At 40.1% G+C, this 72,089-nt stretch overlaps 4 non-coding genes and 7 pseudogenes across 4 annotated transcripts; all 11 read left to right on the forward strand.

Moving 5' to 3' along the window:
* Window positions 1-3,645: 3,645 nt before the first annotated feature.
* Window positions 3,646-3,824, forward strand: LOC6636522 (5.8S ribosomal RNA; annotated as a pseudogene).
* Window positions 3,825-7,049: 3,225 nt separating this feature from the next.
* LOC116650096 (5.8S ribosomal RNA) lies at window positions 7,050-7,202 on the forward strand (annotated as a pseudogene).
* A 3,214-nt stretch (window positions 7,203-10,416) lies between these two features.
* Window positions 10,417-10,595, forward strand: LOC116650102 (5.8S ribosomal RNA). Its single transcript, XR_011417354.1, has one exon. It is a non-coding gene; the product is annotated as a 5.8S ribosomal RNA (ribosomal RNA).
* Window positions 10,596-13,838: 3,243 nt separating this feature from the next.
* LOC116650097 (5.8S ribosomal RNA) lies at window positions 13,839-13,991 on the forward strand (annotated as a pseudogene).
* A 4,583-nt stretch (window positions 13,992-18,574) lies between these two features.
* LOC116650098 (5.8S ribosomal RNA) lies at window positions 18,575-18,727 on the forward strand (annotated as a pseudogene).
* A 4,562-nt stretch (window positions 18,728-23,289) lies between these two features.
* LOC6636521 (5.8S ribosomal RNA) lies at window positions 23,290-23,468 on the forward strand. Its single transcript, XR_049256.2, has one exon. It is a non-coding gene; the product is annotated as a 5.8S ribosomal RNA (ribosomal RNA).
* Window positions 23,469-26,708: 3,240 nt separating this feature from the next.
* LOC116650099 (5.8S ribosomal RNA) lies at window positions 26,709-26,861 on the forward strand (annotated as a pseudogene).
* Window positions 26,862-30,112: 3,251 nt separating this feature from the next.
* On the forward strand, window positions 30,113-30,288 carry LOC116650103 (5.8S ribosomal RNA). Its single transcript, XR_011417355.1, has one exon. It is a non-coding gene; the product is annotated as a 5.8S ribosomal RNA (ribosomal RNA).
* Window positions 30,289-33,509: 3,221 nt separating this feature from the next.
* On the forward strand, window positions 33,510-33,662 carry LOC116650094 (5.8S ribosomal RNA; annotated as a pseudogene).
* Window positions 33,663-36,890: 3,228 nt separating this feature from the next.
* On the forward strand, window positions 36,891-37,043 carry LOC116650095 (5.8S ribosomal RNA; annotated as a pseudogene).
* Window positions 37,044-40,271: 3,228 nt separating this feature from the next.
* Window positions 40,272-40,450, forward strand: LOC116650101 (5.8S ribosomal RNA). Its single transcript, XR_011417353.1, has one exon. It is a non-coding gene; the product is annotated as a 5.8S ribosomal RNA (ribosomal RNA).
* Window positions 40,451-72,089: the final 31,639 nt, after the last annotated feature.

Consider the following 72,089-nt stretch of genomic DNA (forward strand, 5'->3'; position numbering starts at 1 on the left):
AGAACACGAATTCCAAGATTAAAAGATGGAAATCTTACATTGACCAGCACAATGCCAAAATGTTTTATAAACCGGGCAAAGAGAATCTGGTGGCGGATGCCCTTTCAAGGCAAAACATTAATGCTCTGCAAGATGGGCCCCGTTCGGACGCTGCAACCGTTCACAGCGAACTTTCCCTGACCTACACGGTCGAGACAACAGACAAACCTTTGAATTGCTTTAGGAACCAGATTGTCACACGCCACTTGATCAGTTACACTGACAAGAGCACAATTCTCAAAACTCTCAAAGAAGTTGTGAAGTCTGGAGTCGTTAATGCAATACATTGCGATCTTCCCACGTTGGCAAGTTTCCAACACGACCTGATTTTGTATTTCCCTGCAACCCAATTCTGGCATTGCAAAAATCTTGTGCAAGATATAACGGACAAAAACGAGCAGTTAGAAATCATCACTGCTGAGCACAATCGAGCGCACAGAGCAGCTCAGGAAAACATTAAACAAGTACTTCGGGACTATTATTTTCCCAATATGGCCAGTCTGGCCAAAGAAGTGGTTGCAAACTGCAGGGTCTGCACTAAAGCCAAATACGATAGGCACCCGAAGAAACAAGAACTCGGGGAAACGCCTATACCAAGTTATACTGGTGAAATGTTGCATATTGACATTTTCTCGACAGACAAGAAACAGTTCTTGACCTGCATAGACAAATTCTCAAAATTTGCAGTCGTCCAACCGATATTATCCAGAACGATAATCGATGTCGCAAACCCTCTACTGCAAATTGTTAACCTTTTTCCCGCAACCAAGACAATTTATTGCGATAGCGAGGCGGCCTTCAATTCCGAGACCATCACTTCGATGCTCCGAAACGCCTACGGCATTTGCATCGTGAATGCGGCTCCGCTTCACAGCACCTCAAACGGCCAGGTGGAGCGCTTTCATAGCACCCTGACCGAAATTGCGAGATGCCTCAAGTTAGACAAGAAAATCAGCGACACTACAGAATTAATCTTAAAGGCTACGATAGAGTACAACAAAGTTTGCACTCAGTAACCCTCGAGAAACCAATTGAGGTCGTTCATGCAGCAGCTTCTGATCGTCGCGGGAACGCCAAAAACAGGCTAATTAAGGCACAGCAAGACAATATCAAAAGGTGCAATGCATCCAGGCAAAACCGCGTTTTCGAGGTAGGAGAAAAGGTGTTCCAGAAGAACAACAAGAGGCTAGGGAACAAGTTAACTCCCTTATGCTCAGAACAAAAGGTCGAAGCAGACCTGGGAACGTCTGTCCTCATTAAGGGGAGGGTGGTCCATAAGGACAACCTGAAATAAGTTTTCCTCCACAATTAGCTAGTAAGCCAACTCAGAGTTTAAACACCGTCTTATATTGTTCGTCCATTTCAGGTTTCCACTCACTTTGCTTGTGGCACTAGCAGCGGTAAATGCTCGGATCACCGACTTCTCGCATGCCAACTACATTCCGGTCTTAGACGGGGAAGTACTGGTGTTCAATCAACGTAGCTACTTGAGGCACTCAAGTAACATTTCCGAATTTGTTAGTATGATAGACGAGACGGAAAGACTGTCCGATTCCTTTCCACAGTCGCATATGCGCAAACTACTAGACGTAGATACAGATCACCTTAGAACATTGTTGTCCGTTCTTCAAGTGCATCACAGATTTGCACGAAGCCTCGATTTCTTAAGCACTGCCTTGAAGGTTGTTGCTGGCACCCCTGATGCTTCAGATTTCTTAAGGATCCGCGTTACAGAGACGCAGTTGGTGGAGGCTAACTCCAAACAGATACTAATAAACTCCGAAACTCAAAAACAAATAAACAGACTAACGGACACTATCAATAAAATTATCAGTTCCCGCAAAGGCGATTTGGTTGACACTCCTCATTTATTCGAGACCCTGTTGGCAAGAAATAGAATACTGAACACAGAAATTCAAAATTTAGTACTCACCATAACGTTGGCAAAAGCAAGCATAGTAAATCCTACAATCCTTGATCATACCGATCTAAAATCACTTATCGAACAAGATACCCCAATAGTTAGCTTAATAGAAGCTTCTAAGATCAAGGTCCTTCAGTCCGAGAATATTATCCACATATTAATAGCCTACCCTAAAGTTGAGTTTAGGTGCCAAAAGGTCTCCGTCTACCCCGTTTCACACCAACAAACCATTCTGCGACTCGACGAAGACACGTTGGCGGAATGCGAAAAGGATACCTTTGCAGTTACTGGATGCACCGTAACTACGCATAACACCTTCTGCGAACGAGCACGGCGCGAAACCTGTGCTAGCTCCCTTCACGCGGGAAACATCGCCAACTGCCACACTCAACCTAGCCACCTGAAAGCGATAATGCTAGTGGATGACGGCGTCGTGGTCATCAACGAAGCGACAGCGCGCGTCCGAACAGATGATGACGCAGAGGTAACCGTCTCAGGAACCTTCCTGATAACTTTCGAACGGTCTGCAACTATCAATGGCACAGAATTTGTAAACCTGCGCAAATCACTAAGCAAGCAGCCTGGCATCGTGAGGTCACCACTCCTAAACATCATCGGACATGACCCGGCACTAAGCATACCACTTCTGCATCGTATGAACATCAACAACTTGCTATCAATTCGAGATTTCAAGGAGGAGGTAGTTGCGGCTGGCTCGCCTAAATTCTGGTTCGCGATTGGTGCGGTCCTGAATGTCGGACTAATTGGCTCATTCTTCCTTTTTCTGGTGCTAAGGAAAAGACGAGCCTCCATGCAGGTGCAGAAGGCGATTGACAGATACGACATGCCCGAGGACGGTCATCATCCTGAGGGGGGGTAGTTAACAACTAAGCATAAATATATTGCCCTAGCAACTAAGTAGCTTCGTATTAACAATGCTGACGCGCCAGAACTGAGTTCAGCGCTCTGCGCTAAGAACGGCCAGCAGCGGTAAGCTGACACTGCATGGAATGCTGAGTCGGCTTGCCGACCATGCTTTGATGGCGTGATGCATTGAGGCTTAGGGTATTTGTATAATTTGCTTGTCCCCTAGTTTTAGTTTTATATGAGGCGCGCAACACATAAGTCGCTGAAATAAATATACTGCTCCGGCATTGCCGATAAAACATATCTTTCGTTATTGTCTGAGCCCAAGGCCAGCAATAGAAGCCAACTTCAAAACATAATCTTCAGTAATATTACTGGATCAAGGAGAACATATTTGGATCAAGGGCAGCGCGGGATCAACGCAACTTACCCAAGATAACATTGTGTTACATCACAGAACATACATCAATTGATAACTTATATGTACCATAATATACATGCGTTGCACAGATGTATTGTTCATTATTATATGCGCATACATTATATAAGCGCAACAACCTAAATTTTATGTGTTGTACCTGTTTTCAGGTTAATGCTTTGCATATTTCTATACAAATATTTAATTCTTGTATCTATATAAAAATTTTATTCATACCATATTTTTAAAGTATATGTAAAACTAAGACATTTCGCAACACAATTTAGGTATAAACAATTTTATTGAAGGAATTGATATATGCCAGTAAAATGGTGTATATTTAATTTCTTTCAATAAAATCATTTGTGACGTAATGAAATAAACCAATATAAATTATCACTCTAAGCGGTGGATCACACGGTTCATGGGTCGATGGAGAACGCAGCAAACTGTGCGTCATCGTGTGAACTGCAGGACACATGAACATCGACATTTTGAACGCATATCGCAGTCCATGCTGTTTTGTACTTTAATTAATTTTATAGTGCTGCTTGGACTACATATGGTTGAGGGTTGTAACACTTTGCTAATTAAGTTGTTTAAAATTTTTCGAAGTTTTAAGCATATGGTATATTATTGGATAGATATCCCTGTGTCCCTGATATGCATAAATTATTAGATATCGTTATTTGTTATGTTGTATAACATTTGGCTTACGATATTAAGAAAAAAAGATAATTGTGAAACTTTCAAGCCAAGATGTGTTGTTTGTAATAATTTCATTGTTACTACATCGAGTAAACAAATGGGTTTCCTTTTATCGTAAAATTTAACAATTGCATCCAGTGGAAATTCGATTCATACAGATGTATGGACGATTAGTACGCTGGAAAAAAAGTTTCTAAAATTTTTGAAATTATTTTAAATATTTGTCATAATTGAAACTTTAACATTTTACATACTATTTAATATAGTATGTGACTTGTTTTACTTAATATATTTTTATCGCATAATTATGTTTGCAAGTTATGCATAATATGCATACATAATTTATACATATAAATAAATTATCAAGTTTGTCATCAAAATTAAAGTGTTTATTCCATTATGGTATTAAACAATGTGTGATAAAATATATATTAAGTAAGTGTACATATAAAGATATTTTTGAACGAATTGTATATATTTTCATATAGATATAATATGTGGTGAATCTTAAAAAATGTGAAACGTAAATTACCGAACATGAAATGCTATGTAACCATCTATATCTATAGTATATTTTTTATTCAAAAATATATTAAGTTGTAATGTAAATACATTTTGTAAATATGTATGTATATTTTGTACATACAAATTATAAAAACATTATTCTGATTGATCCTGCCAGTAGTTATATGCTTGTCTCAAAGATTAAGCTATGCATGTCTAAGTACACACGAATTAACAGTGAAACCGCAAAAGGCTCATTATATCAGTTATGGTTCCTTAGATCGTTAACAGTTACTTGGATAACTGTGGTTATTCTAGAGCTAATACATGCAATTAAAACACGGACCTTTTGGAACGTGTGCTTTTATTAGGCTAAAACCAAGCGATCGCAAGATCGTTTTATTGGTTGAACTCTAGATAACATGCACATCTTATGGTCTTGTACCGACGACAGATCTTTCAAATGTCTGCCCTATCAACTTTTGATGGTAGTATCTAGGACTACCATGGTTGCAACGGGTAACGGGGAATCAGGGTTCGATTCCGGAGAGGGAGCCTGAGAAACGGCTACCACATCTAAGGAAGGCAGCAGGCGCGTAAATTACCCACTCCCAGCTCGTGGAGGTAGTGACGAAAAATAACAATACAGGACTCATATCCGAGGCCCTGTAATTGGAATAAGTACACTTTTAATCCTTTAACAGGGACTTATTGGTGGGCAAGTCTGGTGCCAGCTGCCGCGGTAATTCCAGCTCCAATAGCGTATATTAAAGTTGTTGCGGTTAAAACGTTCGTAGTTGAACTTGTGCTTCATACGGGTAGTACAACTTACAATTGTAGTTAGTACTATACCTTTATGTATGTAAGCGTATTACCGGTGGAGTTCTTATATTAAATTAAATACTTGTATATTTTTATATATTCGTTGTAGTTAAAAGCCTGCAATAGTGCTCTTTATCGAGTGTTATTGTGGGCCGGTACAATTACTTTGAACAAATTAGAGTGATTTAAGCAGGCCTCAAATGCCTGAATATTCTGTACATGGGATAATGAAATAAGACCTCTGTTCTGCTCTCATTGGTTGGATGGATGGATCAAGAGGTACTGATTAATAGAAACAGTTTGGGGGCATTAGTATTACGACGCGAGAGGTGAAATTCTTAGACCGTCGTAAGACTTGCTTAAGCGAAAGCATTTGCCAAAGATGCTTTCATTAATCAAGAACGAAAGTTAGAGGTTCGAAGCCGATCAGATACCGCCCTAGCTCTAACCATAAACGATGCCAGCTAGCAATTGGGTGTAGCTACTTTTATGGCTCTCTCAGTCGCTTCCCGGGAAACCAAAGCTTTTGGGCTCCGGGGGAAGTATGGTTGCAAAGCTGAAACTTAAAGGAATTGACGGAAGGGCACCGCCACGATTGTAGCCTGCGGCTTTATTTTTCTCAACACGGGAAAACTTACCAGGTTCGAACATAAGTGTGTATGTCCGATCGACAGCTCTTTATCGAATCAATGGGTGGTGGTGCATGGCCGTTCTTAGTTCGTGGAGTGATTTGTCTGGTTAATTCCGATAGCGAACAAGACTCAAATATATTAAATAGATATCTTCAGGATTATGGTGTTGAAGCTTATATAGCGTTCATTCATAGTGGCAGTAAAATGTTTATTGTTTGAATGTGTTTATATAAGTGGAGCCCTACCTGTTGGTTTGCCCCATTATAAGGATACTAGCTTCTGAAGTGGACAAACTGCTTCTAGCAATAATGAGATTGAGCAATAACAGGTCTGTGATGTCCTTAGATGTCCTGAGCTGCACGCGCGCTACAATGAAAGTATCAACGTGTATTTCCTAGACCGAGAGGTCCGGGTAAACCGCTGAGCCACTTTCATGCTTGGGATTGTGAACTGAAACTGTTCACATGAACTTGGAATTCCCAGTAAATAACGTCCCTGCCCTTTGTACACAGTGCCCGTCGCTGCTACCGATTGAATTATTTAGTGAGATCTCCGGACGTGATCACTGTGACGCCTTGTGTGTTGCGTTTGTTCCGCAAAAGTTGACCGAACTTGATTATTCATTTTTATTCATTTTTATATATAGAAATAAGTAAAATTTTTCTGAATATAAATGAATAATCACTTAAAACATTTACACATACTTATGCCAAATTAATATATATTAATATAATATCTGCCATTTTTAATTTGGGATTTGTCTGTTTTTATGCGTTTTAATGATGAAAAACTTGCGTGTATATGTACCATAATATACATGCGTTGCACAGATGTATTGTTCATTTTTATATGCGCATACATTATATAAACACAACAACCTAAATTTTATGTGTTGTACCTGTTTTCAGGTTAATGCTTTGCATATTTCTATAAAAATATTTAATTCTTGTATCTATATAAAAATTTTATTCATACCATATTTTTAAAGTAAATGTAAAACTAAGACATTTCGCAACAGAATTTAGGTATAAACAATTTTATTGAAGGAATTGATGTATGCCAGTAAAATGGTGTATTTTTAATTTCTTTCAATAAAAACATTTGTGACGTAATGAAATAAACCAATATAAATTATCACTCTAAGCGGTGGATCACTCGGCTCATGGGTCGATGAAGAACGCAGCAAACTGTGCGTCATCGTGTGAACTGCAGGACACATGAACATCGACATTTTGAACGCATATCGCAGTCCATGCTGTTTTGTACTTTTATTAATTTTATAGTGCTGCTGACTACATATGGTTGAGGTTTGTAAGACTTTGCTAATTAAGTTGTTTAAAATTTTTCGAAGTTTTTAAGCATATGGTATATTATTGGATAGATATCCCTGATATCCCTGATATGCATAAATTATTAGATATATATTTTAAGAAAAAAAGATAATTGTGAAACTTTCAAGCCAAGATGTGTTGTTTGTAATAATTTTATTGTTACTACATCGAGTAAACAAATGGGTTTCCTTTTATTGTAAAATTTAACAATTGCATCCAGTGGAAATTCGATTCATACAGATGTATGGACGATTAGTACGCTGGAAAAAAAGTTTCTAAAATTTTTGAAATTATTTTAAATATTTGTCATAATTGAAACTTTAACATTTTACATACTATTTAATATAGTATGTGACTTGTTTTACTTAATATATTTTTATCGCATAATTATGTTTGCAAGTTATGCATAATATGCATACATAATTTATACATATAAATAAATTATCAAGTTTGTCATCAAAATTAAAGTGTTTATTCCATTATGGTATTAAACAATGTGTGATAAAATATATATTAAGTAAGTGTACATATAAAGATATTTTTGAACGAATTGTATATATTTTCATATAGATATAATATGTGGTGAATCTTAAAAAATGTGAAACGTAAATTACCGAACATGAAATGCTATGTAACCATCTATATCTATAGTATATTTTTTATTCAAAAATATATTAAGTTGTAATGTAAATACATTTTGTAAATATGTATGTATATTTTGTACATACAATTTATAAAAACATTATTCTGATTGATCCTGCCAGTAGTTATATGCTTGTCTCAAAGATTAAGCTATGCATGTCTAAGTACACACGAATTAACAGTGAAACCGCAAAAGGCTCATTATATCAGTTATGGTTCCTTAGATCGTTAACACTTACTTGGATAACTGTGGTAATTCTAGAGCTAATACATGCAATTAAAACACGGACCTTTTGGAACGTGTGCTTTTATTAGGCTAAAACCAAGCGATCGCAAGATCGTTTTATTGGTTGAACTCTAGATAACATGCAGATCTTATGGTCTTGTACCGACGACAGATCTTTCAAATGTCTGCCCTATCAACTTTTGATGGTAGTATCTAGGACTACCATGGTTGCAACGGGTAACGGGGTATCAGGGTTCGATTCCGGAGAGGGAGCCTGAGAAACGGCTACCACATCTAAGGAAGGCAGCAGGCGCGTAAATTACCCACTCCCAGCTCGTGGAGGTAGTGACGAAAAATAACAATACTCATATCCGAGGCCCTGTAATTGGAATAAGTACACTTTAAATCCTTTAACAAGGACCTATTGGAGGGCAAGTCTGGTGCCAGCAGCCGCGGTAATTCCAGCTCCAATAGCGTATATTAAAGTTGTTGCGGTTAAAACGTTCGTAGTTGAGCTTGTGCTTCATACGGGTAGTACAACTTACAATTGTAGTTAGTACTATACCTTTATGTATGTAAGCGTATTACCGGTGGAGTTCTTATATTAAATTAAATACTTGTATATTTTTATATATTCGTTGTAGTTAAAAGCCTGCAATAGTGCTCTTTATCGAGTGTTATTGTGGGCCGGTACAATTACTTTGAACAAATTAGAGTGATTTAAGCAGGCCTCAAATGCCTGAATATTCTGTACATGGGATAATGAAATAAGACCTCTGTTCTGCTTTCATTGGTTGGATGGATGGATCAAGAGGTACTGATTAATAGAAACAGTTTGGGGGCATTAGTATTACGACGCGAGAGGTGAAATTCTTGGACCGTCGTAAGACTTGCTTAAGCGAAAGCATTTGCCAAAGATGCTTTCATTAATCAAGAACGAAAGTTAGAGGTTCGAAGCCGATCAGATACCGCCCTAGCTCTAACCATAAACGATGCCAGCTAGCAATTGGGTGTAGCTACTTTTATGGCTCTCTCAGTCGCTTCCCGGGAAACCAAAGCTTTTGGGCTCCGGGGGAAGTATGGTTGCAAAGCTGAAACTTAAAGGAATTGACGGAAGGGCACCGCCACGAGTGTAGCCTGCGGCTTTATTTTACTCAACACGGGAAAACTTACCAGGTTCGAACATAAGTTTGTATGTCCGATCGACAGCTCTTTCTCGAATCTATGGGTGGTGGTGCATGGCCGTTCTTAGTTCGTGGAGTGATTTGTCTGGTTAATTCCGATAACGAACGAGACTCAAATATATTAAATAGATATCTTCAGGATTATGGTGTTGAAGCTTATATAGCGTTCATTCATAGTGGCAGTAAAATGTTTATTGTGTTTGAATGTGTTTATATAAGTGGAGCCCTACCTGTTGGTTTGCCCCATTATAAGAATACTAGCTTCTGAAATGGACAAACTGCGTCTAGCAATAATGAGATTGAGCAATAACAGGTCTGTGATGTCCTTAGATGTCCTGGGCTGCACGCGCGCTATAATGAAAGTATCAACGTGTATTTCCTAGACCGAGAGGTCCGGGTAAACCGCTGAGCCACTTTCATGCTTGGGATTGTGAACTGAAACTGTTCACATGAACTTGGAATTCCCAGTAAATAACGTCCCTGCCCTTTGTACACAGTGCCCGTCGCTGCTACCGATTGAATTATTTAGTGAGATCTCCGGACGTGATCACTGTGACGCCTTGTGTGTTGCGTTTGTTCCGCAAAAGTTGACCGAACTTGATTATTCATTTTTATTCATTTTTATATATAGAAATAAGTAAAATTTTTCTGAATATAAGTGAATAATCATTTAAAACATTTACACATACTTATGCCAAATTAATATACATTAATATAATATCTGCCATTTTTAATTTGGGATTTGTCTGTTTTTATGCGTTTTAATGATGAAAAACTTGCGTGTATATGTACCATAATATACATGCATTGCACAGATGTATTGTTCATTTTTATATGCGCATACATTATATAAACACAACAACCTAAATTTTATGTGTTGTACCTGTTTTCAGGTTAATGCTTTGCATATTTCTATACAAATATTTAATTCTTGTATCTATATAAAAATTTTATTCATACCATATTTTTAAAGTATATGTAAAACTAAGACATTTCGCAACACAATTTAGGTATAAACAATTTTATTGAAGGAATTGATGTATGCCAGTAAAATGGTGTATTTTAATTTCTTTCAATAAAAACATTTGTGACGTAATGAAATAAACCAATATAAATTATCACTCTAAGCGGTGGATCACTCGGCTCATGGGTCGATGAAGAACGCAGCAAACTGTGCGTCATCGTATGAACTGCAGGACACATGAACATCGACATTTTGAACGCATATCGCAGTCCATGCTGTTTTGTACTTTAATTAATTTTATAGTGCTGCTTGGACTACATATGGTTGAGGGTTGTAACACTTTGCTAATTAAGTTGTTTAAAATTTTTCGAAGTTTCAAGCATATGGTATATTATTGGATAGATATCCCTGATATCCCTGATATGCATAAATTATTAGATATCGTTATTTGTTATGTTGTATAACATTTGGCTTACGATATTAAGAAAAAAAGATAATTGTAAAACTTTCAAGCCAAGATGTGTTGTTTGTAATAATTTTATTGTTACTACATCGAGTAAACAAATGGGTTTCCTTTTATCGTAAAATTTAACAATTGCATCCAGTGGGAATTCGATTCATACAGATGTATGGACGATTAGTACGCTGGAAAAAAAGTTTCTAAAATTTTTGAAATTATTTTAAATATTTGTCATAATTGAAACTTTAACATTTTACATACTATTTAATATAGTATGTGACTTGTTTTACTTAATATATTTTTATCGCATAATTATGTTTGCAAGTTATGCATACATAATTTATACATATAAATAAATTATCAAGTTTGTCATCAAAATTAAAGTGTTTATTCCATTATGGTATTAAACAATGTGTGATAAAATATATATTAAGTAAGTGTACATATAAAGATATTTTTGAACGAATTGTATATATTTTCATATAGATATAATATGTGGTGAATCTTAAAAAATGTGAAACGTAAATTACCGAACATGAAATGCTATGTAACCATCTATATCTATAATATATTTTTTATTCAAAAATATATTAAGTTGTAATGTAAATACATTTTGTAAATATGTATGTATATTTTGTACATACAAATTATAAAAACATTATTCTGATTGATCCTGCCAGTAGTTATATGCTTGTCTCAAAGATTAAGCTATGCATGTCTAAGTACACACGAATTAACAGTGAAACCGTAAAAGGCTCATTATATCAGTTATGGTTCCTTAGATCGTTAACAGTTACTTGGATAACTGTGGTTATTCTAGAGCTAATACATGCAATTAAAACACGGACCTTTTGGAACGTGTGCTTTTATTAGGCTAAAACCAAGCGATCGCAAGATCGTTGTATTGGTTGAACTCTAGATAACATGCAGATCGTATGGTCTTGTACCGACGACAGATCTTTCAAATGTCTGCCCTATCAACTTTTGATGGTAGTATCTAGGACTACCATGGTTGCAACGGGTAACGGGGAATCAGGGTTCGATTCCGGAGAGGGAGCCTGAGAAACGGCTACCACATCTAAGGAAGGCAGCAGGCGCGTAAATTACCCACTCCCACTCCCTCGTGGAGGTAGTGACGAAAAATAACAATACAGGACTCATATCCGAGGCCCTGTAATTGGAATAAGTACACTTTAAATCCTTTAACAAGGACCTATTGGAGGGCAAGTCTGGTGCCAGCAGCCGCGGTAATTCCAGCTCCAATAGCGTATATTAAAGTTGTTGCGGTTAAAACGTTCGTAGTTGAACTTGTGCTTCATACGGGTAGTACAACTTACAATTGTAGTTAGTACTATACCTTTATGTATGTAAGCGTATTACCGGTGGAGTTCTTATATTAAATTAAATACTTGTATATTTTTATATATTCGTTGTAGTTAAAAGCCTGCAATAGTGCTCTTTATCGAGTGTTATTGTGGGCCGGTACAATTACTTTGAACAAATTAGAGTGATTTAAGCAGGCCTCAAATGCCTGAATATTCTGTACATGGGATAATGAAATAAGACCTCTGTTCTGCTCTCATTGGTTGGATGGATGGATCAAGAGGTACTGATTAATAGAAACAGTTTGGGGGCATTAGTATTACGACGCGAGAGGTGAAATTCTTAGACCGTCGTAAGACTTGCTTAAGCGAAAGCATTTGCCAAAGATGCTTTCATTAATCAAGAACGAAAGTTAGAGGTTCGAAGCCGATCAGATACCGCCCTAGCTCTAACCATAAACGATGCCAGCTAGCAATTGGGTGTAGCTACTTTTATGGCTCTCTCAGTCGCTTCCCGGGAAACCAAAGCTTTTGGGCTCCGGGGGAAGTATGGTTGCAAAGCTGAAACTTAAAGGAATTGACGGAAGGGCACCGCCACGATTGTAGCCTGCGGCTTTATTTTTCTCAACACGGGAAAACTTACCAGGTTCGAACATAAGTGTGTATGTCCGATCGACAGCTCTTTATCGAATCTATGGGTGGTGGTGCATGGCCGTTCTTAGTTCGTGGAGTGATTTGTCTGGTTAATTCCGATAGCGAACAAGACTCAAATATATTAAATAGATATTTTCAGGATTATGGTGTTGAAGCTTATATAGCGTTCATTCAAAGTGGCAGTAAAATGTTTATTGTGTTTGAATGTGTTTATATAAGTGGAGCCGTACCTGTTGGTTTGCCCCATTATAAGGATACTAGCTTCTGAAATGGACAAACTGCGTCTAGCAATAATGAGATTGAGCAATAACAGGTCTGTGATGTCCTTAGATGTCCTGGGCTGCATGCGCGCTACAATGAAAGTATCAACGTGTATTTCCTAGACCGAGAGGTCCGGGTAAGCCGCTGAACCACTTTCATGCTTGGGATTGGGAACTGAAACTGTTCACATGAACTTGGAATTCCCAGTAAATTACGTCCCTGCCCTTTGTACACACTGCCCGTCGCTGCTACCGATTGAATTATTTAGTGAGATCTCCGGACGTGATCACTGTGACGCCTTGTGTGTTGCGTTTGTTCCCCAAAAGTTGACCGAACTTGATTATTTACAGGTGAAGGATCATTATTGTATAATGTTCATTTTTATATATAGAAATAAGTAAAATTTTTCTGAATATAAATGAATAATCATTTATACCATTTACACATACTTATGCCAAATGAATATATATTAATATAATATCTGCCATTTTTAATTTGGGATTTGTCTGTTTTTATGCGTTTTAATGATGAAAAACTTGCGTGTATATGTACCATAATATACATGCGTTGCACAGATGTATTGTGCATTTTTATATGCGCATACATTATATAAACACAACAACCTAAATTTTATGTGTTGTACCTGTTTTCAGGTTAATGCTTTGCATATTTCTATAAAAATATTTAATTCTTGTATCTATATAAAAATTTTATTCATACCATATTTTTAAAGTATATGTAAAACTAAGACATTTCGCAACAGAATTTAGGTATAAACAATTTTATTGAAGGAATTGATGTATGCCAGTAAAATGGTGTATTTTTAATTTCTTTCAATAAAAACATTTGTGACGTAATGAAATAAACCAATATAAATTATCACTCTAAACGGTGGATCACTCGGCTCATGGGTCGATGAAGAACGCAGCAAACTGTGCGTCATCGTGTGAACTGCAGGACACATGAACATCGACATTTTGAACGCATATCGCAGTCCATGCTGTTTTGTACTTTTATTAATTTTATAGTGCTGCTTGGACTACATATGGTTGAGGTTTGTAAGACTTTGCTAATTAAGTTGTTTAAAATTTTTCGTAGTTTTTAAGCATATGGTATATTATTGGATAGATATCCCTGATATGCATAAATTATTAGATATATATATTAAGAAAAAAAGATAATTGTGAAACTTTCAAGCCAAGATGTGTTGTTTGTAATAATTTTATTGTTACTACATCGAGTAAACAAATGGGTTTCCTTTTATCGTAAAATTTAACAATTGCATCCAGTGGAAATTCGATTCATACAGATGTATGGACGATAAGTACGCTGGAAAGAAAGTTTCTAAAATTTTTGTAATTATTTTAAATATTTGTCATAATTGAAACTTTAACATTTTACATACTATTTAATATAGTATGTGACTTGTTTTACTTAATATATTTTTATCGCATAATTATGTTTGCAAGTTATGCATAATATGCATACATAATTTATACATATAAATAAATTATCAAGTTTGTCATCAAAATTAAAGTGTTTATTCCATTATGGTATTAAACAATGTGTGATAAAATATATATTAAGTAAGTGTACATATAAAGATATTTTTGAACGAATTGTATATATTTTCATATAGACATAATATGTGGTGAATCTTAAAAAATGTGAAACGTAAATTACCGAACATGAAATGCTATGTAACAATGGCCATATTCCTTTATATTTAACATTAATATCTATAGTATATTTTTTATTCAAAAATATATTAAGTTGTAATGTAAATACATTTTGTAAATATATATGTATATTTTGTACATACAAATTATAAAAACATTATTCTGATTGATCCTGCCAGTAGTTATATGCTTGTCTCAAAGATTAAGCTATGCATGTCTATGTACACACGAATTAACAGTGAAACCGCAAAAGGCTCATTATATCAGTTATGGTTCCTTAGATCGTTAACAGTTACTTGGATAACTGTGGTAATTCTAGAGCTAATACATGCAATTAAAACACGGACCTTTTGGAACGTGTGCTTTTATTAGGCTAAAACCAAGCGATCGCAAGATCGTTTTATTGGTTGAACTCTAGATAACATGCAGATCTTATGGTCATGTACCGACGACAGATCTTTCAAATGTCTGCCCTATCAACTTTTGATGGTAGTATCTAGGACTACCATGGTTGCAACGAGTAACGGGGAATCAGGGTTCGATTCCGGAGAGGGAGCCTGAGAAACGGCTACCACATCTAAGGAAGGCAGCAGGCGCGTAAATTACCCACTCCCAGCTCGTGGAGGTAGTGACGAAAAATAACAATACAGGACTCATATCCGAGGCCCTGTAATTGGAATAAGTACACTTTAAATCCTTTAACAAGGACCTATTGGAGGGCAAGTCTGGTGCCAGCAGCCGCGGTAATTCCAGCTCCAATAGCGTATATTAGAGTTGTATTATTGGATAGATATCCCTGATATCCCTGATATGCATAAATTATTAGATATATATATTAAGAAAAAAAGATAATTGTGAAACTTTCAAGCCAAGATGTGTTGTTTGTAATAATTTTATTGTTACTACATCGAGTAAACAAATGGGTTTCCTTTTATCGTAAAATTTAACAATTGCATCCAGTGGAAATTCGATTCATACAGATGTATGGACGATTAGTACGCTGGAAAAAAAGTTTCTAAAATTTTTGAAATTATTTTAAATATTTGTCATAATTGAAACTTTAACATTTTACATACTATTTAATATAGTATGTGACTTGTTTTACTTAATATATTTTTATCGCATAATTATGTTTGCAAGTTATGCATAATATGCATACATAATTTATACATATAAGAAATTATCAAGTTTGTCATCAAAATTAAAGTGTTTATTCCATTATGGTATTAAACAATGTGTGATAAAATATATATTAAGTAAGTGTACATATAAAGATATTTTTGAACGAATTGTATATATTTTCATATAGATATAATATGTGGTGAATCTTAAAAAATGTGAAACGTAAATTACCGAACATGAAATGCTATGTAACCATCTATATCTATAGTATATTTTTTATTCAAAAATATATTAAGTTGTAATGTAAATACATTTTGTAAATATGTATGTATATTTTGTACATACAAATTATAAAAACATTATTCTGATTGATCCTGCCAGTAGTTATATGCTTGTCTCAAAGATTAAGCTATGCATGTCTAAGTACACACGAATTAACAGTGAAACCGCAAAAGGCTCATTATATCAGTTATGGTTCCTTAGATCGTTAACAGTTACTTGGATAACTGTGGTAATTCTAGAGCTAATACATGCAATTAAAACACGGACCTTTTGGAACGTGTGCTTTTATTAGGCTAAAACCAAGCGATCGCAAGATCGTTTTATTGGTTGAACTCTAGATAACATGCAGATCTTATGGTCTTGTACCGACGACAGATCTTTCAAATGTCTGCCCTATCAACTTTTGATGGTAGTATCTAGGACTACCATGGTTGCAACGGGTAACGGGGAATCAGGGTTCGATTCCGGAGAGGGAGCCTGAGAAACGGCTACCACATCTAAGGAAGGCAGCAGGCGCGTAAATTACCCACTCCCAGCTCGTGGAGGTAGTGACGAAAAATAACAATACAGGACTCATATCCGAGGCCCTGTAATTGGAATAAGTACACTTTTAATCCTTTAACAGGGACTTATTGGTGGGCAAGTCTGGTGCCAGCAGCCGCGGTAATTCCAGCTCCAATAGCGTATATTAAAGTTGTTGCGGTTAAAACGTTCGTAGTTGAACTTGTGCTTCATACGGGTAGTACAACTTACAATTGTAGTTAATACTATACCTTTATGTATGTAAGCGTATTACCGGTGGAGTTCTTATATTAAATTAAATACTTGTATATTTTTATATATTCGTTGTAGTTAAAAGCCTGCAATAGTGCTCTTTATCGAGTGTTATTGTGGGCCGGTACAATTACTTTGAACAAATTAGAGTGATTTAAGCAGGCCTCAAATGCCTGAATATTCTGTACATGGGATAATGAAATAAGACCTCTGTTCTGCTTTCATTGGTTGGATGGATGGATCAAGAGGTACTGATTAATAGAAACAGTTTGGGGGCATTAGTATTACGACGCGAGAGGTGAAATTCTTGGACCGTCGTAAGACTTGCTTAAGCGAAAGCATTTGCCAAAGATGCTTTCATTAATCAAGAACGAAAGTTAGAGGTTCGAAGCCGATCAGATACCGCCCTAGCTCTAACCATAAACGATGCCAGCTAGCAATTGGGTGTAGCTACTTTTATGGCTCTCTCAGTCGCTTCCCGGGAAACCAAAGCTTTTGGGCTCCGGGGGAAGTATGGTTGCAAAGCTGAAACTTAAAGGAATTGACGGAAGGGCACCGCCACGATTGTAGCCTGCGGCTTTATTTTACTCAACACGGGAAAACTTACCAGGTTCGAACATAAGTGTGTATGTCCGATCGACAGCTCTTTATCGAATCTATGGGTGGTGGTGCATGGCCGTTCTTAGTTCGTGGAGTGATTTGTCTGGTTAATTCCGATAGCGAACAAGACTCAAATATATTAAATAGATATTTTCAGGATTATGGTGTTGAAGCTTATATAGCGTTCATTCAAAGTGGCAGTAAAATGTTTATTGTGTTTGAATGTGTTTATATAAGTGGAGCCGTACCTGTTGGTTTGCCCCATTATAAGGATACTAGCTTCTGAAATGGACAAACTGCGTCTAGCAATAATGAGATTGAGCAATAACAGGTCTGTGATGTCCTTAGATGTCCTGGGCTGCATGCGCGCTACAATGAAAGTATCAACGTGTATTTCCTAGACCGAGAGGTCCGGGTAAGCCGCTGAACCACTTTCATGCTTGGGATTGTGAACTGAAACTGTTCACATGAACTTGGAATTCCCAGTAAATTACGTCCCTGCCCTTTGTACACACTGCCCGTAGCTGCTACCGATTGAATTATTTAGTGAGATCTCCGGACGTGATCACTGTGACGCCTTGTGTGTTGCGTTTGTTCCCCAAAAGTTGACCGAACTTGATTATTTACAGGTGAAGGATCATTATTGTATAATGTTCATTTTTATATATAAAAATAAGTAAAATTTTTCTGAATATAAATGAATAATCATTTATACCATTTACACATACTTATGCCAAATGAATATATATTAATATAATATCTGCCATTTTTAATTTGGGATTTGTCTGTTTTTATGCGTTTTAATGATGAAAAACTTGCGTGTATATGTACCATAATATACATGCGTTGCACAGATGTATTGTGCATTTTTATATGCGCATACATTATATAAACACAACAACCTAAATTTTATGTGTTGTACCTGTTTTCAGGTTAATGCTTTGCATATTTCTATAAAAATATTTAATTCTTGTATCTATATAAAAATTTTATTCATACCATATTTTTAAAGTATATGTAAAACTAAGACATTTCGCAACAGAATTTAGGTATAAACAATTTTATTGAAGGAATTGATGTATGCCAGTAAAATGGTGTATTTTTAATTTCTTTCAATAAAAACATTTGTGACGTAATGAAATAAACCAATATAAATTATCACTCTAAACGGTGGATCACTCGGCTCATGGGTCGATGAAGAACGCAGCAAACTGTGCGTCATCGTGTGAACTGCAGGACACATGAACATCGACATTTTGAACGCATATCGCAGTCCATGCTGTTTTGTACTTTTATTAATTTTATAGTGCTGCTTGGACTACATATGGTTGAGGTTTGTAAGACTTTGCTAATTAAGTTGTCTAAAATTTTTCGTAGTTTTTAAGCATATGGTATATTATTGGATAGATATCCCTGATATGCATAAATTATTAGATATATATATTAAGAAAAAAAGATAATTGTGAAACTTTCAAGCCAAGATGTGTTGTTTGTAATAATTTTATTGTTACTACATCGAGTAAACAAATGGGTTTCCTTTTATCGTAAAATTTAACAATTGCATCCAGTGGAAATTCGATTCATACAGATGTATGGACGATAAGTACGCTGGAAAGAAAGTTTCTAAAATTTTTGAAATTATTTTAAATATTTGTCATAATTGAAACTTTAACATTTTACATACTATTTAATATAGTATGTGACTTGTTTTACTTAATATATTTTTATCGCATAATTATGTTTGCAAGTTATGCATAATATGCATACATAATTTATACATATAAATAAATTATCAAGTTTGTCATCAAAATTAAAGTGTTTATTCCATTATGGTATTAAACAATGTGTGATAAAATATATATTAAGTAAGTGTACATATAAAGATATTTTTGAACGAATTGTATATATTTTCATATAGACATAATATGTGGTGAATCTTAAAAAATGTGAAACGTAAATTACCGAACATGAAATGCTATGTAACAATGGCCATATTCGTTTATATTTAACATTAATATCTATAGTATATTTTTTATTCAAAAATATATTAAGTTGTAATGTAAATACATTTTGTAAATATATATGTATATTTTGTACATACAAATTATAAAAACATTATTCTGATTGATCCTGCCAGTAGTTATATGCTTGTCTCAAAGATTAAGCTATGCATGTCTAAGTACACACGAATTAACAGTGAAACCGCAAAAGGCTCATTATATCAGTTATGGTTCCTTAGATCGTTAACAGTTACTTGGATAACTGTGGTAATTCTAGAGCTAATACATGCAATTAAAACACGGACCTTTTGGAACGTGTGCTTTTATTAGGCTAAAACCAAGCGATCGCAAGATCGTTTTATTGGTTGAACTCTAGATAACATGCAGATCTTATGGTCTTGTACCGACGACAGATCTTTCAAATGTCTGCCCTATCAACTTTTGATGGTAGTATCTAGGACTACCATGGTTGCAACGAGTAACGGGGAATCAGGGTTCGATTCCGGAGAGGGAGCCTGAGAAACGGCTACCACATCTAAGGAAGGCAGCAGGCGCGTAAATTACCCACTCCCAGCTCGTGGAGGTAGTGACGAAAAATAACAATACAGGACTCATATCCGAGGCCCTGTAATTGGAATAAGTACACTTTAAATCCTTTAACAAGGACCTATTGGAGGGCAAGTCTGGTGCCAGCAGCCGCGGTAATTCCAGCTCCAATAGCGTATATTAAAGTTGTATTATTGGATAGATATCCCTGATATCCCTGATATGCATAAATTATTAGATATATATATTAAGAAAAAAAGATAATTGTGAAACTTTCAAGCCAAGATGTGTTGTTTGTAATAATTTTATTGTTACTACATCGAGTAAACAAATGGGTTTCCTTTTATCGTAAAATTTAACAATTGCATCCAGTGGAAATTCGATTCATACAGATGTATGGACGATTAGTACGCTGGAAAAAAAGTTTCTAAAATTTTTGAAATTATTTTAAATATTTGTCATAATTGAAACTTTAACATTTTACATACTATTTAATATAGTATGTGACTTGTTTTACTTAATATATTTTTATCGCATAATTATGTTTGCAAGTTATGCATAATATGCATACATAATTTATACATATAAATAAATTATCAAGTTTGTCATCAAAATTAAAGTGTTTATTCCATTATGGTATTAAACAATGTGTGATAAAATATATATTAAGTAAGTGTACATATAAAGATATTTTTGAACGAATTGTATATATTTTCATATAGATATAATATGTGGTGAATCTTAAAAAATGTGAAACGTAAATTACCGAACATGAAATGCTATGTAACCATCTATATCTATAGTATATTTTTTATTCAAAAATATATTAAGTTGTAATGTAAATACATTTTGTAAATATGTATGTATATTTTGTACATACAAATTATAAAAACATTATTCTGATTGATCCTGCCAGTAGTTATATGCTTGTCTCAAAGATTAAGCTATGCATGTCTAAGTACACACGAATTAACAGTGAAACCGCAAAAGGCTCATTATATCAGTTATGGTTCCTTAGATCGTTAACAGTTACTTGGATAACTGTGGTAATTCTAGAGCTAATACATGCAATTAAAACACGGACCTTTTGGAACGTGTGCTTTTATTAGGCTAAAACCAAGCGATCGCAAGATCGTTTTATTGGTTGAACTCTAGATAACATGCAGATCTTATGGTCTTGTACCGACGACAGATCTTTCAAATGTCTGCCCTATCAACTTTTGATGGTAGTATCTAGGACTACCATGGTTGCAACGGGTAACGGGGAATCAGGGTTCGATTCCGGAGAGGGAGCCTGAGAAACGGCTACCACATCTAAGGAAGGCAGCAGGCGCGTAAATTACCCACTCCCAGCTCGTGGAGGTAGTGACGAAAAATAACAATACAGGACTCATATCCGAGGCCCTGTAATTGGAATAAGTACACTTTAAATCCTTTAACAAGGACCTATTGGAGGGCAAGTCTGGTGCCAGCAGCCGCGGTAATTCCAGCTCCAATAGCGTATATTAAAGTTGTTGCGGTTAAAACGTTCGTAGTTGAGCTTGTGCTTCATACGGGTAGTACAACTTACAATTGTAGTTAGTACTATACCTTTATGTATGTAAGCGTATTACCGGTGGAGTTCTTATATTAAATTAAATACTTGTATATTTTTATATATTCGTTGTAGTTAAAAGCCTGCAATAGTGCTCTTTATCGAGTGTTATTGTGGGCCGGTACAATTACTTTGAACAAATTAGAGTGATTTAAGCAGGCCTCAAATGCCTGAATATTCTGTACATGGGATAATGAAATAAGGCCTCTGTTCTGCTTTCATTGGTTGGATGGATGGATCAAGAGGTACTGATTAATAGAAACAGTTTGGGGGCATTAGTATTACGACGCGAGAGGTGAAATTCTTGGACCGTCGTAAGACTTGCTTAAGCGAAAGCATTTGCCAAAGATGCTTTCATTAATCAAGAACGAAAGTTAGAGGTTCGAAGCCGATCAGATACCGCCCTAGCTCTAACCATAAACGATGCCAGCTAGCAATTGGGTGTAGCTACTTTTATGGCTCTCTCAGTCGCTTCCCGGGAAACCAAAGCTTTTGGGCTCCGGGGGAAGTATGGTTGCAAAGCTGAAACTTAAAGGAATTGACGGAAGGGCACCGCCACGAGTGTAGCCTGCGGCTTTATTTTACTCAACACGGGAAAACTTACCAGGTTCGAACATAAGTGTGTATGTCCGATCGACAGCTCTTTCTCGAATCTATGGGTGGTGGTGCATGGCCGTTCTTAGTTCGTGGAGTGATTTGTCTGGTTAATTCCGATAACGAACGAGACTCAAATATATTAAATAGATATCTTCAGGATTATGGTGTTGAAGCTTATAAAGCGTTCATTCATAGTGGCAGTAAAATGTTTATTGTGTTTGAATGTGTTTATATAAGTGGAGCCCTACCTGTTGGTTTGCCCCATTATAAGGATACTAGCTTCTGAAATGGACAAACTGCGTCTAGCAATAATGAGATTGAGCAATAACAGGTCTGTGATGTCCTTAGATGTCCTGGGCTGCACGCGCGCTACAATGAAAGTATCAACGTGTATTTCCTAGACCGAGAGGTCCGGGTAAGCCGCTGAGCCACTTTCATGCTTGGGATTGTGAACTGAAACTGTTCACATGAACTTGGAATTCCCAGTAAATAACGTCCCTGCCCTTTGTACACAGTGCCCGTCGCTGCTACCGATTGAATTATTTAGTGAGATCTCCGGACGTGATCACTGTGACGCCTTGTGTGTTGCGTTTGTTCCGCAAAAGTTGACCGAACTTGATTATTCATTTTTATTCATTTTTATATATAGAAATAAGTAAAATTTTTCTGAATATAAATGAATAATCATTTAAAACATTTACACATACTTATGCCAAATTAATATATATTAATATAATATCTGCCATTTTTAATATGGGATTTGTCTGTTTTTATGCGTTTTAATGATGAAAAACTTGCGTGTATATGTACCATAATATACATGCATTGCACAGATGTATTGTTCATTTTTATATGCGCATACATTATATAAACACAACAACCTAAATTTTATGTGTTGTACCTGTTTTCAGGTTAATGCTTTGCATATTTCTATACAAATATTTAATTCTTGTATCTATATAAAAATTTTATTCATACCATATTTTTAAAGTATATGTAAAACTAAGACATTTCGCAACACAATTTAGGTATAAACAATTTTATTGAAGGAATTGATGTATGCCAGTAAAATGGTGTATTTTAATTTCTTTCAATAAAAACATTTGTGACGTAATGAAATAAACCAATATAAATTATCACTCTAAGCGGTGGATCACTCGGCTCATGGGTCGATGAAGAACGCAGCAAACTGTGCGTCATCGTGTGAACTGCAGGACACATGAACATCGACATTTTGAACGCATATCGCAGTCCATGCTGTTTTGTACTTTAATTAATTTTATAGTGCTGCTTGGACTACATATGGTTGAGGGTTGTAACACTTTGCTAATTAAGTTGTTTAAAATTTTTCGAAGTTTCAAGCATATGGTATATTATTGGATAGATATCCCTGATATCCCTGATATGCATAAATTATTAGATATCGTTATTTGTTATGTTGTATAACATTTGGCTTACGATATTAAGAAAAAAAGATAATTGTAAAACTTTCAAGCCAAGATGTGTTGTTTGTAATAATTTTATTGTTACTACATCGAGTAAACAAATGGGTTTCCTTTTATCGTAAAATTTAACAATTGCATCCAGTGGAAATTCGATTCATACAGATGTATGGACGATTAGTACGCTGGAAAAAAAGTTTCTAAAATTTTTGAAATTATTTTAAATATTTGTCATAATTGAAACTTTAACATTTTACATACTATTTAATATAGTATGTGACTTGTTTTACTTAATATATTTTTATCGCATAATTATGTTTGCAAGTTATGCATACATAATTTATACATATAAATAAATTATCAAGTTTGTCATCAAAATTAAAGTGTTTATTCCATTATGGTATTAAACAATGTGTGATAAAATATATATTAAGTAAGTGTACATATAAAGATATTTTTGAACGAATTGTATATATTTTCATATAGACATAATATGTGGTGAATCTTAAAAAATGTGAAACGTAAATTACCGAACATGAAATGCTATGTAACCATCTATATCTATAATATATTTTTTATTCAAAAATATATTAAGTTGTAATGTAAATACATTTTGTAAATATGTATGTATATTTTGTACATACAAATTATAAAAACATTATTCTGATTGATCCTGCCAGTAGTTATATGCTTGTCTCAAAGATTAAGCTATGCATGTCTAAGTACACACGAATTAACAGTGAAACCGCAAAAGGCTCATTATATCAGTTATGGTTCCTTAGATCGTTAACAGTTACTTGGATAACTGTGGTTATTCTAGAGCTAATACATGCAATTAAAACACGGACCTTTTGGAACGTGTGCTTTTATTAGGCTAAAACCAAGCGATCGCAAGATCGTTTTATTGGTTGAACTCTAGATAACATGCAGATCGTATGGTCTTGTACCGACGACAGATCTTTCAAATGTCTGCCCTATCAACTTTTGATGGTAGTATCTAGGACTACCATGGTTGCAACGGGTAACGGGGAATCAGGGTTCGATTCCGGAGAGGGAGCCTGAGAAACGGCTACCACATCTAAGGAAGGCAGCAGGCGCGTAAATTACCCACTCCCAGCTCGTGGAGGTAGTGACGAAAAATAACAATACAGGACTCATATCCGAGGCCCTGTAATTGGAATAAGTACACTTTAAATCCTTTAACAAGGACCTATTGGAGGGCAAGTCTGGTGCCAGCAGCCGCGGTAATTCCAGCTCCAATAGCGTATATTAAAGTTGTTGCGGTTAAAACGTTCGTAGTTGAACTTGTGCTTCATACGGGTAGTACAACTTACAATTGTAGTTAGTACTATACCTTTATGTATGTAAGCGTATTACCGGTGGAGTTCTTATATTAAATTAAATACTTGTATATTTTTACATATTCGTTGTAGTTAAAAGCCTGCAATAGTGCTCTTTATCGAGTGTTATTGTGGGCCGGTACAATTACTTTGAACAAATTAGAGTGCTTTAAGCAGGCCTCAAATGCCTGAATATTCTGTACATGGGATAATGAAATAAGACCTCTGTTCTGCTCTCATTGGTTGGATGGATGGATCAAGAGGTACTGATTAATAGAAACAGTTTGGGGGCATTAGTATTACGACGCGAGAGGTGAAATTCTTGGACCGTCGTAAGACTTGCTTAAGCGAAAGCATTTGCCAAAGATGTTTTAATTAATCAAGAACAAAAGTTAGAGGTTCGAAGGCGATCAGATACCGCCCTAGCTCTAACCATAAACGATGCCAGCTAGCAATTGGGTGTAGCTACTTTTATGGCTCTCTCAGTCGCTTCCCGGGAAACCAAAGCTTTTGGGCTCCGGGGGAAGTATGGTTGCAAAGCTGAAACTTAAAGGAATTGACGGAAGGGCACCGCCACGAGTGTAGCCTGCGGCTTTATTTTACTCAACACGGGAAAACTTACCAGGTTCGAACATAAGTGTGTATGTCCGATCGATAGCTCTTTATCGAATCTATGGGTGGTGGTGCATGGCCGTTCTTAGTTCGTGGAGTGATTTGTCTGGTTAATTCCGATAGCGAACAAGACTCAAATATATTAAATAGATATTTTCAGGATTATGGTGTTGAAGCTTATATAGCGTTCATTCAAAGTGGCAGTAAAATGTTTATTGTGTTTGAATGTGTTTATATAAGTGGAGCCCTACCTGTTGGTTTGCCCCATTATAAGGATACTAGCTTCTGAAATGGACAAACTGCGTCTAGCAATAATGAGATTGAGCAATAACAGGTCTGTGATGTCCTTAGATGTCCTGGGCTGCATGCGCGCTACAATGAAAGTATCAACGTGTATTTCCTAGACCGAGAGGTCCGGGTAAGCCGCTGAACCACTTTCATGCTTGGGATTGTGAACTGAAACTGTTCACATGAACTTGGAATTCCCAGTAAATTACGTCCCTGCCCTTTGTACATACTGCCCGTCGCTGCTACCGATTGAATTATTTAGTGAGATCTCCGGACGTGATCACTGTGACGCCTTGTGTGTTGCGTTTGTTCCCCAAAAGTTGACCGAACTTGATTATTTACAGGTGAAGGATCATTATTGTATAATGTTCATTTTTATATATAGAAATAAGTAAAATTTTTCTGAATATAAATGAATAATCATTTATACCATTTACACATACTTATGCCAAATGAATATATATTAATATAATATCTGCCATTTTTAATTTGGGATTTGTCTGTTTTTATGCGTTTTAATGATGAAAAACTTGCGTGTATATGTACCATAATATACATGCGTTGCACAGATGTATTGTGCATTTTTATATGCGCATACATTATATAAACGCAACAACCTAAATTTTATGTGTTGTACCTGTTTTCAGGTTAATGCTTTGCATATTTCTATACAAATATTTAATTCTTGTATCTATATAAAAATTTTATTCATACCATATTTTTAAAGTATATGTAAAACTAAGACATTTCGCAACAGAATTTAGGTATAAACAATTTTATTGAAGGAATTGATGTATGCCAGTAAAATGGTGTATTTTTAATTTCTTTCAATAAAAACATTTGTGACGTAATGAAATAAACCAATATAAATTATCACTCTAAACGGTGGATCACTCGGCTCATGGGTCGATGAAGAACGCAGCAAACTGTGCGTCATCGTGTGAACTGCAGGACACATGAACATCGACATTTTGAACGCATATCGCAGTCCATGCTGTTTTGTACTTTTATTAATTTTATAGTGCTGCTTGGACTACATATGGTTGAGGTTTGTAAGACTTTGCTAATTAAGTTGTTTAAAATTTTTCGTAGTTTTTAAGCATATGGTATATTATTGGATAGATATCCCTGATATGCATAAATTATTAGATATATATATTAAGAAAAAAAGATAATTGTGAAACTTTCAAGCCAAGATGTGTTGTTTGTAATAATTTTATTGTTACTACATCGAGTAAACAAATGGGTTTCCTTTTATCGTAAAATTTAACAATTGCATCCAGTGGAAATTCGATTCATACAGATGTATGGACGATAAGTACGCTGGAAAGAAAGTTTCTAAAATTTTTGTAATTATTTTAAATATTTGTCATAATTGAAACTTTAACATTTTACATACTATTTAATATAGTATGTGACTTGTTTTACTTAATATATTTTTATCGCATAATTATGTTTGCAAGTTATGCATACATAATTTATACATATAAATAAATTATCAAGTTTGTCATCAAAATTAAAGTGTTTATTCCATTATGGTATTAAACAATGTGTGATAAAATATATATTAAGTAAGTGTACATATAAAGATATTTTTGAACGAATTGTATATATTTTCATATAGACATAATATGTGGTGAATCTTAAAAAATGTGAAACGTAAATTACCGAACATGAAATGCTATGTAACAATGGCCATATTCGTTTATATTTAACATTAATATCTATAGTATATTTTTTATTCAAAAATATATTAAGTTGTAATGTAAATACATTTTGTAAATATGTATGTATATTTTGTACATACAAATTATAAAAACATTATTCTGATTGATCCTGCCAGTAGTTATATGCTTGTCTCAAAGATTAAGCTATGCATGTCTAAGTACACACGAATTAACAGTGAAACCGCAAAAGGCTCATTATATCAGTTATGGTTCCTTAGATCGTTAACAGTTACTTGGATAACTGTGGTAATTCTAGAGCTAATACATGCAATTAAAACACGGACCTTTTGGAACGTGTGCTTTTATTAGGCTAAAACCAAGCGATCGCAAGATCGTTTTATTGGTTGAACTCTAGATAACATGCACATCTTATGGTCTTGTACCGACGACAGATCTTTCAAATGTCTGCCCTATCAACTTTTGATGGTAGTATCTAGGACTACCATGGTTGCAACGGGTAACGGGGAATCAGGGTTCGATTCCGGAGAGGGAGCCTGAGAAACGGCTACCACATCTAAGGAAGGCAGCAGGCGCGTAAATTACCCACTCCCAGCTCGTGGAGGTAGTGACGAAAAATAACAATACAGGACTCATATCCGAGGCCCTGTAATTGGAATAAGTACACTTTAAATCCTTTAACAAGGACCTATTGGAGGGCAAGTCTGGTGCCAGCAGCCGCGGTAATTCCAGCTCCAATAGCGTATATTAAAGTTGTTGCGGTTAAAACGTTCGTAGTTGAACTTGTGCTTCATACGGGTAGTACAACTTACAATTGTAGTTAGTACTATACCTTTATGTATGTAAGCGTATTACCGGTGGAGTTCTTATATTAAATTAAATACTTGTATATTTTTATATATTCGTTGTAGTTAAAAGCCTGCAATAGTGCTCTTTATCGAGTGTTATTGTGGGCCGGTACAATTACTTTGAACAAATTAGAGTCATTTAAGCAGGCCTCAAATGCCTGAATATTCTGTACATGGGATAATGAAATAAGACCTCTGTTCTGCTTTCATTGGTTGGATGGATGGATCAAGAGGTACTGATTAATAGAAACAGTTTAGGGGGCATTAGTATTACGACGCGAGAGGTGAAATTCTTGGACCGTCGTAAGACTTGCTTAAGCGAAAGCATTTGCCAAAGATGTTTTAATTAATCAAGAACGAAAGTTAGAGGTTCGAAGGCGATCAGATACCACCCTAGCTCTAACCATAAACGATGCCAGCTAGCAATTGGGTGTAGCTACTTTTATGGCTCTCTCAGTCGCTTCCCGGGAAACCAAAGCTTTTGGGCTCCGGGGGAAGTATGGTTGCAAAGCTGAAACTTAAAGGAATTGACGGAAGGGCACCGCCACGAGTGTAGCCTGCGGCTTTATTTTACTCAACACGGGAAAACTTACCAGGTTCGAACATAAGTGTGTATGTCCGATCGACAGCTCTTTATCGAATCTATGGGTGGTGGTGCATGGCCGTTCTTAGTTCGTGGAGTGATTTGTCTGGTTAATTCCGATAGCGAACAAGACTCAAATATATTAAATAGATATTTTCAGGATTATGGTGTTGAAGCTTATATAGCGTTCATTCATAGTGGCAGTAAAATGTTTATTGTGTTTGAATGTGTTTATATAAGTGGAGCCGTACCTGTTGGTTTGCCCCATTATAAGGATACTAGCTTCTGAAATGGACAAACTGCGTCTAGCAATAATGAGATTGAGCAATAACAGGTCTGTGATGTCCTTAGATGTCCTGGGCTGCACGCGCGCTACAATGAAAGTATCAACGTGTATTTTCTAGACCGAGAGGTCCGGGTAAGCCGCTGAACCACTTTCATGCTTGGGATTGTGAACTGAAACTGTTCACATGAACTTGGAATTCCCAGTAAATTACGTCCCTGCCCTTTGTACATACTGCCCGTCGCTGCTACCGATTGAATTATTTAGTGAGATCTCCGGACGTGATCACTGTGACGCCTTGTGTGTTGCGTTTTTTCCCCAAAAGTTGACCGAACTTGATTATTTACAGGTGAAGGATCATTATTGTATAATGTTCATTTTTATATATAGAAATAAGTAAAATTTTTCTGAATAGAAATGAATAATCATTTATACCATTTACACATACTTATGCCAAATTAATATATATTAATATAATATCTGCCATTTTTAATTTGGGATTTGTCTGTTTTTATGCGTTTTAATGATGAAAAACTTGCGTGTATATGTACCATAATATACATGCGTTGCACAGATGTATTGTTCATTTTTATATGCGCATACATTATATAAACGCAACAACCAAATTTTATGTGTTGTACCTGTTTTCAGGTATAATGCTTTGCATATTTCTATAAAAATATTTAATTCTTGTATCTATATAAAAATTTTATTCATACCATATTTTTAAAGTATATGTAAAACTAAGACATTTCGCAACACAATTTAGGTATAAACAATTTTATTGAAGGAATTGATGTATGCCAGTAAAATGGTGTATTTTTAATTTCTTTCAATAAAAACATTTGTGACGTAATGAAATAAACCAATATAAATTATCACTCTAAGCGGTGGATCACTCGGCTCATGGATCGATGAAGAACGCAGCAAACTGTGCGTCATCGTGTGAACTGCAGGACACATGAACATCGACATTTTGAACGCATATCGCAGTCCATGCTGTTTTGTACTTTATTAATTTATAGTGCTGCTTGGACTACATATGGTTGAGGTTTGTAAGACTTTGCTAATTAAGTTGTTTAAAATTTTTCGAAGTTTTTAAGCATATGGTATATTATTGGATAGATATCCCTGATATCCCTGATATGCATAAATTATTAGATATCGTTATTTGTTATGTTGTATAACATTTGGCTTACGATATTAAGAAAAAAAGATAATTGTAAAACTTTCAAGCCAAGATGTGTTGTTTGTAATAATTTTATTGTTACTACATCGAGTAAACAAATGGGTTTCCTTTTATCGTAAAATTTAACAATTGCATCCAGTGGAAATTCGATTCATACAGATGTATGGACGATTAGTACGCTGGAAAAAAAGTTTCTAAAATTTTTGAAATTATTTTAAATATTTGTCATAATTGAAACTTTAACATTTTACATACTATTTAATATAGTATGTGACTTGTTTTACTTAATATATTTTTATCACATAATTATGTTTGCAAGTTATGCATACATAATTTATACATATAAATAAATTATCAAGTTTGTAATCAAAATTAAAGTGTTTATTCCATTATGGTATTAAACAATGTGTGATAAAATATATATTAAGTAAGTGTACATATAAAGATATTTTTGAACGAATTGTATATATTTTCATATAGACATAATATGTGGTGAATCTTAAAAAATGTGAAACGTAAATTACCGAACATGAAATGCTATGTAACCATCTATATCTATAGTATATTTTTTATTCAAAAATATATTAAGTTGTAATGTAAATACATTTTGTAAATATGTATGTATATTTTGTACATACAAATTATAAAAACATTATTCTGATTGATCCTGCCAGTAGTTATATGCTTGTCTCAAAGATTAAGCTATGCATGTCTAAGTACACACGAATTAACAGTGAAACCGCAAAAGGCTCATTATATCAGTTATGGTTCCTTAGATCGTTAACAGTTACTTGGATAACTGTGGTAATTCTAGAGCTAATACATGCAATTAAAACACGGACCTTTTGGAACGTGTGCTTTTATTAGGCTAAAACCAAGCGATCGCAAGATTGTTTTATTGGTTGAACTCTAGATAACATGCAGATCTTATGGTCTTGTACCGACGACAGATCTTTCAAATGTCTGCCCTATCAACTTTTGATGGTAGTATCTAGGACTACCATGGTTGCAACGGGTAACGGGGAATCAGGGTTCGATTCCGGAGAGGGAGCCTGAGAAACGGCTACCACATCTAAGGAAGGCAGCAGGCGCGTAAATTACCCACTCCCAGCTCGTGGAGGTAGTGACGAAAAATAACAATACAGGACTCATATCCGAGGCCCTGTAATTGGAATAAGTACACTTTTAATCCTTTAACAAAAACTTATTGGTGGGCAAGTCTGGTGCCAGCAGCCGCGGTAATTCCAGCTCCAATAGCGTATATTAAAGTTGTTGCGGTTAAAACGTTCGTAGTTGAGCTTGTGCTTCATACGGGTAGTACAACTTACAATTGTAGTTAGTACTATACCTTTATGTATGTAAGCGTATTACCGGTGGAGTTCTTATATTAAATTAAATACTTGTATATTTTTATATATTCGTTGTAGTTAAAAGCCTGCAATAGTGCTCTTTATCGAGTGTTATTGTGGGCTGGTACAATTACTTTGAACAAATTAGAGTGATTTAAGCAGGCCTCAAATGCCTGAATATTCTGTACATGGGATAATGAAATAAGATCTCTGTTCTGCTTTCATTGGTTGGATGGATGGATCAAGAGGTACTGATTAATAGAAATAGTTTGGGGGCATTAGTATTACGACGCGAGAGGTGAAATTCTTGGACCGTCGTAAGACTTGCTTAAGCGAAAGCATTTGCCAAAGATGCTTTCATTAATCAAGAACGAAAGTTAGAGGTTTGAAGCCGATCAGATACCGCCCTAGCTCTAACCATAAACGATGCCAGCTAGCAATTGGGTGTAGCTACTTTTATGGCTCTCTCAGTCGCTTCCCGGGAAACCAAAGCTTTTGGGCTCCGGGGGAAGTATGGTTGCAAAGCTGAAACTTAAAGGAATTGACGGAAGGGCACCGCCACGAGTGTAGCCTGCGGCTTTATTTTACTCAACACGGGAAAACTTACCAGGTTCGAACATAAGTGTGTATGTCCGATCGACAGCTCTTTCTCGAATCTATGGGTGGTGGTGCATGGCCGTTCTTAGTTCGTGGAGTGATTTGTCTGGTTAATTCCGATAACGAACGAGACTCAAATATATTAAATAGATATCTTCAGGATTATGGTGTTGAAGCTTATATAGCGTTCATTCATAGTGGCAGTAAAATGTTTATTGTGTTTGAATGTGTTTATATAAGTGGAGCCCTACCTGTTGGTTTGCCCCATTATAAGGATACTAGCTTCTGAAATGGACAAACTGCGTCTAGCAATAATGAGATTGAGCAATAACAGGTCTGTGATGTCCTTAGATGTCCTGGGCTGCACGCGCGCTACAATGAAAGTATCAACGTGTATTTCCTAGACCGAGAGGTCCGGGTAAACCGCTGAGCCACTTTCATGCTTGGGATTGTGAACTGAAACTGTTCACATGAACTTGAAATTCCCAGTAAATAACGTCCCTGCCCTTTGTACACAGTGCCCGTCGCTGCTACCGATTAAATTATTTAGTGAGATCTCCGGACGTGATAACTGTGACGCCTTGTGTGTTGCGTTTGTTCCGCAAAAGTTGACCGAACTTGATTATTCATTTTTATTCATTTTTATATATAGAAATAAGTAAAATTTTTCTGAATATAAATGAATAATCATTTAAAACATTTACACATACTTATGCCAAATTAATATATATTAATATAATATCTGCCATTTTTAATTTGGGATTTGTCTGTTTTTATGCGTTTTAATGATGAAAAACTTGCGTGTATATGTACCATAATATACATGCGTTGCACAGATGTATTGTTCATTTTTATATGCGCATACATTATATAAACACAACAACCTAAATTTTATGTGTTGTACCTGTTTTCAGGTTAATGCTTTGCATATTTCTATAAAAATATTTAATTCTTGTATCTATATAAAAATTTTATTCATACCATATTTTTAAAGTATATGTAAAACTAAGACATTTCGCAACACAATTTAGGTATAAACAATTTTATTGAAGGAATTGATGTATGCCAGTAAAATGGTGTATTTTTAATTTCTTTCAATAAAAACATTTGTGACGTAATGAAATAAACCAATATAAATTATCACTCTAAGCGGTGGATCACTCGGCTCATGGGTCGATGAAGAACGCAGCAAACTGTGCGTCATCGTGTGAACTGCAGGACACATGAACATCGACATTTTGAACGCATATCGCAGTCCGTGCTGTTTTGTACTTTTATTAATTTTATAGTGCTGCTTGGACTGCATATGGTTGAGGTTTGTAAGACTTTGCTAATTAAGTTGTTTAAAATTTTTCGAAGTTTTAAGCATATGGTATATTATTGGATAGATATCCCTGATATGCATAAATTATTAGATATATATATTAAGAAAAAAAGATAATTGTAAAACTTTCAAGCCAAGATGTGTTGTTTGTAATAATTTTATTGTTACTACATCGAGTAAACAAATGGGTTTCCTTTTATCGTAAAATTTAACAATTGCATCCAGTGGAAATTCGATTCATACAGATGTATGGACGATAAGTACGCTGGAAAGAAAGTTTCTAAAATTTTTGTAATTATTTTAAATATTTGTCATAATTGAAACTTTAACATTTTACATACTATTTAATATAGTATGTGACTTGTTTTACTTAATATATTTTTATCGCATAATTATGTTTGCAAGTTATGCATACATAATTTATACATATAAATAAATTATCAAGTTTGTCATCAAAATTAAAGTGTTTATTCCATTATGGTATTAAACAATGTGTGATAAAATATATATTAAGTAAGTGTACATATAAAGATATTTTTGAACGAATTGTATATATTTTCATATAGATATAATATGTGGTGAATTTTAAAAAATGTGAAACGTAAATTACCGAACATGAAATGCTATGTAACAATGGCCATATTCGTTTATATTTAACATTAATATCTATAGTATATTTTTTATTCAAAAATATATTAAGTTGTAATGTAAATACATTTTGTAAATATGTATGTATATTTTGTACATACAAATTATAAAAACATTATTCTGATTGATCCTGCCAGTAGTTATATGCTTGTCTCAAAGATTAAGCTATGCATGTCTAAGTACACACGAATTAACAGTGAAACCGCAAAAGGCTCATTATATCAGTTATGGTTCCTTAGATCGTTAACAGTTACTTGGATAACTGTGGTAATTCTAGAGCTAATACATGCAATTAAAACACGGACCTTTTGGAACATGTGCTTTTATTAGGCTAAAACCAAGCGATCGCAAGATCGTTTTATTGGTTGAACTCTAGATAACATGCAGATCTTATGGTCTTGTACCGACGACAGATCTTTCAAATGTCTGCCCTATCAACTTTTGATGGTAGTATCTAGGACTACCATGGTTGCAACGGGTAACGGGGAATCAGGGTTCGATTCCGGAGAGGGAGCCTGAGAAACGGCTACCACATCTAAGGAAGGCAGCAGGCGCGTAAATTACCCACTCCCAGCTCGTGGAGGTAGTGACGAAAAATAACAATACAGGACTCATATCCGAGGCCCTGTAATTGGAACAAGTACACTTTAAATCCTTTAACAAGGACCTATTGGAGGGCAAGTCTGGTGCCAGCAGCCGCGGTAATTCCAGCTCCAATAGCGTATATTAAAGTTGTTGCGGTTAAAACGTTCGTAGTTGAGCTTGTGCTTCATACGGGTAGTACAACTTACAATTGTAGTTAGTACTATACCTTTATGTATGTAAGCGTATTACCGGTGGAGTTCTTATATTAAATTAAATACTTGTATATTTTTATATATTCGTTGTAGTTAAAAGCCTGCAATAGTGCTCTTTATCGAGTGTTATTGTGGGCCGGTACAATTACTTTGAACAAATTAGAGTGATTTAAGCAGGCCTCAAATGCCTGAATATTCTGTACATGGGATAATGAAATAAGACCTCTGTTCTGCTTTCATTGGTTGGATGGATGGATCAAGAGGTACTGATTAATAGAAACAGTTTGGGGGCATTAGTATTACGACGCGAGAGGTGAAATTCTTGGACCGTCGTAAGACTTGCTTAAGCGAAAGCATTTGCCAAAGATGCTTTCATTAATCAAGAACGAAAGTTAGAGGTTCGAAGCCGATCAGATACCGCCCTAGCTCTAACCATAAACGATGCCAGCTAGCAATTGGGTGTAGCTACTTTTATGGCTCTCTCAGTCGCTTCCCGGGAAACCAAAGCTTTTGGGCTCCGGGGGAAGTATGGTTGCAAAGCTGAAACTTAAAGGAATTGACGGAAGGGCACCGCCACGAGTGTAGCCTGCGGCTTTATTTTACTCAACACGGGAAAACTTACCAGGTTCGAACATAAGTGTGTATGTCCGATCGACAGCTCTTTCTCGAATCTATGGGTGGTGGTGCATGGCCGTTCTTAGTTCGTGGAGTGATTTGTCTGGTTAATTCCGATAACGAACGAGACTCAAATATATTAAATAGATATCTTCAGGATTATGGTGTTGAAGCTTATATAGCGTTCATTCATAGTGGCAGTAAAATGTTTATTGTGTTTGAATGTGTTTATATAAGTGGAGCCCTACCTGTTGGTTTGCCCCATTATAAGGATACTAGCTTCTGAAATGGACAAACTGCGTCTAGCAATAATGAGATTGAGCAATAACAGGTCTGTGATGTCCTTAGATGTCCTGGGCTGCACGCGCGCTACAATGAAAGTATCAACGTGTATTTCCTAGACCGAGAGGTCCGGGTAAACCGCTGAGCCACTTTCATGCTTGGGATTGTGAACTGAAACTGTTCACATGAACTTGAAATTCCCAGTAAATAACGTCCCTGCCCTTTGTACACAGTGCCCGTCGCTGCTACCGATTAAATTATTTAGTGAGATCTCCGGACGTGATAACTGTGACGCCTTGTGTGTTGCGTTTGTTCCGCAAAAGTTGACCGAACTTGATTATTCATTTTTATTCATTTTTATATATAGAAATAAGTAAAATTTTTCTGAATATAAATGAATAATCATTTAAAACATTTACACATACTTATGCCAAATTAATATATATTAATATAATATCTGCCATTTTTAATTTGGGATTTGTCTGTTTTTATGCGTTTTAATGATGAAAAACTTGCGTGTATATGTACCATAATATACATGCGTTGCACAGATGTATTGTTCATTTTTATATGCGCATACATTATATAAACACAACAACCTAAATTTTATGTGTTGTACCTGTTTTCAGGTTAATGCTTTGCATATTTCTATAAAAATATTTAATTCTTGTATCTATATAAAAATTTTATTCATACCATATTTTTAAAGTATATGTAAAACTAAGACATTTCGCAACACAATTTAGGTATAAACAATTTTATTGAAGGAATTGATGTATGCCAGTAAAATGGTGTATTTTTAATTTCTTTCAATAAAAACATTTGTGACGTAATGAAATAAACCAATATAAATTATCACTCTAAGCGGTGGATCACTCGGCTCATGGGTCGATGAAGAACGCAGCAAACTGTGCGTCATCGTGTGAACTGCAGGACACATGAACATCGACATTTTGAACGCATATCGCAGTCCGTGCTGTTTTGTACTTTTATTAATTTTATAGTGCTGCTTGGACTGCATATGGTTGAGGTTTGTAAGACTTTGCTAATTAAGTTGTTTAAAATTTTTCGAAGTTTTAAGCATATTGTATATTATTGGATAGATATCCCTGATATGCATAAATTATTAGATATATATATTAAGAAAAAAAGATAATTGTGAAACTTTCAAGCCAAGATGTGTTGTTTGTAATAATTTTATTGTTACTACATCGAGTAAACAAATGGGTTTCCTTTTATCGTAAAATTTAACAATTGCATCCAGTGGAAATTCGATTCATACAGATGTATGGACGATAAGTACGCTGGAAAGAAAGTTTCTAAAATTTTTGTAATTATTTTAAATATTTGTCATAATTGAAACTTTAACATTTTACATACTATTTAATATAGTATGTGACTTGTTTTACTTAATATATTTTTATCGCATAATTATGTTTGCAAGTTATGCATACATAATTTATACATATAAATAAATTATCAAGTTTGTCATCAAAATTAAAGTGTTTATTCCATTATGGTATTAAACAATGTGTGATAAAATATATATTAAGTAAGTGTACATATAAAGATATTTTTGAACGAATTGTATATATTTTCATATAGATATAATATGTGGTGAATTTTAAAAAATGTGAAACGTAAATTACCGAACATGAAATGCTATGTAACAATGGCCATATTCGTTTATATTTAACATTAATATCTATAGTATATTTTTTATTCAAAAATATATTAAGTTGTAATGTAAATACATTTTGTAAATATGTATGTATATTTTGTACATACAAATTATAAAAACATTATTCTGATTGATCCTGCCAGTAGTTATATGCTTGTCTCAAAGATTAAGCTATGCATGTCTAAGTACACACGAATTAACAGTGAAACCGCAAAAGGCTCATTATATCAGTTATGGTTCCTTAGATCGTTAACAGTTACTTGGATAACTGTGGTAATTCTAGAGCTAATACATGCAATTAAAACACGGACCTTTTGGAACATGTGCTTTTATTAGGCTAAAACCAAGCGATCGCAAGATCGTTTTATTGGTTGAACTCTAGATAACATGCAGATCTTATGGTCTTGTACCGACGACAGATCTTTCAAATGTCTGCCCTATCAACTTTTGATGGTAGTATCTAGGACTACCATGGTTGCAACGGGTAACGGGGAATCAGGGTTCGATTCCGGAGAGGGAGCCTGAGAAACGGCTACCACATCTAAGGAAGGCAGCAGGCGCGTAAATTACCCATTCCCAGCTCGTGGAGGTAGTGACGAAAAATAACAATACAGGACTCATATCCGAGGCCCTGTAATTGGAACAAGTACACTTTAAATCCTTTAACAAGGACCTATTGGAGGGCAAGTCTGGTGCCAGCAGCCGCGGTAATTCCAGCTCCAATAGCGTATATTAAAGTTGTTGCGGTTAAAACGTTCGTAGTTGAGCTTGTGCTTCATACGGGTAGTACAACTTACAATTGTAGTTAGTACTATACCTTTATGTATGTAAGCGTATTACCGGTGGAGTTCTTATATTAAATTAAATACTTGTATATTTTTATATATTCGTTGTAGTTAAAAGCCTGCAATAGTGCTCTTTATCGAGTGTTATTGTGGGCCGGTACAATTACTTTGAACAAATTAGAGTGATTTAAGCAGGCCTCAAATGCCTGAATATTCTGTACATGGGATAATGAAATAAGACCTCTGTTCTGCTTTCATTGGTTGGATGGATGGATCAAGAGGTACTGATTAATAGAAACAGTTTGGGGGCATTAGTATTACGACGCGAGAGGTGAAATTCTTGGACCGTCGTAAGACTTGCTTAAGCGAAAGCATTTGCCAAAGATGCTTTCATTAATCAAGAACGAAAGTTAGAGGTTCGAAGCCGATCAGATACCGCCCTAGCTCTAACCATAAACGATGCCAGCTAGCAATTGGGTGTAGCTACTTTTATGGCTCTCTCAGTCGCTTCCCGGGAAACCAAAGCTTTCGGGCTCCGGGGGAAGTATGGTTGCAAAGCTGAAACTTAAAGGAATTGACGGAAGGGCACTGCCACGAGTGTAGCCTGCGGCTTTATTTTACTCAACACGGGAAAACTTACCAGGTTCGAACATAAGTGTGTATGTCCGATCGACAGCTCTTTCTCGAATCTATGGGTGGTGGTGCATGGCCGTTCTTAGTTCGTGGAGTGATTTGTCTGGTTAATTCCGATAACGAACGAGACTCAAATATATTAAATAGATATCTTCAGGATTATGGTGTTGAAGCTTATATAGCGTTCATTCATAGTGGCAGTAAAATGTTTATTGTGTTTGAATGTGTTTATATAAGTGGAGCCCTACCTGTTGGTTTGCCCCATTATAAGGATACTAGCTTCTGAAATGGACAAACTGCGTCTAGCAATAATGAGATTGAGCAATAACAGGTCTGTGATGTCCTTAGATGTCCTGGGCTGCACGCGCGCTACAATGAAAGTATCAACGTGTATTTCCTAGACCGAGAGGTCCGGGTAAACCGCTGAGCCACTTTCATGCTTGGGATTGTGAACTGAAACTGTTCACATGAACTTGGAATTCCCAGTAAATAACGTCCCTGCCCTTTGTACACAGTGCCAGTCGCTGCTACCGATTGAATTATTTAGTAAGATCTCCGGACGTGATCACTGTGACGCCTTGTGTGTTGCGTTTGTTCCGCAAAAGTTGACCGAACTTGATTATTCATTTTTATTCATTTTTATATATAGAAATAAGTAAAATTTTTCTGAATATAAATGAATAATCATTTAAAACATTTACACATACTTATGCCAAATTAATATATATTAATATAATATCTGCCATTTTTAATTTGGGATTTGTCTGTTTTTATGCGTTTTAATGATGAAAAACTTGCGTGTATATGTACCATAATATACATGCATTGCACAGATGTATTGTTCATTTTTATATGCGCATACATTATATAAACACAACAACCTAAATTTTATGTGTTGTACCTGTTTTCAGGTTAATGCTTTGCATATTTCTATACAAATATTTAATTCTTGTATCTATATAAAAATTTTATTCATACCATATTTTTAAAGTATATGTAAAACTAAGACATTTCGCAACACAATTAAGGTATAAACAATTTTATTGAAGGAATTGATATATGCCAGTAAAATGGTGTATTTTTAATTTCTTTCAATAAAAACATTTGTGACGTAATGAAATAAACCAATATAAATTATCACTCTAAGCGGTGGATCACTCGGCTCATGGGTTGATGAAGAACGCAGCAAACTGTGCGTCATCGTGTGAACTGCAGGACACATGAACATCGACATTTTGAACGCATATCGCAGTCCATGCTGTTTTGTACTTTAATTAATTTTATAGTGCTGCTTGGACTACATATGGTTGAGGGTTGTAAGACTTTGCTAATTAAGTTGTTTAAAATTTTTCGAAGTTTCAAGCATATGCATAAATTATTCATAATATTAATATATATATGGATGTAGTGAATGTGTGAGCGTAAATGTTGTTCGTGGCTGCCCGCAGGGATCTTTCTGTGGCCCATTCATTTGGAACCTCATGATGGACCCCTTGCTGGTGCAGCTTGAGCAGATGTGTAAATGTTGTGCGTATGCGGACGATCTGCTCATCTTGATTGAGGGTCGGTCGCGTCTTGAGATCGAGACGAATGCGGGTATGTGCTTGCGCACTGTGTATGAGTGGGGTGAAAGTGTTGGGGTCAGTCTTGCAATGGACAAGACAGTGTCAATGCTGCTCAAGGGCAGATTGGCAACTAGTCGGCCACCCATTGTCAGACTGAATGGAGTGAATGTGAGGTATGCGTCTGAGGTGAAATACCTCGGCATAACCTTCGGCGAGAGGATGTGTTTCAATCCTCATATCGCTGGTCTCAAGGCCCGGCTACTTGGTTTGGTGGGGCAAGTGCGTCGTATTTTGAGGTCTGACTGGGGCCTAAGCAGACATGCTGTCCGCACCATCTATGAGGGTCTGTTTGTTGCATGTGCAGCATATGGATCGTCTGTATGGTGCAAGGCGGTCACGACTGTGGTCGGCAGAAAGAAAGTGCTGGCTTGCCAGAGAGTGCTTCTGTTAGGTTGTTTGCCGCACTGTCTCTACGGAGGCAATGCAGGTACTGTTAGGAGTAGCCCCCCTTGACTTGGAGATCAGCCGTCGAGCCTTGATGTACAGGATCAAGAGGCGGCTGCCATTGCTGCAGAATGATTGGCTAGCGGGTAGGGATGTGGAGAGTTTAGGGCTTAGTGAATGCAAGAGATTGGTGAATGAGTGTGTTTTGTCTGACTGGCAAGTCAGATGGGACACTAGCGTGAATGGGCGTGTCACTCATCGGTTTATACGGGAGGTTACATTTGCTGGCAGCCGACCAGACTTTGGGTTCGGCCTGAGTCTTGGATTCCTGTTGACTGGTCACGGTTCCCTCAATGCATTCCTGCATTCGAGGAACCTTTATGACAGTCCAGAATGCCGTTGTGGCTCGGCTGCTGAGACATGGGGGCATGTTCTCTGTGAGTGCACAAGGTATGCAGATCTTCGAGATCTGAGGGGGATGGGTATAAGTGAGGTTAGTGGCGGGTTTGACGTAAGTCAATCACTCTCCACTAGTGATAGGGTTAGAAGAATGAGTGAGTTTGCTAGAGCTGCATTTTCCAGGCGACGTTTGCAATTGCAGGAAGGAATTGTATGAATGATGATGGATGGTAGATGTGAGAATGTGGGGGTACGAATGTGGGGGTATTTCTGAATGGTAATTTTTGTTGAACATTGTGTTGTGTTGGGGCTACCAACCCTTAACTGTTTTGGGGTTTAAATTGGAAGTGCCCTTCTGGTACGAGGCCTGACCAGAGGCTTTTAATCTGGTACCACGGGTAACCAGGAGCCCACGGAACTTGTTCCGTCCTGGTTAGTTGGTGTGGCCTTTCGGGGAGTATCGTGGTGGTTGTGGTATAACACCCAAATGCGGGTAGAGCATCGCTCGACGTGGAGTTGCGTCATACAACCGGGTTCCGTGACCCAGATTACGAAAGAGGCTTAGGTAATCCTCGTGCCAAACCAAGGTAGAAGTCACAACCAAACAGTCGTGCCTTTAATTGGTACCTGCGGAATTGATGTTCCAAGGGGGCGGTGATTGACGCTTGAATTAATCCTATACTAGGAACCGTGAGATTAAGCCATCGCGGCAGGTGCTCACGTTAAGCCCACTGACTTTCATGTCCCTATCTACTCAGTTCGTTTCAGACAGTCGTTGGGAACAGACGTGTTTATTTCATCGCTCGCTTCGCAAACAATTTAAAGATAACGGTGCTTTCAAGCAACGGTATCTTGTTTACATGTTGTGCGCTTATCAGCAATAAAGTTTTATTGCTTTGTTTACGTCGTTGCTGCGTGAGCAACAGGCGTTCGTGTGTGTGTGTGAAACCGCCAGCTTCTACGTGTGTGTGTGTGTGGGTGTGCTATTTATATATTAAATAGATAAGCGCACACCTGCGGGCGATGCCGCCACGCAAAAAGAGGCCCGCTGATTAGGGGACTTTTGAAAATTGTGGGATGACGTCGGAAGATGAGGTGACCTTGTCGGAGTCGTCATCGAACAGCGAGGTAAGGCGGAGGAGCAAGCAGCGCCTGAGGAAGGCAACTTCGGAAAGCGCTGTCAGCTCAGTTGGTGCGCGTGAGGGGAGCGCTGTTCCCGCGGGAGCCGCAGATGGCTCGCCCGGAGCAGCGGGTGCAAGTGTGGAGGAGCGGGTTTTTGCCGTTCCTCATGCCGTGAGCGTTTTGAATGTGTCTGAACCTGCCGTGGAGGGGCCATAGACAAGAGCGGCGGCTTTGAGGAAGCGGAAAGGAACAGCTGTCGAGCAGATAAAGGCGATAACGGGAGCTTTATTGCAGCTTGCACTAAAGGAGAGAGCCACGGGGTCGCTCATTTGCAAGTTAGTTGATTATACAGGGCAGTATGAGCAGCTCCTGTTCGCGCTTGTGGCGCAGAATGAGCGGCTGCAGGGGCGCTTGGAGGCCGTTTGCGGGGGTGCAGGCGTTTCGCATGAATTGCATGTTCCAGCCGGCCAAGCGCGGGCTCCGTCGGTGAACGCCGCCAGAGGGGGTCCCAGGTCGTCAGTGCCGTCTACCCCGGAGATGCCTCGGCCAGTTGAGACATGGTCCTTGGTTGTGCGCAGCAAGGCTGCTGGCAAAACCGCTAAGGACGTGGTTGAGCAGGTGGTGAACGAGGTAGGTCCCTCTCTTGGTGTGCGGATACATGAGGTGAAACCTTTAAGGGATGGAGGTGCGTTAATTCGGACTCCATCGGTCGCCGAGTGTGAGAAAATTGTGGAAAACACAAAGTTCAACGAGGTGGGATTGGAAGTGTGTGTGAATGATAAATTAGGGCCGAATGTTGTGGTTCAGGGCGTTCACTCGCAGATCACCCCTGACGAGTTCATGGGTGACCTTTACGAGATGAACTTAAAGGACAAAATGTCACTTGAAGCCTTTAAGAAAGGTGTCCGGATGACAAGTAAGCCATGGGCGGCGGGAGGTAATGTAGCAGTTAATATCGTCCTCGAGGGTGCTGTGGTGGCCATGCAGTCCCTTTTAGAAATCGGACGCTGCTACATAAAATGGTTTTCGTTTAGAGTGAGAAGTTTTGACCTGGTACCGGGATGCTACCGCTGCCTTGGCTTCGACCATAAGGTGGCAGAGTGCAGAGCCAAAGAGGACGTTTGCCGTCGCTGCGGCCAGATGGGTCACCGCGTGGCTCAGTGCAGCAATGCACTGAATTGCCGCAATTGCTCCTTTAAGGGGAAGCCGTCGGGACATCTGATGATGTCTCTAGCCTGTCCCATATACGGGGCGATTGTTGCGATTGTCATCCGATTGACATTGTTGTCACACACACTATTACGAGGAACAAAAGTGTTGGGGGTAATCGCTGGCGCACTTGTAGTGTGAATTGGTCCCTTCATGGGCTCATTGTGCAGGAGGCGGCAACGCAAGTTTCACTTAATGCATTTAATGATTTGAATGTGGATGAGCAGGTCGTATGTGTGAATGGGTGGATAACTGGTGCAAATGATCGCATGATTGAGAGGCACCGTAAGGTCAACCTTAAGCATGTGAAGTGGTGGACGAATCAGTTAAGCACCAAGCGGCGGATGGTCCGGTCTCTGCGGAAGCGATTCCAAAGGGCCAGAGCTACCAATGCGGATGGTGCAGCCCAACTCAGGATTGAATATAGTCGGTGTATGAATGAGTACAAGCAAATGCTTGTAAAGGTGAAAGAAGATGAATGGCGCTCTTTCCTGGAGCGCAATAAGGATGACACCTGGGGTCATGTTTATAAAATAGTTCGAGGTAGAGGCAGGGAAACGGATGTAAGTAGCCTCCGTGTTGGTAACGTTCAGTTAACGGCATGGAGGGATTGCATGAATGTCTTGTTGAATGAATTCTTCCCCAGAGCGGATCATCAGGACTCACCACCTAGTGTGGTTAGGCCTGTTGATCCGCTTCTGGATAGTGAGTTGGAGGTGGCTTTCTCGAGGTTAAAGTCGAGGAAGTCCCCTGGTATGGATGGATTCACTGGAGAAATGTGTAAAAGTGTCTGGAAGTCAATTCCAGAGTATATGAAAGCGATGTATGCGAAGTGTCTGAATGAGGGTTATTTCCCCAGTGAATGGAAGTGTGCGAGAGTGATAGTGCTCCTGAAGTCGCCTGACAGGATCAGGAGCAATCCTAGATCTTTTCGGGGCATCAGTCTTCTTCCGGTTCTTGGAAAAGTTCTGGAAAGGATTATGGTAGAAAGGCTTCAGGAGAGAATGAGTGACCAAATGTCTGACAGGCAATTTGGTTTTAGGCAGGGCAGATGTGTTGAGGATGCGTGGAGGTATGTTAGTGACTCTGTTGAGGCTAGCAGCTCCACGTATGTCTTGGGCATCTTTGTTGATTTTAAAGGTGCTTTCGACTACCTGAGTTGGGCGAGTGTTTTGAGAAGGTTGGATGAATGCGGGTGCCGAGAATTAGCTCTCTGGAAGAGCTATTTCTCTGGCAGACGTGCGTGTGCTGTAGGGCGGTGTGAATGTGTGAGCGTAAATGTTGTTCGTGGCTGCCCGCAGGGATCTTTCTGTGGCCCATTCATTTGGAACCTCATGATGGACCCCTTGCTGGTGCAGCTTGAGCAGATGTGTAAATGTTGTGCGTATGCGGACGATCTGCTCATCTTGATTGAGGGTCGGTCGCGTCTTGCGATCGAGACGAATGCGGGTATGTGCTTGCGCACTGTGTATGAGTGGGGTGAAAGTGTTGGGGTCAGTCTTGCAATGGAAAAGACAGTGTCAATGCTGCTCAAGGGCAGATTGGCAGCTAGTCGGCCACCCATTGTCAGACTGAATGGAGTGAATGTGAGGTATGCGTCTGAGGTGAAATACCTCGGCATAACCTTCGGCGAGAGGATGTGTTTCACTCCTCATATCGCTGGTCTCAAGGCCCGGCTACTTGGTTTGGTGGGGCAAGTGCGTCGTATTTTGAGGTCTGACTGGGGCCTAAGCAGACGTGCTGTCCGCACCATCTATGAGGGTCTGTTTGTTGCATGTGCAGCATATGGATCGTCTGTATGGTGCAAGGCGGTCACGACTGTGGTCGGCAGAAAGAAAGTGCTGGCTTGCCAGAGAGTGCTTCTGTTAGGTTGTTTGCCTGTGTGCCGCACTGTCTCTACGGAGGCAATGCAGCTACTGTTAGGAGTAGCCCCCCTTGACTTGGAGATCAGCCGTCGAGCCTTGATGTACAGGATCAAGAGGCGGCTGCCATTGCTGCAGAATGATTGGCTAGCGGGTAGGGATGTGGAGAGTTTAGGGCTTAGCAAATGCAAGAGATTGGTGAATGAGTGTGTTTTGTCTGACTGGCAAGTCAGATGGGACACTAGCGTGAATGGGCGTGTCACTCATCGGTTTATACGGGAGGTTACATTTGCTGGCAGCCGACCAGACTTTGGGTTCGGCCTGAGTCTTGGATTCCTGTTGACTGGTCACGGTTCCCTCAATGCATTCCTGCATTCGAGGAACCTTTATGACAGTCCAGAATGCCGTTGTGGCTCGGCTGCTGAGACATGGGAGCATGTTCTCTGTGAGTGCACAAGGTATGCAGATCTTCGAGATCTGAGGGGGATGGGTATAAGTGAGGTTAGTGGCGGGTTTGACGTAAGTCAATCACTCTCCACTAGTGATAGGGTTAGAAGAATGAGTGAGTTTGCTAGAGCTGCATTTTCCAAGCGACGTTTGCAATTGCAGGAAGGAATTGTATGAATGATGATGGATGGTAGATGTGAGAATGTGGGGGTACGAATGTGGGGGTATTTCTGAATGGTAATTTTTGTTGAACATTGTGTTGTGTTGGGGCTACCAACCCTTAACTGTTTTGGAGTTTAAATTGGAAGTGCCCTTCTGGTACGAGGCCTGACCAGAGGCTTTTAATCTGGTACCACGGGTAACCAGGAGCCCACGGAACTTGTTCCGTCCTGGTTAGTTGGTGTGGCCTTTCGGGGAGTATCGTGGTGGTTGTGGTATAACACCCAAATGCGGGTAGAGCATCGCTCGACGTGGAGTTGCGTCATACAACCGGGTTCCGTGACCCAGATTACGAAAGAGGCTTAGGTAATCCTCGTGCCAAACCAAGGTAGAAGTCACAACCAAACAGTCGTGCCTTTAATTGGTACCTGCGGAATTGATGTTCCAAGGGGGCGGTGATTGACGCTTGAATTAATCCTATACTAGCAACCGTGAGATTAAGCCATCGCGGCAGGTGCTCACGTTAAGCCCACTGACTTTCATGTCCCTATCTACTCAGTTCGTTTCAGACAGTCGTTGGGAACAGACGTGTTTATTTCATCGCTCGCTTCGCAAACAATTTAAAGATAACGGTGCTTTCAAGCAACGGTATCTTGTTTACATGTTGTGCGCTTATCAGCAATAAAGTTTTATTGCTTTGTTTACGTCGTTGCTGCGTGAGCAACAGGCGTTCGTGTGTGTGTGTGAAACCGCCAGCTTCTACGTGTGTGTGTGTGTGGGGGTGCTATTTATATATTAAATAGATAAGCGCACACCTGCGGGCGATGCCGCCACGCAAAAAGAAGCCCGCTGAGAAGGGGACTTTTGAAAATTGTAGGATGACGTCGGAAGATGAGGTGACCTTGTCGGAGTCGTCATCGAACAGCGAGGTAAGGCGGAGGAGCAAGCAGCGCCTGAGGAAGGCAACTTCGGAAAGCGCTGTCAGCTCAGTTGGTGCGCGTGAGGGGAGCGCTGTTCCCGCGGGAGCCGCAGATGGCTCGCCCGGAGCAGCGGGTGCAAGGGTGGAGGAGCGGGTTTTTGCCGTTCCTCATGCCGTGAGCGTTTTGAATGTGTCTGAACCTGCCGTGGAGGGGCCATCGACAAGAGCGGCGGCTTTGAGGAAGCGGAAAGGAACAGCTGTCGAGCAGATAAAGGCGATAACGGGAGCTTTATTGCAGCTTGCACTAAAGGAGAGAGCCACGGGGTCGCTCATTTGCAAGTTAGTTGATTATACAGGGCAGTATGAGCAGCTCCTGTTCGCGCTTGTGGCGCAGAATGAGCGGCTGCAGGGGCGCTTGGAGGCCGTTTGCGGGGGTGCAGGCGTTTCGCATGAGTTGCATGTTCCAGCCGGCCAAGCGCGGGATTCGTCGGTGAACGCCGCCAGAGGGGGTCCCAGGTCGGCAGTGCCGTCTACCCCGGAGATGCCTCGGCCAGTTGAGACATGGTCCTTGGTTGTGCGCAGCAAGGCTGCTGGCAAAACCGCTAAGGACGTGGTTGAGCAGGTGGTGAACGAGGTAGGTCCCTCTCTTGGTGTGCGGATACATGAGGTGAAACCTTTAAGGGATGGAGGTGCGTTAATTCGGACTCCATCGGTCGCCGAGTGTGAGAAAATTGTGGAGAACACAAAGTTCAACGAGGTGGGATTGGAAGTGTGTGTGAATGATAAATTAGGGCCGAAAGTTGTGGTTCAGGGCGTTCACTCGCAGATCACCCCTGACGAGTTCATGGGTGACCTTTACGAGATGAACTTAAAGGACAAAATGTCACTTGAAGCCTTTAAGAAAGGTGTCCGGATGACAAGTAAGCCATGGGCGGCGGGAGGTAACGTAGCAGTTAATATCGTCCTCGAGGGTGCTGTGGTGGCCATGCAGTCCCTTTTAGAAATCGGACGCTGCTACATAAAATGGTTTTCGTTTAGAGTGAGAAGTTTTGACCTGGTACCGGGATGCTACCGCTGCCTTGGCTTCGACCATAAGGTGGCAGAGTGCAGAGCCAAAGAGGACGTTTGCCGTCGCTGCGGCCAGATGGGTCACCGCGTGGCTCAGTGCAGCAATGCACTGAATTGCCGCAATTGCTCCTTTAAGGGGAAGCCGTCGGGACATCTGATGATGTCTCTAGCCTGTCCCATATACGGGGCGATTGTTGCGATTGTAATCCGATTGAGATTGTTGTCACACACACTATTACGAGGAACAAAAGTGTTGGGGGTAATCGCTGGCGCACTTGTAGTGTGAATTGGTCCCTTCATGGGCTCATTGTGCAGGAGGCGGCAACGCAAGTTTCACTTAATGCATTTAATGATTTGAATGTGGATGAGCAGGTCGTATGTGTGAATGGGTGGATAACTGGTGCAAATGATCGCATGATTGAGAGGCACCGTAAGGTCAACCTTAAGCATGTGAAGTGGTGGACGAATCAGTTAAGCACCAAGCGGCGGATGGTCCGGTCTCTGCGGAAGCGATTCCAAAGGGCCAGAGCTACCAATGCGGATGGTGCAGCCCAACTCAGGATTGAATATAGTCGGTGTATGAATGAGTACAAGCAAATGCTTGTAAAGGTGAAAGAAGATGAATGGCGCTCTTTCCTGGAGCGCAATAAGGATGACCCCTGGGGTCGTGCTTATAAAATAGTTCGAGGTAGAGGCAGGGAAACGGATGTAAGTAGCCTCCGTGTTGGTCACGTTCAGTTAACGGCATGGAGGGATTGCATGAATGTCTTGTTGAATGAATTCTTCCCCAGAGCGGATCATCAGGACTCACCACCTAGTGTGGTTAGGCCTGTTGAACCGCTTCTGGATAGTGAGTTGGAGGTGGCTTAAAGGAGGTTAAAGTCGAGGAAGTCCCCTGGTATGGATGGATTCACTGGAGAAATGTGTAAAAGTGTCTGGAAGTCAATTCCAGAGTATATGAAAGCGATGTATGCGAAGTGTCTGAATGAGGGTTATTTCCCCAGTGAATGGAAGTGTGCGAGAGTGAAAGTGCTCCTGAAGTCGCCTGACAGGATCAGGAGCAATCCTAGATCTTTTCGGGGCATCAGTCTTCTTCCGGTTCTTGGAAAAGTTCTGGAAAGGATTATGGTAGAAAGGCTTCAGGTGAGAATGAGTGACCAAATGTCTGACAGGCAATTTGGTTTTAGGCAGGGCAGATGTGTTGAGGATGCGTGGAGGTATGTTAGTGACTTGGTTGAGGCTAGCAGCTCCACGTATGTCTTGGGCATCTTTGTTGATTTTAAAGGTGATTCGACTACCTGAGTTGGGCGAGTGTTTTGAGAAGGTTGGATGAATGCGGGTGCCGAGAATTAGCTCTCTGGAAGAGCTATTTCTCTGGCAGACGTGCGTGTGCTGTAGGGCGGTGTGAATGTGTGAGCGTAAATGTTGTTCGTGGCTGCCCGCAGGGATCTATCTGTGGCCCATTCTTTTGGAACCTCATGATGGACCCCTTGCTGGTGCAGCTTGAGCAGATGTGTAAATGTTGTGCGTATGCGGACGATCTGCTTATCTTGATTGAGGGTCGGTCGCGTCTTGAGATCGAGACGAATGCGGGTATGTGCTTGCGCACTGTGTATGAGTGGAGTGAAAGTGTTGGGGTCAGTCTTGCAATGGACAAGACAGTGTCAATGCTGCTCAAGGGCAGATTGGCAACTAGTCGGCCACCCATTGTCAGACTGAATGGAGTGAATGTGAGGTATGCGTCTGAGGTGAAATACCTCGGCATAACCTTCGCCGAGAGGATGTGTTTCACTCCTCATATCGCTGGTCTCAAGGCCCGGCTACTTGGTTTGGTGGGGCAAGTGCGTCGTATTTTGAGGTCTGACTGGGGCCTAAGCAGACGTGCTGTCCGCACCATCTATGAGGGTCTGTTTGTTGCATGTGCAGCATATGGATCGTCTGTATGGTGCAAGGCGGTCATGACTGTGGTCGGCAGAAAGAAAGTGCTGGCTTGCCAGAGAGTGCTTCTGTTAGGTTGTTTGCCTGTGTGCCGCACTGTCTCTACGGAGGCAATGCAGGTACTGTTAGGAGTAGCCCCTCTTGACTTGGAGATCAGCCGTCGAGCCTTGATGTACAGGATCAAGAGGCGGCTGCCATTGCTGCAGAATGATTGGCTAGCGGGTAGGGATGTGGAGAGTTTAGGGCTTAGTGAATGCAAGGGATTGGTGAAAGAGTGTGTTTTGTCTGACTGGCAAGTCAGATGGGACACTAGCGTGAATGGGCGTGTCACTCATCGGTTTATACGGGAGGTTACATTTGCCGGCAGCCGACCAGACTTTGGGTTCGGCCTGAGTCTTGGATTCCTGTTGACTGGTCACGGTTCCCTCAATGCATTCCTGCATTCGAGGAACCTTTATGACAGTCCAGAATGCCGTTGTGGCTCGGCTGCTGAGACATGGGAGCATGTTCTCTGTGAGTGCATAAGGTTTGCAGATCTTCGAGATGTGAGGGGGATGGGTATAAGTGAGGTTAGTGGCGGGTTTGACGTAAGTCAATCACTCTCCACTAGTGATAGGGTTAGAAGAATGAGTGAGTTTGCTAGAGCTGCATTTTCCAGGCGACGTTTGCAATTGCAGGAAGGAATTGTATGAATGATGATGGATGGTAGATGTGAGAATGTGGGGGTACGAATGTGGGGGTGTGTCTGAATGGTAATTTTTGCTGAACATTGTGTTGTGTTGGGGCTACCAACCCTTAACTGTTTTGGAGTTTAAATTGGAAGTGCCCTTCTGGTACGAGGCCTGACCAGAGGCTTTTAATCTGGTACCACGGGTAACCAGGAGCCCACGGAACTTGTTCCGTCCTGGTTAGTTGGTGCGGCCCTTCGGGGAGTATCGTGGTGGTTGTGGTTTAACACCCAAATGCGGGTAGAGCATCGCTTGACGTGGAGTTGCGTCATACAACCGGGTTCCGTGACCCAGATTACGGAAGAGGCTTAGGTAGTCCTCGTGCCAAACCAAGGTAGAAGTCACAACCAAACAGTTGTGTCTTTAATTGGTACCTGCGGAATTGATGTTCCAAGGGGGCGGTGATTGAAGCTTGAATTAATCCTATACTAGGAACCGTGAGATTAAGCCATCGCGGCAGGTGCTCACGTTAAGCCCACTGACTTTCATGTCCCTATCTACTATCTAGCGAAACCACAGCCAAGGGAACGGGCTTGGAATATTTAGCGGGCAACGAAAGCTGTATAGGTTCACGCACGTGACCAAGTCTGAAACGCACGAAAGAGTGGAAATAGCTTAGCATTCATTTCATTGCAGATGGGAGGGCTCGTTACAATCCTTCGGAGGATATTTTTCCAAAGTTGAAGAGATTAACGCATTCCCGCCTGAAACCACAATAGAAATTATTCGCCCTCAGAACTATCCTGATGCCACAACTAAATCACAAGCTTACCCTTGGGAGTGTGTCATTGGGCGTTCTGGGAAAATTTGACAAATTGGTACGGTCGTTCGTCTGGAAATGGTTAGATCTTCCGTTGGACGTGTCAGTTGCGTTCTTTCATGTCCCTCACACTTGTGCGGGTCTCGGGATCCCTTCGGTACGCTGGACAGCTCTTATGATGCACATAAAGAGATTAGCGAGTATCAATTTGCCCCCCCAATCAGAGGTGGCCAGTAGCTTTCTCAGTGTCGATCTCCGTATGTCCCGGGATAAAGCTAAGGGGTTAACGGACTGCTATCACGTTCAAAAATCGATTCGTACTGGGCAGATATATTGCATGCATCTGTTGATGGGAACGGTCTCCGTGAGGCGGGGAACTATGCTCCGCAACACGGATGGGTAGGTCAACCCACGCGTCTAATGAGTGGTAGAGCTTATTCGACAGGGATCAGATTGCGCATTAACGCCCTACCAACAAGATCTCGGATGTCGCGGGGAAGGCACGAATTGGATCGGCAGTGTCGTGCTGGATGTGATTCTCCTGAGTCATAAAGTCACATCCTGCAACGTTGCTATAGAAAACATGGGAGTCGAGAGTCAAGACACAACGGTGTAGTTTCCTATCTCAAGATGGGACTTGAGAAAAGGGGCTACACCCTCTATGCCGAACCAAGCCTTCACGGCGAAAGTCGTCTACAAACCCGATTTAATTGCATTCTGACATGATCGCACATTAGTGCTCGACGCGCAGGTTGTGACAGACGGACTTGATTTAGACAGACCTCATCAGAGCAAAGTTGAGATATATAACAGACAGGACTTACTGAGGACATTACGTAGGGACTATCTCCCGCATGGGAATATTGAAGTCATCTCCACTACACTTAACTGGGGGAAATTTGGAGCTATCAATCCGTAACACGTTTGAAAACTCTAGGTATCCTGAATGCTGCTGACAGCAATATCATCAGCTCCAGGGTAGTGTCTGGTGAAGTATTCTGCTATAAGACATTCATGTTTTATACCGGATATCATCGTGGCGTGCATTGAAATCTATTTACGATTCCTATTATTTACTTGCTACCTTAGCATAACATCCTAAAAATGGATTACGAGATTCCTACTGTCCCTTTCTACTCAGTTTGTTCCAGACGCTCGTCGCCCGCAGACGAGTCGCGGAGTTTTTTTTGTGTTCAAAACAAAAGATAAGGTGCAGGTGTACACTTTGGCGTAAACAAAGCCATAAAACTTAACGGGAACGCTTACTGTAAACAGCAATATAACTGCTTGTGTCAAAGAAGAGCTCAACAGAGTGGTGGCAAACACCAATTTCGCGGAGGTTCGACTCAACATCCAGCCGAATAAAGGATTAAAGCCGAAAACGGTGTTCGATGTGGACACATCGATGCTATTCGAGGTGTTCATGGAGGAGTTGTATACGAACAACTTCACGGAGGAGATGAAAGCAGCAGCGTTCAACGAGGCAGTACACCTTGAGTCGAAGCCGTGATCCGTCACTGGTGGCACCAGCGTAAATCTGACGCTAGAAGTTGACGAGAGGGCCCTGGCGACATTTGAAAAGACCGGACGTGTCTATATAAAGTGGTTTTCATACCGGTGCCGGTCCCTCGTCCTTATGCTTACCATAGCTGTGTCGGCTTCGACCACAAAGTGTCCGAGTGCCGCCTTAAGCAGAACGTATGCCGACAGTGTGGACAGATGGGGCATATCGCAGCCAAGTGCGCAAATCGGGTGGACTGCCGGAATTGCCGCTTCAAGGGGCTACCCTCGGGGCATTATATGCTTTCGGGGTCTTGCCCGATTTATGGTGCAGTGTTGGCGAGGGTGCAAGCCAAACATTAATGTTTTGTTTCATTCAAGCCAACTGTGGCCGGGGCACGCTGCGTGCATCGATATCGGTGTATGTATGCGTGACCACGGTCACTCCTATGCGCTGCTGCAGAAGCCATACTCGGACGTCAGAGGGAGTATTACTGGCTTCCCAGCCGGGATGCGCATTTTTGGAAGCCACGCTGTCGAGGACCGGAAAAGGAGCGCTGCTGTCATCATCGACGACCCAGATGCCATCTGCCTACCAGTGGAGTCGCTGGCCACCGAGGCTGGAGTATGTGTGAAGGGTCATCCATATACTGCCATGCTCATGCTGACTTGACAAGGATATTGAGCTATATGGATACCATACTGCTACTGGCGAGCAGTACACCGGTAGTTCTCAGCCTGGACGCAAACGCTGTGTCTCCCTTGTGGTTCAGCAAACGGCACGAATTCTTTTGTGGCCAGCTGAACTACAGAAGAGGCGAACAGCTAGATGAGTGGATACTCGGAAGTCGTGCCAACGTGCTAAATCAAGTCAGCGAGGTGTACACGTTCGATAATGGATGAGGACAGAGCGATATCGACCTAACAATCGTGAACGAACCAGCGTCTACGTGGGTCGCGTATGACTGGAGTGTGGACAAGTGGGATTTGAGCGACCACAACATGATTACTGTTGTGACTTCGCCATCCCTAGCAAATCCAGTTGAGAGTTATGCTCCTGTGGCGGAGGCGGAGGCTCCAGGATGCACGGCGCAGAGGTCATGAATCTGCACCGTATCTTGCAGCTCATCTGCGGACAGCGGTCCGCAAGTTCAAGACGCATATCATGAAGACGATGGAGGAAAACTGGCGACGCTTCGTTGGAGACAACAGAGAAGATCCGTAGGGGCACGTCTACCGGATATGCCGGGGACGAAAGCGGTCTACCGATTTGAAGTGACTTCGTTCGGATTCCGGTCTGGTCGTAACATGGCACGACTGCGCGAGTCTCCTCCTCCACAGCTTTTTTCCAGTTGCGTAGTCGAGTGAAGGCATCGTCATTCCGGACGAAGCTGCTCCAGCGCTCGAAGCTTTCGAGGTTGGAGTATGCGTCGCTCGGTTGAAGAGCAGGCGCTCTCTCGGGCTTGACGGCATTACAGGTGGGATCTGCAAGGCGGTATGGCGCGCCATCCCCTAACAGCTGACAGCGTTGTATTCCCGCTGCCTGGCAGAAGGATACTTTCCCCTTAAATGGAAGTGCCCGCTTGTGGTTGCGCTCCTCAAGGTCCGCAACAAGGATAGGAGCGATCCAGCCTCCTATCGGGGCATCTGCCTGTTGCCAGTGTTTGGCAAAGTGTTTGAGGGGATCATGATGGATCGAATGAAGGAGGTGATTTCGTAAGGAAATATATGGCAGTTTGGCTTTCGTGTCAAAGACGCCATGAAGCATGTGATGACCAGCGTTGCTGCCAGCCAGGTGGTATACGTACTTTGGCCTTTTCGTGGACTTTAAAGGCGCCTTTGACAACCTTGAGTGGAGCGCCGCGATGCGCCGTTTGATCGATGCGGAACGCAAGGAAGCTAGCCTGTGGAGAAGCTTTTTTTGTGGCAGGAAAGTCAGGATGACCAGCAGATGTGACGAAGTCGAGGTGAAGGACAAGCGATGGTGTCCCCAGGGATTCATCAGTGGGCCGTTCATCTGAAAGACCATGATGGTTGTCCTTATCCAACGCCTGGAGCCCTTGTGCACATTTAGTGCGTATGCCGATGACCTGCTGGTTCTTGTCGAGGGAAGGTCGAGAGCTGAATTGGAGCGTCGAGCAGCTGAGCTGATATCCGTCGTGGGAACTTGGGAGCCGAGGTCGAAGTATCGATCTCAATCAGCAAGACGGCAGTGATGATGCTGAAGGAGCGTTTTGCCGTTTCCAGGCCGCCCGTGGTACGGTTTGCAGGAGCAAGCCTACCATATGTCGACAAGTACCGGTACCTTGGCATCACAGTCGGTGAACGGTTGAATTTTCAGCCGCATATCGCAGGATTCCGGGATAAACTGACTGGAGTCGTCGGAGCATTAGGCCGCGTGCTACGGGTTGACTGGGGCCTCAGTCTCCGAGCCAGACAGTGCGTATATGCCGGACTCATGGTGCCTTGCGCACTGTTTGGTGCCTCGGTATGGTATTCCGCGGTCAGGGGAGAGTCGGGGGCCAGAAGGCGCCTCATCTCCTGCCAAAGAGTCATGCTCTTAGGATGCCTACCGGTATGCCGTACAGTGTCCACCGTGGCACTGCAGGTGCTTGCTGGAGCTCAGTCGTTGGATTTGGTTGCCAAGCAATTGGCAATCAGATTCAAGGTCAAGCGTGCCCACCAGCTGGAGGATAGTGACTAGCTGTTCGGTCTAGATGTGGCAAATCTAGATCAGAGGCAGTTGAAGGCGTTGCTGGACGAAGCCATGTGCTGGGATAGTGATGAGCACGGTCGACCGACTCATCAGTTTATCCCGGACGCATGCTTCGTTTATAGCCGGCGAGACTTTGGATTCGGTCTTCACGCTGGATTCTTGTTTACGGGCCACGGGTCGCTAAATGCATTTTTGCATTAGAGAAGTCTGAGTGCAACGCCCGCAAGTCAATGCGGCGCAGAGCACGAAGACTGGCAGCATGTGCTACTGGCTTGCCCACTCTATGCAGATCTGCGACACCTCAACGGACTTGATGTCAGGAGAGAAGACACCCGTTGGGACTTTTTCCGGGTCCTGGAGACACCAGAGCGGCTGCGACTCCTGGAGATGTTTGCGCGAGCGGTGTTTGCTAGACGGCGGCGAGGGATGGAGTGAAGTGCAGCTACACAAGGCTAACCAGTGCCGGGCTGGGCCAAAACTGGGAGTGGCATGGACTGTGTCGCGGAGCCGAACAGAGCTTAATCTGGTAGACAAACCCCAATTTGGGGCAAGTCGAACAATGGATGACCCATTCCGTCAACAAAACTGGGGAGTGGCAATTGCCACGAACAGCCGACCAAAGCTGTAATTTGGTACCACGGGTAACCAGGAGCCCACGGAACTCGTTCCGTCCTGGTTAGTTGGTGCAGCCCTTCGGGGAGTATCGTGGTGGCTGTGGCTCGATACCCAATTGTGGGGAGAGTTCTGACTCGGCGTGGAGTTGCGTGACAACCGGGTGCTGTACCCATAGACCAGCGGAGGCTTAGATATATCACACCTCCTACCAAGGGGGAATGTCACGTTCGACAAGCATGCATTCAATTTGGTACCGAAGGGGCACTGCACATGCAGTCGCTAGTCCGACGCTTTGTTTCGGCTAGCTGTATTTCGAATACCTCGGTAGTAAGCACCTTCGGGGTACACGCCGCGTTAAACAAAATATGTTATGTTTTGTCCCTATCTACTCAGTTCGTTTAAGACGGTCGTTGGGAACAGACGTGTTTATTTCATCGCTCGCTTCGCAAACAATTTAAAGATAACGGTGCTTTCAAGCAACGGTATCTGATTTACATTTTGTGCGCTTATGTGTGTTCGTAAGTGTGCGTGCTATTTATATATTAAATAGATAAGCGCACACCTGCGGGCGATGCCGCCACGTAAAAAGAAGCCGGCTGAGAAGGGGACTTTCGAGTAGGATGACGTCGGAAGATGAGGTGACCTTGTCGGAGTCGTCATCGAACAGCGAGGTAAGGCGGAGGAGCAAGCAGCGCCTGAGGAAGGCAACTTCGGAAAGCGCTGTCAGCTCAGTTGGTGCGCGTGAGGGGAGCACTGTTTCCGCGGGAGCCGCAGATGGCTCGCCCGGAGCAGCGGGTGCAAGTGTGAAGGAGCGGGTTTTTGCCGTTCCTCATTCCGTGAGCGCTTTGAATGTGTCTGAACCTGGCTGCTGGCAAAACCGCTAAGGACGTGGTTGAGCAGGTGGTGAAGGAGGTAGGTCCCTCTCTTGATGTGCGGTTACATGAGGGTGAACCTCTAAGGGATGGAGGTGCGTTAATTCGGACTCCATCGGTCGCCGAGCGTGAGAAAATTGTGGAGAACACAAAGTTCAACGAGGTGGGATTGGAAGTGTGTGTGAATGATAAATTAAGGCCGAAAGTTGTGGTTCAGGGCGTTCACTCGCAGATCACCCCTGACGAGTTCATGGGTGACCTTTACGAGATGAACTTAAAGGACAAAATGTCACTTGAAGCCTTTAAGAAAGGTGTCCGGATGACAAGTAAGCCATGGGCGGTGGGAGGTAATGTAGCAGTTAATATCGTCCTCGAGGGTGCTGTGCAGGCCATGCAGTCCCTTTTAGAAATCGGACGCTGCTACATAAAATGGTTTTCGTTTAGAGTGAGAAGTTTTGACCTGGTACCGGGATGCTACCGCTGCCTTGGCTTCGACCATAAGGTGGCGGAGTGCAGAGCCATAGAGGACGTTTGCCGTCGCTGCGGCCAGATGGGTCACCGCGTGGCTCAGTGCAGCAATGCACTGAATTGCCGCAATTGCTCCTTTAAGGGGAAGCCGTCGGGACATCTGATGATGTCTCTAGCCTGTCCCATATACGGGGCGATTGTTGCGCGGGCGAATGCTAGACATTAAAATGTCTAGCAGATTTCTTCAGCTGAATTGTCAAAGGTCGTATGCAGCTATGTGTGATGTGGGGGCTATGACGTGTAAAACGATCAGCATCGTTGCCCTGCTGCAGGAACCCTACGCGACCGGAGGTTGCGTAAGGGGATTGCCCGCATGTATGCGAGTATTCCCTGACAGCAGGGCTAATTCCGCTGTCATTGTGAATGATGTCAGTATTGAATGCACTTTGGTGAGTTCAACTGACTGGGGGGTGTGTGTGAGCCTAAGCGGCAGTTTTGGCAGGATTTGTGTAGTGAGCATGTATTGTAAGTTCGGGGATCCCCTCGAACAATACATTGCTTACTTGGATGAGGTGCTACTACTGGTTAGTAGCGTACCAGTCATCCTTACTCTAGATGCGAATGCATCATCCCCCATGTGGTTCAGCAAGGTATCCAGACATTCGTCTGGGTATTCGAACCACACACGGGGTGAGATGCTAGCCGAGTGGGCCGTGTCCCAGGATGTTCGGGTCGTTAACGAACCCAGTGAGTGGTACACGTTTGCGGATCCGGTGGGTCAGAGTGACATTGATGTTACTCTAGTGAATGCGGTAGCAATGCGTATGTATGCTTTTCATTGGTGTGTACTAGGTGGGCTTGGTGTTAGTGACCACAATCCGATTGAGATTGTTGTCATACACAATATTACGAGGAACGAAAGTGTTGGGGGTAATCGCTGGCGCACTTGTAGTGTGAATTGGTCCCTTCATGGGCTCATTGTGCAGGAGGCGGCAACGCAAGTTCCGCTTAATGCATTTAATGATTTGAATGTGGATGAGCAGGTCGTATGTGTGAATGGGTGGATTACTGGTGCGAATGATCGCATGATTGAGAGGCACCGTAAGGTCAACCTTAAGCATGTGAAGTGGTGGACGAATCAGTTAAGCACCAAGCGGCGGATGGTCCGGTCTCTGCGGAAGCGATTCCAAAGGGCCAGAGCTACCAATGCGGATGCTGCAGCCCAACTCAGGATTGAATATAGTCGGTGTAGAATGAGTACAAGCAAATGCATGTAAAGGTTAAAGAAGATGAATGGCGCTCTTTCCTGGAGCGCAATAAGGATGACCCCTGGGGTCGTGTTTATAAAATAGTTCGAGGTAGAGGCAGGGAAACGGATGTAAGTAGCCTCCGTGTTGGTAACGTTCAGTTAACGGCATGGAGGGATTGCATGAATGTCTTGTTGAATGAATTCTTCCCAAGAGCGGATCATCAGGATTCACCACCTAGTGAGGTTAGGCCTGTTGATCCGCTTCTGGATAGTGACTTGCAGGTGGCTTACTCGAGGGTAAAGTCGAGGAAGTCCCCTCGTATGGATGGATTCACTGGAGAAATGTGTAAAAGTGTCTGGAAGTCAATTCCAGAGGATATGAATGCGATATATGCGAAGTGTTTGAATGAGGGTTATTTCCCCAGTGAATGGAAGTGTGCGAGAGTGATAGTGCTCCTGAAGTCGCCTGACAGGATCAGGAGCAATCCTTGAACTTTTCGGGGCATCAGTCTTCTTCCGGTTCTTGGAAAAGTTCTAGAAAGGATTATGGTAGAAAGGCTTCAGGAGAGAATGAGTGACCAAATGTCTAACAGGCAATTTGGTTTTAGGCAGGGCAGATGTGTTGAGGATGCGTGAAGGTATGTTAGTGACTCTGTTGAGGCTAGCAGCTCCACGTATGTCTTGGGCATCTTTGTTGATTTTAAAGGTGCTTTCGACTACCTGAGTTGGGCGAGTGTTTTGAGAAGGTTGGATGAATGCGGGTGCCGAGAATTAGCTCTCTGGAAGAGCTATTTCTCCGGCAGACGTGCGTGTGCTGTAGGGCGGTGTGAATGTGTGAGCGTAAATGTTGTTCGTGGCTGCCCGCAGGGATCTATCTGTGGCCCATTCATTTGGAACCTCATGATGGACCCCTTGCTGGTGCAGCTTGAGCAGATGTGTAAATGTTGTGCGTATGCGGACGATCTGCTCATCTTGATTGAGGGTCGGTCGCGTCTTGCGATCGAGACGAATGCGGGTATGTGCTTGCGCACTGTGTATGAGTGGGGTGAAAGTGTTGGGGTCAGTCTTGCAATGGACAAGACAGTGTCAATGCTGCTCAAGGGCAGATTGGCAACTAGTCGGCCACCCAATGTCAGACTGAATGGAGTGAATGTGAGGTATGCGTCTGAGGTGAAATACCTCGGCATAACCTTCGGCGAGAGGATGTGTCCCAAGGCCCGGCTACTTGGTTTGGTGGGACAAGTTCGTCATATTTTGAGGTCTGATTGGGCCTAAGCAGACATGCTGTCCGCACCATCTATGAGGGTCTGTTTGTTGCATGTGCAGCATATGGACCGTCTGTATGGTGCAAGGCGGTCACGACTGTGGTCAGCTGAAAGAAAGTGCTGGCTTGCCAGAGAGTGCTTCTGTTAGGTTGTTTGCCTGTGTGCCGCACTGTCTCTACGGAGGCAATGCAGGTACTGTTAGGAGTAGCTCCTATTGACTTTGAGATCAGGCGTCGAGCCTTGATGTACAGGATCAAGAGGCGGCTGCCATTGCTGCAGAATGATTGGCTAGCGGGTAGGGATGTGGAGAGTTTAGGGCTTAGTGAATGCAAGAGATTGGTGAAAGAGTGTGTTTTGTCTGACTGGCAAGTCAGATGGGACACTAGCGTGAATGGGCGTGTCACTCATCGGTTTATACGGGAGGTTACATTTGCCGGGTATAAGGGAGGTTAGTGGCGGGCTTGCTAGAGCTGCATGTGTGAGTTTGCTAGAGCTGCATTTTCCAGGCGACGTTTGCAATTGCAGGAAGGAATTGTATGAATGATGATGGATGGTAGATGTGGGAATGTGGGGGTACGAACGTGGGGGTGTGTCTGAATGGGAATTTTTGTTGAACATTGTGTTGTCCGGGGCTACCAGTCCCCAGCATCATGGAGCTAAAACTGGAAGTGTCCTTTTAGGATACGAGTTCTGACCAGAGGATTGATTTGGGACCACGGGCGTTAGGGAGCACAGAGGCGGTCTCGGCTCTCTGCTCCCTCCGCCAAAGTTTTTTGGGACTTGTTGGGAACACTAGCTGGCCGCCTAGCGGTTTGATCTATGATGAACTTGAAAATGCCGTCGTTTGCGGAAGAGGCAGGAATAAGCCTCCCCACATTGAGAAAGCCATGCCATGAACATGGTGTATACTATTCCACCTGTCAATAGCTGTTTTACATCAATTGCGTTATATTCTGTGCAGCAGTGTTTCTATCGTTTCTGGGGCTACCAACCCTTAACTGTTTGGGAGTTTAAATTGGAAGTACCCTTCTTGTACGAGGCCTGACCAGAGGCTTTTAATCTGGTACCACGGGTAACCAGGAGCCGACGGAACTTGTTCCGCCCTGGTTAGTTGGTGCGGCCCGTCGGGGAGTATCGTGGTGGTTGTGGTTTAACACCCACATGCGGGTAGAGCATCGCTCGTCGTGGAGTTCCGTCATACAACCGGGTTCCGTGATCCAGATTACGGAAGAGGCTTAGGTAGTCCTCGTGCCAAACCAAGGTAGAAGTCACAACCAAACAGTCGTGTCTTAAATTGGTACCTGCGGAATTGATGTTCCAAGGGGGCGGTGATTGACTCTTGAATTAATCCTATACTAGGAACCGTGAGATTAAGCCATCGTGGCAGGTGCTCTCGTTGAGCCCACTGACTTTCATGTCCCTATCTATGGGGTTCAATGAACCGATGTAGAAGGGCATGTTGCGTATTTCGTAAATCATTAGTCAAGTCGACTCGAAGGCACATTGTGCCCCACATATAATTATTAGTGGCCTCCTCGTGGTGACCCTGGGTGATTGTCCGAGGTATATTCGGACAACCAGCTAATTCGAGCGGCGAAAACAATAAGACGACCCATTCTTAGGCCGGTGGAGGCCAAACTGGGTAGTATACATCTACGGCAGTCGACCAAAACTGTAAGTAAATTTGGTACCGTGGGTAGCCAGGAACCCACGGAACTTGTTCCGTCCAAACTTTTTGGTTGCGGACCTTCGGGGAGTATCGTTGTGGCTGTGGATTATACCCAAATCACGGGTAGAGCTTGCTCGACGTGGAGTTGCGTTTCAACCAAAACATAGCTTTTTATGAGGTTTTCGGCCGGCCTCACCTCCCACCAATGAGGGAATGTATTGCCTCCGCTTGGCATTCATTTAATTGGTACCGAAGGGACTCTGTTCGAGCAGGGACAGTGTCCTGGAGGGGCGATAGTCCGACGCATTGTTTCGGCTCATTGTATTATGGAATACCGTGAGATTAAGCCAACATGGCAGGTGCTCACTTTAAACCCACTGACTATTTCTGTCCCTATCTACTTAGTTTGTTCCAGACTTTCGTCGCGAGCAAACGTGTCGCGGAGTTATTTTTATGTAGAAAACAAAAGATAAGGTGGAGGTGCTCACTTTGGCGTAAACAAAGAAATATTACTTAACGGGAAAGATTACTGTAAACAGCAATAAAACTGCTTGTTCCAAGTCAAAAGAAAGGCAGTACAAAGCAATGGAAAACAAGTGCACTGCTTGACAAGCACTGCATATGGTGCAAAGCTATCTACCGATTTGAGGTGCCTTCGTTCGGATGACGGGCTGGTCGTAACATAGCACGACTGCGCGAGTCCTCCTCCACAGCTTTTTTCCAGTTGCAGAGTCGAGTGAAGATATCGTCATTGTGGACGAAGCTGCTCCAGCGTTTGAAGCTTTCGAGGTTGGAGTATGCGTCGCTCGGTTGAAGAGCAGGCGCTCTTCCGGGCTTAACGGCATTACAGGTGGGATCTGCAAGGCGGTATGGCATCCCCGAGCACCTGACAGCATTGTATTCCCGCTGCCTGCTCACTCTATGCAGATCTGCGAGACCTCGACAGACTTGGTTTTAGGAAAGAAGATACACGTTGGGACTTTGCCCGGGTCCTGGAGACACAAGAGCGGCTTCGACTCCTGGAGATGTTGGCGCGAGCAATGTTTGAAAGGGATGGAGAGAAGTGCAGGCACACAGCGCTAACCAGTGCCGGGCTGACGTTAGCCAAAACTGGGAGTGGCATGGACGGTGTCACGAAGCCGAACAGAGCTTAATCTGGATGACCCATTCCGTGTTTGTCGCCAACAAAACTGGTATCGTGGTGGCTGTGGTTTGATAGCCAAATGTGGGGAGAGTTTTCACTCGGCGTGGAGTTGCGTGTCAACCGGTTGCTGTACCCATAGACCAGCGGGATTTTAAATAGATATCGATATCCTCTTTTGTCTGCAATTTTGGTAAATAATAAAAACTAGAGTCACCAAACTTGGCATATAGCTTCTATAATAGAATATATATAAATGCATTTGATGCTGAAAGAAGAGGTTTCAGGGCATCCCCTAGTCGGGAGCTTCCGACTAGAACCTCTTACTTGTTGCGTAATGCAATTTATGTTCCTTTTTATACCCTGAACCCATTCAAATAAGTGAAAAAGGTATATTGTATTTGCCGAGTACAGCCGAGGCGATTTAGCTATCTCTGTCTGTCTGTTCATCCGTCCGTCCGTCCGTCTGTCTGAATGAACGCAAGGATCTCAGAACCTATGGGAGCTAGAGACTGGATGTAGGTCCTCCTAGTGCCTGCGAAGATCGAGTTTGTTTCCGATAATTGATAACTTACTCCGTTACCAACCAATCGATAAAAATCGGTATCGACATCCTGGTTTTTGGGCAAATTGGGTAAATAATAAGATCTAGAGTTACCAAACATTATATGTTGCTTTTAAAATATTTTGTATCAAGTATATTTCATTTTATACCTATCGCCACCTCCCCGCTTCCACTGCACAGCTATAAATTAAGTTAAAAACCCAACTTTTATTGCCAACCAAATTAAGCCACAATTTTTAAGCTATTGACTTTTTCAGAATACACAAATATTATATGGTACAATAAGATATACTGTAGAAAATATCATAAAGATCGGTTAACAAAAGGCCAAAGTTATATGCAACTGCGCATTTGAAAAGAGCAGCATCTTTAAGAATTTCTGTATACATCTACACACACACATTCAAGCGCGTCTGCTTCGCATTCTAACAGCATCGTAATTGCGACTATTTTCTGTAATGCTATTTTAGTTCCTTCTTTTACCCTGAAACCATTAAAAATGGGTAAAACGGATATATATTGGTTTTGTGCAAAATCCAAATGTATGTAGGAGGCAGAAGGAAGCATCTCCGACCCCATAAAGTATATATATTCTTCATCAGCACCAAAAGCCGAGTCGATCTAGCCATGTCCGTCTGTCTGTCTGTCTGTCCGTCTGTCCATCTGCCCGTCTGACCGTATGTATGAACGCAAGGATCTGAGAACCTATAAGAGCTAGAGATTTGATTTTTAGATGTAGGTGGTCCTAGTGCCTGCGCAGATCGAGTTTGTTTCCGATAATCGATAACTTTTTGGTAAATAATATTAGCTTGAGTCACCTAACTTGACATATAGCTTCTAAAATAGAATATATATAAATGTATTTGATGTTGAAAGAAGAGGGTTCAGGGTATCCCCTAGTCGGGATAATACTAATAATAATACAATATAATATTAAATAATTACATAATAATATTACGTTATTTCTCTAAAAAGGGAGGTATAGCATGTTACATGCAATTAAGCATATGTCCACCATATTGCAGTGTATACGATATGTAAAGTGGTCATATGCTCAATCTCAAAGTAAGAGTATCAAGCGCATTGTTTACATAATACAACTACAGCCAAGGGTCGTAATATTTATACAGTCACGGACAAAAGTATTGGCAATTGTGGTGTTGTCAACTAAAAATTCGAAATTTGAGAATAACCAACTTATTATTTTATTGAAATATATTTTTTTTATGATCTTTTAAATATCTAACTCACTTAAAAGTATTAAAAAAGGAACATTTTTTGTTGCTTCAAGCCTTACAAATAAAAAACAAAAAATATGGTAATTTTCATAGGGACATAAGTATTGGCAAAAACTTAAATAATTGTGTTTAAATTTAAAAAAATAAAACATGAGATAAAAATTAATACTTAGTCGGCATGCCTTTTTGTTTTATAACGCTTTCCAGGCGATTTGGCATCGAATGCACCAATTTTCGGGCAACATTTGGCTCAATTTTGTGCCACTCTTCCATTGGGGCTTCTTTAAGCTCAGTCTTTGTTGAAAATGATTGCTTTCTAAGCCTTTTTTCTAGTTCCTCCCATTGGTGCTCGATTGGATTGAGGTCTGGTGATTGAGGAGGATGTGGAAGAACATGAGCTGTATTGTATGCAAGCCACATTCGCACATCATGGGCCGTGTGCTTTGGATCATTGTCCTGTTGAAAAGTGAACTGACTGCTTAACATCAACTTTTCAGCGCTTTTTTTTAAATTTGCCTTCAATATTTCCAAGTAAACACGCTTGTCCATTGTTCCTTCGATGAAAACTAGTTCACCCACACCAGCTGCGGACATACAACCCCACACCATAACACCTCCACCACCGTGCTTTACTGTGGGCATTAAGTTGCAACTATTGTATGCCGTATTGGGTTTTCTCCACACTTTAATGCGGCCATCTGAGCGAAAAATATTAAACTTACTTTCGTCGGAGAATAGGACATCGTTCCAGTAAGTTAATGGCTTCGATTTAAATTCTTTGGCGAATGCCAATCTCTTCGATTGGTTAACACTCGAAATGAGTGGTTTGCGTCTTGCAATTCTCGCATTGTACCCAGCCTTGTGTAGTTCCCGCCGTACCGTTTTGGAGTGAATTTCTTTCCCAGTCTCTTCTTTAACCTCTGATACTATTTTGGATGATATGATTTTTGGGTCTTTCTTGATCTTTCTTATTATTTGGGTGCAATCACGATCGGTTAACTTTCGTGGGCGGCCGGTGCGTTCAGCGTTTTCTACCGTAGGGTCGTCTGAAAATCTATGGACTATGCTCCGAATGGTAAATTGACTTCTGTCCAATAGCTCGCCAATTTCTTTAAAGGATTTGCCTTGTTTGCGTAAATTTAAAATAATTTTTCGCTGCTCTACGGTGGTTTCACACTTCTTACCGCCCATTTTTGCAAAATAATATATAAATTGATGCTTAAACAATTTTTTCTAAGTATTTTTTTTTAAGATTCAAATAACGGTGCTTACAGAGTTTCATTTTTGCAAAGAAAAGTGTGACCATATAAAAATAATATTAAAATAACAACTTTATATTGAAAATTGCCAATACTTTTGTCCCTATAAAATTACGGGTACTTGGAATTAAATAATTATTAAAAATTAACCATGTCACCAAAGTTTATAAAAATAATTAGATTGCATGCACAAATAGCTAATAATCGTATGAAAAATATAAAATTATTAAATATTAGACGGTATATTGGACAAAACCGACAATAAAACAAGATAATATTAAATTGCCAATACTTTTGTCCGTGACTGTAGCTGTGTGGTGGTAGCGGTGTATCAATTGCTTGGAAACGGAAAAAGGTATCGATTATCGGAAACTCGATCTGCGCAAATACTAAGTGGAACTACCTCAAATTTCAAGTCTGTAGCTCATATAGGTTCTGAGCTTAGGAACTTGCCTGAGCTTAGGAACTTGCCTAAGCATAATTTCTTTTTTGTTCTCTGGCCAGAGATAATTTTGTCTTCTTTTTTGCCTGGTAGTGATTTTAAGGACTTTTTTGTCTTTTAATTCGGATATTGTTATCCTCGATAGGGCAGCTGCCACGAATTTGTCTTTTCCCTTTAAGTATTTATATATATAAAGTCGAAAATATACTATTGCCCAGTGAATTGCTGTTAATTAATTAATTAATTGCGTGTTAGTTTTGAACTTGGGTTAACCATTGAAAAATGGTACGTTAGTGGTCTGCGGTCTGTTTTTACTGTAAAGTGTTTTTCATAGATATATGGTCGAAAATATACTATTGCCCAGTGAATTGCTGTTAATTCTTGTTCTGTAGTGCTCTTATTGCTTTCACTTTTGGTGAACGCTCTTGATGCATATGCAATGAGAAGTTGGAGTCCATTTTGGTTTTGAGTTAAGACCGCTCCACATGCTTGTTTGCTTGCATCTGCGATTATGCAAAATTCTTTGCTAAAATCTGGATATTGTAATAGAGTTGGTTTTATTAGCTTATCTTTTAAGTATTGTAATGCTTTCTGGCATTCATCGGTCCATTGAAAAGGAACATTCTATTTACTTAATTTTGTTATATGCCGTGAATAATCAGCGAAGTGTTTTATAAAGCGTCTATAGTAATTGCAGAATGGAATAAAACGTCTCGCACTGTCCGCATCATGTGAGACTGGATAATTCTTTATGACACAATATTTCTTGTCATCTGGTAATATTCCTTTGTCTGTACACTTGTGACCAAAAAATGTCACTTTGTGCATGAAAAATGAGCATTTTTCTGCATGTAACTTTAAATTATATTTTCTACAGAGTTCGAAAACGTCTTTTAAATTTTTAATCATTTGTTTTTCTGAACATCCAATATCGATTAAGTGGTCCATATAATGGAATGCTTTTGAAGGTTCTAGACCTGAAAACGCAATAGTCATCATTCTCTGAAATGAGTTTGGTGCTATTTTTATTCTAAATGTGTATCGTGTGAAACGATATGAGCCATTGCTCGTTAAAAATGACGTATTATTTCTAGAACTTTCTTCTAGTTCAATTTGATGGAATCCTGACATTAAATCAAGACATGTGAAATTTTTTGCTCGACCCAATTGATCTAGAATGACTTCAATTCTGGGAAGAGGAAACTTGTCAGACAAGAGCTTTTTATTGATTTGACGATAGTCGATTACTAATCGCCATTTCTTTTCTGATCCCGGGAGGGATTTCTTGGGTACTAATAAAAGTGGGCTTTTATATTCAGACACAGAAGGTTCGACTATATTGCCGTCAATAAGTTTCCCAACATGTTTTTGGATTTCATCTACATGACTATGAGGACTTCTGTAGTTTTTATGTAAACAGGTTCATTATCTTTTAATCTCAATGTTTGCTTATAAAAGTTGTTTGTTGCGATTGATTCGGTCTGTAGTCTGAATACATAACAATATTTGGTGCACAATTCTGTTGATTGCTTACTGAAAAGTTTTGGAAAATTTTTCCTTAAATGCGATAAAACTTTTTAATTTCTATTATATTGGTTGCTTTCAACTACTTCATAGTTCGAAAGTGATTCGTATTTGATATTATTAATATTTACTAATAAATCGGAATTGGTTGTACTTAATAATCGGACCAATGTACATTGGGATTTTGTTATTGTGTTAGCAATATAAATTCCTTTTTGGATTTCTTGATTAGGTATATAAATGAAATTATCTTTCGAATCGATTTTTATATTTCTTTTCATTTCAGATCTTGCTGGAAGAATTAGTGAGTTATTACCAAAATTGTATGTTATTAGAACATAAATTGGGAAAGTAAGATTTTGAGGTTGAATTATAAACCAGACTTCAGTTGGCTTGAAATCTAGTAGGCAATTAAATTTTTTTATAAAATCAATGCCTATAACTCCATCACAAGGTATTGCGAAGTTTCCATTTACTATGTTAAATTCGTGTGTAATTGTATATTGGGACATTATTACCCCTTGGCCTATTCCTTGAATACTTATAGTTTTATCTTCAGAAGTTGTATCGAAGTGATCAGAATTAATTTTAAGAATTGATATGTCTGCACCAGTGTCGAATAAAAATGTTAGAATTGTTTTTGTAACATGTTACGAAATTTTACAAAGATATTGAGACTAAAATTTATTGAATATGATTTATTGATTATTGTGTGGTACTTAAAGGGTTTTGAGAGTTTTCCGAACTGTTTTGTGCCACTCTCACATTATTATAATTATTTTGATTTTGGTTGATTCGGCCTCTAAAGTTGCCCCTATTTTGACCTTGAGATCTATAACCTCCTCGGTTATTTTTATTATTATGTTACTTTGGTAATAACATTTTCGCGATTATTACCACGACCACGACCACCTCTATTATTATAGTAATTTTGTCGTTGTCGGCAGTGTAAAACAGTGTTTGATTGACTAGTTGCTTCTGTGGAATTGTTAACAAACTTTGAAATGGCATCATTCATGTTACTGAATGTACCTGCCTGCATGAAAAGTTTTACCTTATCAATGGAGCAGTTCTGATTCATAGCTTGGACAGCAAGTGTTGTGATGTACTTATTAGCTAAATCAGGTGACAAACCATCACTGAAATAAGCTCCTTCTAGAGACAGTCAATTTTGATACCTCTTGGGTATATTGATTGGCCGTTTTGCTCTTTTGTTATAAGTTTAGAAATGTAGCAGAAATAACTTCTACTGACTCTCCTTTTACTTTGTCCGATATTTTCGATATGAGAGCTGCAATAGTGTTCTCATCACTTATCAGGTTCCTGGCAAGGCCTTTAAGTTTCGTCTTAATAAGACTTACAGCAAGTGCTTCGTGTGTTTCTTTTAGAGAATCTACCAGATTCAGTGCATCTAAGAAGCTATTTAAATATTCTGTCTTGCCATCAAGCTCTGGTAAGAGCGATGAGGGTAACTTAAGAAAATCTACTGGTGTTTGAGCCATGTTGACTATTTCGATTTGTTCTTGCTTTTGTTCAAGTTCTTCTTCTACTGGTTCCATTAAATCAGTGATTTCGAATGTTGCTGGTTTATTTAGCGCATTCGGAACAAATATTTGAAAATTATGTCTTTCCGTAATAAGTATGTCTAATATTTTCATGCAGCCTTTTTAACACGTCAATTGATTGTGTAAATAGCTTAACCTACGTTCATTGTTGTTTACAATGTCACTGATTTTGTTGTATGATTCTACTAGAACTTGAACATGTTTTATTTTTGTTTGGTTTGATATTAGTGCACTTTTATTGAGGCTCTTAAACGATCTATCAAACTCAGATTGTTTTTGCTTAATAATGGAAACAATTTTATTCCATTCCATTAAATATATATATTCTTTATTAAACTTTTTGTTGACATTATTTTTTTTTTTTTTTTTTTTTTTTTTTTTTGAATTTATTAATATATTGTTCAAGACATTATTAACAATAATCGATGTAGCGGCTTTTGTTAAATTTTTTTTGTTTTCTAGATTTTATCTAGATCGTTAGCCTTGCTCATAAATTTTTTCCGCAAACATTTATTGTGTAACTTGTACAGTTTAGAAATAAAGTTTGCGCTGAGAATAACAACGATAATTGTTAACAATGTGTTGGTCAGATCTAAGTCTACATTACTGGATTCTACTTTATTAATTACGTTAGCAGTCGCATCGACTGTTTTAGATTCTATCAAAGGCATTTTGTAATACGCTAATTTCTCATAAGATATTATATTATTTATGTCTGCCGTTTTACTAATCGTATTGTTCATTCGTTTAAATTAAAAAATAATATTTTTTTTTTATATAAAAATGTATATATATATATAATTTTGGTGTATTAAATTGATATTATTATATTTTTTCATTTCAATTCACTACATATGGCTAGTTTTTAACAATTATTTTTTTTTTGAAACTTAATTTTATTTTATTTGTCTTTTAACATTTCAGCAAGTGGTATTTTCTGTATCATGAATTGCCATTATATTGCCCTTTGGCTATATGTCTTTTCTTTTTATTATTCACTCGCAGGTGAATTTACAATTTGTTCCTGCCTGTTTGTTGTACAGCCTTCCAACATGTACTCTGATCGGGCGGTTCTCGCTAAATTTTTTTACAATCACTATATATATAAGTATAAAACAAAAAATTCGTAGTCCGCTCTTTGTAGCGCTGTCGGTCCACTGTCGAAACTCGTTCATGTTGCCGGTGCTGGTTCTCGCACAGGCCGGGATGATTGTATATTGCGCTCTTTGTACCGCTGTCGGTTTGGCAATCTCGCAAGTCAATGCGCAGCCAATTTTGTAAAATGGACCCTCACAGTCCGCCGGACATTGTCTCTTATATGCTGGGATAGCTGTATGAATAGGAGGAGTTACTTTCTTGTTTATAATTTGTATCTGGCGGTAGGAGACGGATGGATTTTGTTTTTTGTTTATTAATTGCACTAGTTGTGCTTCACGAAACGAGCGCTTTTCATGCATGGAAACAGAATCGTTCCATGCTGGCTGGTTATCTTGATTGTTCAAGTCTTTGCTGAGACGGTCAATTTCCGACCTCAGTCTTTGTTTGACACCGCCGCGGTTTTTCTGTTTCTTTGTTTTCTTAACCATCCGCAGTCTACTCAATCAGATATTTATTTGTTCTCCACAGCTATCCCTCCATCGCTGCTGTCCATGTATTTGTTGCCAGTATTGTAGTAAATGTCATCTGCTGTTGCTGTTGTTTTTGTTGAAGTTTGTTGTTGTTTCTTGCCAGCTTTCTTGGCTGCCTTTTCACTAGTTTTTGAGATGTATTTTTTTCACTGCAGGTTGGTGAGAGTCCTGTCACGGTCGCCATGTAATGTCGTTACATTCGTAATGTCGTTATATCTAATTTGATTTAATACACTGGCACGTCTGTGCCGTTTGACATTAGTTTTTAGAATGAAATTCGTCTCTCCTTATTTAATTTGGACTTAGCCTAAAGTACATAATAGAGTTTGGGGTTCTGTCGCTAAAAGCAGCGGCAGAACGGGAGTACATAGCATGCCATATGTATTTGTATATATATCTTGGTATATGTACAGACAGAAGGCATATACATTGTAATGCGCTCGGGACCGAACGGTCAAAACGTCGTAGTGCTTACGCTGCAGATCTCACGCTGCAGGCCAGTCCACATATAAGTGGCTGATCATATTACGGCACTTGGCGGTAGTTGTATTATGTAAACAAAGCACTTGATACTCTTACTTTGAGATTGAGCATATGACCACTTTACATATCGTATACAC

The sequence above is a fragment of the Drosophila virilis genome, unplaced genomic scaffold, assembly GCF_030788295.1.
Source record: "Drosophila virilis strain 15010-1051.87 unplaced genomic scaffold, Dvir_AGI_RSII-ME tig00001934, whole genome shotgun sequence".
Taxonomy (NCBI): domain Eukaryota; kingdom Metazoa; phylum Arthropoda; class Insecta; order Diptera; family Drosophilidae; genus Drosophila; species Drosophila virilis.